The sequence below is a fragment of the Delphinapterus leucas genome, chromosome X (genome assembly GCF_059928025.1).
Source record: "Delphinapterus leucas isolate spDelLeu-1000000601 "Yukka" chromosome X, BTC_Dleu_Yukka2, whole genome shotgun sequence".
Classification (NCBI taxonomy): Eukaryota; Metazoa; Chordata; class Mammalia; order Artiodactyla; family Monodontidae; genus Delphinapterus; species Delphinapterus leucas.
In genome coordinates, this window is record NC_143150.1 from 110632143 (window position 1) to 110693090 (window position 60948).

Genomic DNA, 60948 nt, shown 5'->3' on the forward strand with positions numbered 1-60948 from the left:
ATATTTCTAGAAATTATAAAATGTATTTTTAAGTTTGCCAAGCCACAAAATGTTAATACAGTTCAGAGTTGTTTACTTCTTTATTTTCACTAAAAAATTAAGATTTCAAAGGACTAAGAATTCTAATTAATATATTGGTTAAAGCTACCCGATATAGCAATAGAAATGGGATATGTTTTGGGGTAAGAAAAGTTATAGGGTACAGAGATGTGTTTGTTAAGGAAAAAGAAAGTGATTTTCCGTAAGGCTGGTTATTTCTAAATGGGAAAGAAAACAAGGCACAAACTAAAATGGACATAGAAAATTGTAAGATTTGTGAAAAAAGGAATCTTTGGAAAGGAATTTTATGTGTGGTCAGGACTAAATAAGATTGGAATCAATTTAATTAAGTAAATGAGCTTAAGTATCAAAAGTAAACTGGTACAAAATTGGAATTTGGTTTTATCTCTGTTAAAAGGACAAAGGTTTTTTTTGTTTGTTTTTTTCTATTGGTCTGCTCTTGATAAGAAGAGATTATGAAAGGTTTTTCTTTACCTTGAAGGAATCTGACCAAAAAATATATATAGTGTCTTGTCTTATCTTTATCAGGTCTTTGATTGCTTAAGTAAACCTAGTCCTCTGGGTGTTAAAAGAGTGAAATTTTGCTCAGAACCATATAACCTTCTATATTTGCCTATGAAGTCTTTAATTGTTACTTTGGTTAAATGGATAAATAAGCATTGTTTCACAGTGACCTATTTGACTAAGTGTTTTAAAGCCTCTTTGATATATTTGGCAAGCTTCCCCCAAATCAAATTCTATATGAAGTCTTTTTGACTTAGAACTAACTTTGAGATATGAGTTATTTCAGAGGGCCCCTGAAATATCTCAAAGATTTGTTCTCTTTCCTTATAAAAAGAGAGATATTAAACTAATTAGGAGTATTTGTTATGTTAAATTACATGGGAAGCATTGTCAAATAAGAAGTAACAAACGTTAAGCCTTTTTTATGTTGTGTTTGTATAGGTAGGTATTATAAGTGTTCCAGAAATTATGTGAAACTACTGGAAGTCTTATATGTCCTGGCATAAAATGTTGTCTGTCACCAAAATTGAAGCTCACACTAAAAGGACTAAACCCAAGTATCAGGGAAACACTGAAGCTGACTTTTATGCACAGGCAGCAACAAAAAAAGAATCTGTAAAGATTGTGGCACGTGTGGATAAAGTCCATTTTGCTTCTGCCAAAAAATTGACCCTTAATCGCCAGACTTTTGCCATCCTGATGTCCGTTTAACATAGCAGCAGTCTGCCCCTGAATTGGAGAAATTAAATGGGTAAACAATAGCTATAAAATAAATAGCCGGGGCTATGAGAAACCCAAGATGGCCCCTTGGTTCCTCCCAGCTTTCTGGCAAACCCCCCTCATTTAAGATAACTCAAATTATAAATAGACATTGGTAGGAAGATTTCTATAAAATTGTGCAAAAAGTTTACCAGCAATGTCTGACCTGGCAGGTCCATAACCCTGGGAAGAAAAAAAAAAAAAAAAAAGATTTTTGTCCCCCAGAGGCCTGAAGACCTCCTTTCGCTGGACCCTTTGAACACCTGCAACTGGACTTCATTTATTTGCCACTTAGTATGAGTCATCAAAATATTCTTGTTATTGGGCTTCCCTGGTGGCGCAGTGGTTGAGAGTCCGCCTGCCAATGCAGGGGACACGGGTTTGTGCCCTGGTCTGGGAAGATCCCCCATGCCGCGGAGCGGCTGGGCCCATGAGCCATGGCCGTTGAGCCTGCGCGTCCGGAGCCTGTGCTTCGCAACGGGAGAGGCCACATCAGTGAGAGGCCCGCGTACCAGAAAAAAAAAAAAAATCTTGTTACTGTATGTATATTTTCTGGATGGGTTGAAGCCTTCCCTTGCTGCAAATCTGATTCTCTCACAGTGGCAAATAAACTGTTTAGAAAATGTGTTCTCCACTTGGGGTATACCTTTTAAAATATCCAGTGATCAAGGCACAGATTTCCCTGGGCAAATCATACAAGCCTTAACAAAAACCTTGCAAACTTCTTGAAATTATCACTGTCCCTATCACCCACAGTCTTCAGGGAAGATCGGTAGAACTAATGGAAAAACTGGACTCAAGCAGAACAAGAATTAACATGGTACCGAATGAATTGATGAATATGATTATAATTTTCATGATTTTTTTGTCTGAAATATTACTGATTTTTAAAAATCTTTCATTTTCCAGATATAAGGAAATTTTTTAACACTTACAGCAATTTGATAAATTATACCTTTGTAAATAGAATTTAAACATTTATCTTTTTGTCCCTACCTGATCACTCCAGAATTCAGAAAGTCTCAGTGAGTATTCTTATTTTCTTGGCAAAATAGTTATATGCACAATTGAATAAGAATCTGTTCTTATAGCAGGACACAATTGGAAACATTGGTTTTATTACCAAGACTTTGATTGGAATGTCATATTTGACAGAGATACATGTACACTCAGATATGACCAGATAGCTTGAAGGAACTAAGGTCGACTTTATGGAACCATAAAGCCCCTTGAAAAAACAGCCTGGGACCTTGCTGACAGAGTTCCCAGCAGCTTCCCAGCAGCCTTACCAGGTGAGTAAGGAAGGCCACTTCCTGGCAGGCACAGGAGCCTCAGGATATTTGGGGGACTTCAAGAAGAGAGGAATTCACCCAAATCTCTAGGTATAAAAGGAACTCTGACGACAAGTCTTTGGTGTGGCTTCCTGGCCTTGAGAAGCTATTAAAATTTCACTCTGGAGACTCCTTATGAAAACTTCCAGCAAAGCAGATTTAAAAGAGCCTATATGGCTAATTGCTCTTCTTGCTGGACTTAACATAAATAATCAGGCCAAGTTTATTGAATCTAGACTTATTTTGCAAACAAATTAGTCTTAATTTTGCTTTCTTTGGTAGAGAAGAGGGAGATTTTAGAGAGAAAAATTGTTTCAATAGAAACTATACTACGCACTTGTGGATATTAGATTCTAGTGCTATTACTTTTCCTTGAAGTTTTGTCATTTACCTGTAAACTGGACTGGATCCTGAATTTTTCTAGTTTCCTCCAATATGTGGCTGCAACTCTCTAACATTTCCTATTTTCTCTCATTATTTTGATGTATCTGTGGTGAGAAGGTGAGCTCTATGTCCTACTCCTCTGCCAACTTGACCTGCTCCCCTCTCCCATCCTTTTGACTTGAATCATTGAGAACTAAAACTGTTCTTTTCCTGAAGCCCTGCACACTGAAGCTAGACGACTTGATATAAACGTCAGAGAAATTGCCACAACAGCTCATATTTAAACAATCTTCATGCCAGTTGCTGTATGAGCCACTCAGAAAGTTAACCTGAACACCCAGTGACATCATCAGAGACATTTCAAACTGCAGTAGATGCTTCGAACCTGACACCTAGAAATCTTCTTGACTGACTGCCCCCTGGGCTCAGAAACTGGTTTATAACCAGCTCCAATCATTAACCTTTGTTTTTCTTTTGTTTCCGTAGAAATGCCTCTTATTAAATACCTGATATTGCTTGCACCATAGACCTAGCTTTGGGAGCCCATCTGCATCATTGCCTCCTGAAATGAGATACAACAATTTAACTGAACTGAACTGTTCTCAGAACTAAGAAACTGGTTCAATGAAATGGAGGGCTCTACTAACCCATTCTATGTCTCCACAGTGACCAGTTCAGCTCTTAATATGTGAAACTTCCAGGGAAGTTTCAGAGGAGGGAACTGTTAAGGCTTAGGGCAGGTTGCCCCCAAATATACCACAATGGCATATTGATTATTTTGAATTAAAGTTATTTAAGAAACAGCCAGTGCAGGAGGGGCACTCCGACCCTCCTTTCGGTCTCCCTGAAAGCAGGAAATAAATCTCTCATGTGAAAGATGCACTCCCTGCATCTGGAGGTAGAAGGATACCCTTATAGCCAGAAATAGGGAATTCAGGCAGAGAAGCCTGTATAAACAAACCTTGTTACTTCTTTAATTTACTACCCCAAGCCCAAATTCTGTTTAGATTCCTTACTGATTGAAGGAATTATCCAAAATGTAAATTTATTTGTCCTGTCCATTCCTCACAACTTTATTGTTTCTTTGTCTAAAAAGTATAAAAGCTGCCTGCTTTGGCTACTTCTTAGGTACCATTTCTATGACACCTCCGTGCACATGAATTACAATTTCTTTCTTCTCCTGTTAATCTGTCTTGTGCCAACTTTATTAGCCTAACCACAAGAACTCAAAGGGGTAGTGGGGGAATTTCCTCCTCCCTGACATACCTCAAGGCAGTTAACCCTTATTTCTCAGAAACTCCCTGGAGACAGTGTGCATAGAATACCTGTCTGTGCACTGTATTCTCCTGCATTGAGATAAGAGCAAAGACACCTTAGATTTCTGTCTGTTAGGGGCTTAATTGTGTCCCCCAAAAAATTCATGTTGAAGGCGTAAACCCCAGTACCTCAGAATGTGACTGTAGTTGGAGATGAGGTCTTTAAAGAGCTGGTTAAATTAAAATGAGGCCATTAGGGTGGGCCATAACCCAATCTGACTGGTGTCTTTATAAGAAGAGATTAGGACACAAAAGGAGAGACCAGGGATATATGCACACAAAGGGACAGCCAAGTGAAGAGGGTGGCCATCTGCCAGCTGAGGAGAGAGGCCTCAGAGGAAACCAACCCTCATCTTGGACTTCCAGCCTCCAGAACTGTGAGAAAATAAATTTCGGCTGTTTAAGCCACCCATTCTGTGGTATTTTGTTGTGGAAGCCCTAACAAATCAATACACTGCCCCAGGTAGAGATTTCTTTCTGGATTATCCTTTTACTTTCCCGTAAGTCATAGAGGGCATCTCAACATCTTGTATGACTGCAGCTCCTTGCTTCTAAAGTTGTATGGGCATAGGCTGGGTCTTTATCTTAGCATTGCCAGTACTAGCACAGAGCCTTTTAAAGAGTAGATGCTTAGCTGATGTTTGGGAAATAAAAAAGAAAGTGAGTAAGAGGTCTAACTTGTTAAGATTTAATACCGCCTTCATTTTTTAATAAGTTAAGCATATTGAGGTATAAATCATTTAATTTTACAAAACAGAAGACTGAAAGGATTAAGAAAAATCAAGGTTTATCATGTTTTCTTTTTAATTATTTTTTATTTTTTCATTCCATTATCCCAACAATTTTATTTTGGCATTCTTTCCCATTTCAACAAAAATCCCTATTGTGATGTCAAATTTTCTTATCTGGATGATTTTTAAAAAGTCTCAGACTTCAGTAAGGGTGGGAGAAGCTGCTGGACGTGGCCATGGAACATGCCTGAAAGTGACAGTATTTCCAGGCCTGGCTGCAATTTTGGCTCGATCTCTCTCTTCCTCATCTTGAAAAGCTTCTTCATATCGTGATGAGAAGGCACTGGGAACCATATCGCTGACCTTTGCCAAAAATTCCAAGATTTTCATCTTGCTGGTTTCAGTATGGGCTTTTGGGCCCCACAGGAACTCATAGCGCGGAGGATCACTGTTAAGCACCTGGCGGTACTCCAGGTACTTCAGCCTCACTAAATCTTTGGTGATGAGCTTCCTGGGCTCTCTATAGATGAAGTGCTTCCTCCCAGCATATACTTGCATCATATTCAGGAATTTCCAGATGTCTTCCTCAATGGCACAGTTGCCGTTCATGAAGATCACACCCAAGACTGTCATCAAGAGACTGGTCTTAGGTAACCCCCTACCAGCACGCACCCTCCCATTGTTGGGGAGTTTCAGTTTGCTGACAAGGTCATATGAGTGGATGGTTGAGTCGACTTCCTTCAAGTCAACCGCAAAGACAGCCTCAATGCGTTCAGAGGCTTTCTTGAGAATCTCAGCAAATCGGTCTTGGTACTTTTGGTTGACAATCTTCAGCATGTCTTCCTTCATAATGGGCTGCTTCATTTATATTTGTACAGAAGGAACTGCTCCAACAAATCCATCTGACTGGTTAGAGTATCACTGTATGTGCTCTCAGTAGAAGGTGAGACATCAGAGGAACATGGATGTTCCTCATCTTGACTGTTACCATCTTCATCAGACCTTGTGTCAAAAGTACTTGAAGAAGTGTTGGTAGTAGATGGGGCTTTTGAAGACCCCTGAGAAGTGCTATTTGACCCAGCAGCTGATGAACTCTGGGGATTATCTTCCAAAACAGGAGAAGAGGAGGAGGGGGGTTCTTCTCTTACTGCGGTGCCCTGAACTCTCCTGTGACTCTGGGAGTCATCTTGGGCCTGGTGGCGTTTCTCACCGGTGCGGAGCTTACTCTTCTGACCCCGAGGCATGATGACTGTGCTCAGGGACAATGGTTAGGCGTGTGAGTAGAAGAGCAGGGGATAAGGGTCCACTGGATGAGGAAGGTTGAGAGAGTGTGCAGCTTCAGCAGGGAAATACCACCTTGGTTATGAGGAGGGCTACATTTGTAGTTTTCCTTGAGGGCACTGCTCTAAAAACCCATAGGGCTCCTGTTCTCCTAATCAGCCTGTCCCTTGGGAAACCTGTTGAAGGAAATTAGAATGATCTTTAGGCTGCATCCTGCCACCCCTGCCTCAGGCATGCTGGGGCAACAGCAGGGGCTGGTGGTCTTCTACGTTGAGGAGTCTCTTATGTCACATTCAAGACCGTCATTCAACTGGTGGCAGGTCATGGGACCCATTCCCTCTGCTCTTCTGAGGTTGACATCACAAACCTCCCTGGGATCTATGAGAAAGAAATGAAGGGGGTCCTCAGCTTATCAACCCTGTCCAGGTGCCCCCAGTTCTGACTGCTCAGTGGGGAGTTTTCTGTCCTGGCCTCTGGAGTCCTCAGTCCTCATTAAGGGTCCTTAATTTGGCTACACATAGGGCCTGATATCCCCACCCCTTTCATTGAATGGTGGCTACACCTTCAAACTAAGGATTTTACTTCCCATAGACCTGATACAAATAAGTGTTGGTGGAGCTTCAGCTTGATAGCCCTGCCCTGGATCCTCAAGGGCTGTAACAAGGAGCAGGGCTGGATTCCTTATCACTTCTATTTAGTGGTAAATGATCCCTCAGTCCTTGCTTTGACCTCTGTCATGGCCTGGAATTCCACCCTCTCTTGCCCTTAGGCCTGCCCCTTATACTAAGGCCAGCACCACCCTGAAACCCCTAGGAGAAAGTGAGATTCTTCTCTCCTCATCTGACCATACCTGTCCTTGGTCTTCTGAGGCTGAGAGTAAGGAATGAGTTCTATGGTTATGGGGTATGTGGTTCCCTTAGTCCTCAGGGTATTCACCTGGTCTCTCGAAAAACCTAGAAATCATCCCACTGCTGGCCCTAGGCCGTACCCCTTAGACCATGTCCCTCACCCCCTTGTGACACCATAGGGGGAAATATGTCACATCATGTCAACAAAGCCCAGGGATACCAGGGATACCAGGAAGGGCATGGTTCTGTGGGGTTCTCTCACAGTCTAAAGGCAGAGGTTTCCTTAAGTCCTCACTCGGGATTCTCACCTTGACTCCGGGCAGGGCTTGGGACTCCTTCCTTTGTTTACCTAAGGACCCTCTCCTCAGACTAAAATCCTCACTTCCTGAGGTGCCAGAGAGGCAAAGTCTGGGAATGCCACATGAGGCTACTCCTACCTGTGCCCTTCCAGTGTTGACATCAGGATTCAGGCTCCTTGGGGCTCTCTCTGTTCAGGGTAGGGGTGTGCCCTCAGTCCTCACTCAGGTTCCTCACCTTGACTTCTGAAAGGCCCTAAGTTTCCTCTTTCTTTCAACTTAAAGTCACCCATTTAGACCAAAGCTCTTATGTTCCTCTAAACCCTGAAAATAAGTGAGGGGATGCTCAGCCTGGCAGCCCTGCCTTGGCCTTCTAAGTCTGAGAGCAGACACAGGCCAGTCTCTCTGTGACTTCAGTTATGTGGTTTTTGTCTCAGTCCTCATTCATCAAGTCTTCACCTTGACTCCTATCTCTTCTATAAAAGGCTTCTTGGGAAATGCCACATCCTTGAAAACTCTTAATTGATCTCCCTACAACAAGTCTTGCAGGAATAGGTTGAGCCCCAGGAGTGATGTGAGATGGGAAGCTGCAGCCAAGCAAGGGCTCCAGCACACGTGTTGTGCTATCAGAGAAAACATGCTGATCTCTTCCTTCTCTTCACTGGCCAGATATAGCCTTATATAACCTCAATTCTAATAGATTTACTTTCTACAGGGAAAGGGCTGAATTAAATGATTTTGTGAGCCCCTGATCTTTTGAGGTTTACTGACATTTCCTTCATAGATGTATTGTCACCAAACGCTATCTATTTCTTTATTTGTACCTCACTTTTATTTTCATATTTTTATTACTTATTCCTGGAGCTTTTTATTCCAAAACCATGTTTGGGGTATGAAGTCCTGCTTTTTAACACCTGAAATACATTTTGGACTAGTGATCAGAAAAATGAAGTGACCCAAGGTCGGCCTCAGCCTGGTAAGAGTGGCATAGTGCGGGCTCTAGAGGGATTCAGAGCCAGGGTTCAGTCCAGCTGTCACTTACCAGCCTTGAATTTGAGAATATTCCAACTTCTTTATCTGCAAAGTGAGTCTGAAAAAGTCTATAGTGTAGGACCACAGGCATGCATGTATGTAAACCATCTGGCAGTTTGAGACAAAGTTTGGTACTTTCAATGAATGGCAGTTATTACTAAGATGATTTTGATCCCAAATAACAAACTTCCTTCACAGAACTTTATTTCCAGCCTACATTAGAGAATATGCAACTCCAAACAATATAGAAATCCACATCAGCCAAAATGCCAAGCGAGTAAAACTAAGTAGTATTTCCCTATTAGAGCATTTGTTTTAATATTGGTACGGGGTCATCTTCTCCAGATGGATGCAACTAGGAGTTCATTTGTCTCAAGGACCAACAACTTCCCTCCCAGGTGCCTTTTCATCCAAACCACCCCTAATTTCATTCATACCATTGCCACTAAAATTTGAGCCCTCCCTTAGAGTTTGCCAAATTACACTCAAAATAACCTAATTAAAATGCCCTTTCACTGGAGTGAGCTCTGGCAGTCCCATCCCACAAAAAGAGAGACAGTCCAGTGGCTTCTTGGCATCTCATTTCAATGAGTATCACCTTTATTTCTCAGAAACTCTCTGGACAGCTCATGCCTAAAACACCTAGTTTGAGTGTTCACTTGCCCTGGAGCAAGTGCATAGGACCCCTTCCATTCCCTAGGTGGGGATTCTCTCTGGTTTTTCCACATCCCAAAGTTAACTGTGAAGATACGTTTTCCATTCCAGGTTTAGTCTCTCAACTCTGAGAAACACCATCTGAGTGGCCCTTTCCATCACTCCCACAGCTTCATCTAGCCCACCATGCATCCTGACTGTGAATTACTTCCTGCCGAGGGACTAGAAGTTTCCCAAGACCCAACGCTGCCTTTATCAGGTAACTTACACTCCTTGCTCTCATTTGGAACCTCCTCTTCCACACCCTCACTTTAAAAAAAAAATTGTTCATTTGTTTTTTTCTTAGAGTGTATCTTACCATCCTCCTTACATGATAACTGATGCTAGACTCTAAAAATTCTATGGGCAGTGGCTTGGTCTTCATTTTCTTACCAACCATAGTAGTACTGGAGAGGCTTCCAAAGAGAAGATGGTCAATTAATTTGAGAGAAAAAACAAGGAATGACCAAGAAGTCTTATTTACCATGATTTAATTTTCAAACAGTTTGAATAACCTAAGCAAAGCTAGGTATATATTATTTAATTTTACAAGCAAAGAGAAAGAAAAGAAGGCAAACTAAGAATTAACCAGCCTTTACTTTTGTATCACCATTTTGAGATCCCCAATAGTTTCTCGTGGGATTCTTTCTCGTTTCCACGAAAAATCCTATTCCAATGCCATGTTACCTTGTTCTGTAGCAAAATGAAAATATTGAAGGCTTTTCAGTTTTTTTTGCAAATAGCAAACTCTTAATCTTAAAACTGAACAGCAATAAACATGACATCCATGACATTAATACACTTTGATTCTAAAGCAAAATAAACATTCAATGAAGTAATAACATTTGAAAAGATACTAAACATATCTATCATAAATCAATCTATCTAGCATCTCTCTACCTACTTATCTACCAATCATCTATCTTTAACTAGGTATTGTTCATTTGGAAAAAAGAAAGAGATATATATTTTACTAAAACTAACTGCACGTAAACTACCATACTACTTAAAACTGTAAGAACATATATGTTTTGTTCCCTCCACCCCTACTACTCTGCACTATTTAGGAGCCTGACTGCTCTCTTCCAAAACAAAGTGAGCAAACTGCCCGCGGCCTCCCTCCCTACATGTGGGAGGAGCTGCGGGCCTGGGCCCTGGAAGGGGCTCTGCCCTCAGCAACAGCTGCAGCCCTGGCCGCGGCTCTCACTGCTGCTCTCTCTTCCTCATCTTTCAGAGCCTCCTCATAGAGATCTGGTAAGGCACTGGGGACGGTACCAATGATCTTGGCCAACAACTCCAGCACTTTCATCTTGCTGGTTTCAGCGTGGGCTCTCGGGCCCCACAGGAACTCATAGCGCGGAGGATCGCTGTTGGGCACCTGGCGGTACGTCAGGTACTTCTGCTGCACGAAATCTTTGCTGATGAGCCTCCCGGGATCCCCGAAGATCAAGTGCCTCCTCCCAGCATGGTAACCCAACGCATTGAGGAATTTCCAGAGCTCCTCTTCGGTGGCACGGTTGCCCTTCATGAAGATCGCGCCCAGGACAGTCATCAGGAGACCGGACGTGGGCATCCTGAACTCATCACTTGGACTTGCGTCGCTGGGGAGGGCCATCTTGCTGATGAGGGCGTAGGAGTGACTGCTGGGGTCGACTTCCTTCAGCTCGAGGCCAAAGACCGCCTCCATGATATCAGAGGCTCTGCTGAGGATCTGAGGGAAGTGCTTCTTGTACTTCTTGTTGAGAGTCTTCAGCAGTGCTGCCTGCAGGATGGGCTCCTTCGTTATGTACTTCTCCAGCAGGAACTCCACGAACATTGTGGACTTCCTGCTCAGAGGATCTCTGCAACTGCTGCGAGTGGAAGGTGCTGCCTGGGAGGTACCTGCACTTTTCTCATCTTGGCTCTGGGCACCCTCTTCAGATCCTGGGCATGAAACCCCTGCATCACGAGAGGTAGTGGCTGGGGCTCCCTGAGGCTCCTGGCGAGTGCCAGCAGCAGGGGAGCTCGGGGGAGTACCCTGAGAAACAGAAGCGGGGGAGGAGGGTGACTCTTCTATCTCTTCTGCCGCCGCTGCTGCCGCCGCCGCCGCCGCCTCCTCAGTGGCCTGGGCACCCTTGAGACTCTGAGTCTCCCCCTGGGCCTGGTGGCGTTTTTTGCGGGCATGGCGCTTGCTCTTCCGGCCCCGAGGCATGATGACACAGGTCAGGGCCCGTAGGCGGGAGTGTGCGCAGGAAGGCAGGCAACGAGGGCACCTGGGGAAGGGACAAGGAGATGCTGTGAGCACCCTCAGCGGGGAGATTCCTCCCTGGCTTTAACCAAGGCCGTCTCTGCAGGGTCCTTGAGGGCACTGCTCGAGGACCCACAGGGCTCCTGTTCTCCTGCTCAGCCTGTCCCCTGAGACCCCTGTGGCGGACGGTAGAGTGAGCCTTGGGGCACAGCCAGCCAGCCCTGCCTGGGCGGTACTGGGGTGACAGTGGAGGCTGGCAGGGGAGGAAGGTCCCCACGGTTCCCATTCAGAGTCAGGATGACAGTTGTTGGCAAGACACCCCCACCCCCTCCCCTCTGCTGCTCTGAAGTTGACACCACCATCTTCCATGACACCCAGGAGGAGGAAAGGAGGGAGCGTTCAGCCCACCACCGAAGGGTCCTGGGACCCTCCCTTCTGCTGCCTGGTGGCTGCCCCTTCAGAACAAAGCTCTAACCTCCCTCGGACCTGGCAGAGGAAATTACGGGCAGTCTCAGCCTGACAGTCCTTTCTTGGGAGTCTAAGGGTTGACAGGAGGGGAGGAAATTACGGGCAGGCTCAGCCTCACAGGCCTTTCTTGGGAGTTTAAAGGTTGACAGGAGGGGAACGGGCCATATTCTCTCTTGTCCCTTCTCTTCGGGGTGGGTGACTCCCTTAGTCCTCACTCGGGGTCCTCCCTGGACGGCCGGTGCAGCCTGGAGCTCCTCTTGCCCTGAGGGCCATCTGCTCGCACCAGCGCTGGCACCTCCTTGAGTCTCATTCGGAGGCAGTGAGGGTGACCACGCGGCCGCCATGTGGCAGAGTTTTACCAAGCTTGCAGCGTGCAGCAGACAGGTCGAGGCCCTGTGGCTGGCGGCCCCACTGGCCCTTACTCAGGGGCTTGGGCTGACTCTTGGGAGTGCTTAGGGACGCGCCTTCTGCTGGCCTGCACCTCCCCTCTCAGACAGCAGCCCTCCCTCCGTGTGTGGGCAGAAGGAAGCGGCTGACAACAGGGGAGGGGTTCTGAGGTGCCCTTGCGACGGGGAGGACGGTCCTCACCCTGACTCCTCCCGTGCCCTAGGAATCCTCCCTCTGCTGACCTGTGGCCAGCCCCTCAGGACAAGGCCCCCTCCTCCCTGGGTCTCCCGCGTCTGTCCGTCCGTCCGCGTTCGCACTGAGGGAGCCCCTCAGTCTTTAGACCTGCCCGGAGGCTCCCAGGCCGACGTCAGGGGCGGGGTCCGCGTGGCCGCCATTCTGGGGTGTGGAGCCCCTTGGTCCCCACGAGGGTCCCGTCCTTCACTCCACAGGGCCTGGGGCGCTCCCTCTACTAAGCTGAGCCAGGGTCCAGCAGCCTCAGAGCGAGGCCTTCCTTGCCCGAGACCCTGCTGGGGAAGCGGATGGACTTTGGGCCTAACAGCCAGGCCCGAGCCTCTGGGGACGAGAGCAGGGGCGGGGTGGGCGGGGCCTGTGTGGCCGCCTCTTTTCGGAGGGAATGGGGATTGGGGGTGTCGGGGGCATGTCCCCGCACTTCTAACTGGGGTCATCTCACACCTTAACACCTGACGAGACGTGGCACTCCTCCCGCGGCTCACCGTCGCTGGACAGCAGCTCTCTAAGATGGCGCGCCCTCACAGCGCGATTAGGAGGACGTCACATCCGGTCATGCGCATCTGGGGTCCGGGAGGACAGCAGGGGCGGGGCCAGGGCGGGGCCGGGGCGGGGCGGGACGGGGGGGTGGGGGGTGTTTCTGGGGGACCTTCCCGCAGGCCTGGCATGAGGGCCTTCCGTTGACTCTTGGCGGGTCCTGGGACATTTCCCTCTGCTGAGCTGAGTCAGCAGGCGTCACACCTTGGCTCTCATTTCTGTCGGCACCCCAGCCGGAAGTATCGGGGGCCCTGAGCCTCACAGCCATGCCTGGGTCCCCCGAGACTGACAGTGAAGGCTCTTTGGGGCCCCCTCTTCTATGGTGGATGCTGCTCTCAATCCTCTCTCAGTGTCTTCTCTTGACTCCCTGCAGGTGCTGGGCTACCTCCCGTCTGCTGACCTGAGGCCAAGGCCTCACATCAAAGACATCAACTCCCTGAGACTGCTGGTGTGAAGTGCAGGCACATCTCATCTGGACACTTCTGCCTGGAGCCTCCCAGAGATGGCTGCTGCAGGTAAGATGAGCTGAGGGGAAAGGAGGCGAGATTCTCTTCTGTGGTTTGGAGCCCGTCAGGTCTCACTCAAGGTCCTCACGTTGACTGCTGGCAGGGCCTGCGATTCCTTCCTTCTCTGGTATGAATCCATCCCTGTCCCCAACCACGCCCCACAGAATCCCAGAGGAGTTAGTGAAGGGGTGCCTTAGCCTAACAGTTCCCACTGTGGTCTCTGTTTGTTGACATCAGGGGCATTGCCCAAAAGTTCAGAAATGAATTTTTGTCCTTTTGTACAACTACTGTGTTACTTGCTTTTCTCTTTTAGTCCATGTGCGATAGTCTATTAAGATGATCACTTAAAAAGGCCAGTTGTCATGCACTAAGAAAGTTTCAGATGGTTATTTCACAGCCTGTGGACCATACTGCCACATCCAGCCCAGTCTTTGGTGTCCCATGCTCCTGGCATGCGGGCTCTGAAATGCTGCCTCAGATTCCTTCAGTGAAGCAGTACAGATTCATGGTCCCAGAGCACAGTGGAAGAATCAAGGGCTCAACGTTATAGGCTTTTCTCTAATCAATCCTGTCATCTGCCTCTCTTGCAGGCTATAGACCTGTCTCGAATTCAGGGCATCCCCCTTCCTGCCCACACTCAGGTTCTTGTTCAGTGGAGACTTATTGTGCCTCAGGGATTATTTAGTTTTTTAAAATTTTCTTGTTAATGTTTTTTCTTTATTCCTTCTATAATTTTTCTGTGGTTGATTTTGGGTACAGGAAACAGTAGCCCATGTTTGATTGTCATCAGCTGCTATGGATGAGGTGCTAAATCTGTAAATGAATTAAGGAAAATCGATATTCTTACAATATCTGTGCCTGACGAATACACATAACATACTATTCTGGTTGAGACTTCTTTTTCCTAAGTCAATCAGGAAATTCTTATTGTTGCCTCCATGTAGATTATATACACATTTGTATGGTTTCTTTCTAGGTATGTTTTCATACTGCTGCTTTTGTCTATGGTGTATTTTCTTTTTTTTTAACATCTTTATTGGAGTGTAATTGCTTTACAATGGTGTGTTAGTTTCTGCTTTATAACAAAGTGAATCAGTTATACATATACATATATCCCCATATCGCTTTCCTCTTGCATCTGCCTGCCTCCCACCCTCCCTATCCCACCACTCCAGGTGGTCACAAAGCACCGAGCTGATCTCCCTGTGCTATGCAGCTGCTTCCCACTAGCTATCTGTTTTACGTTTGGTAGTGTATATATGTCCATGCCACTCTCTCACTTTGTCCCAGCTTACCCTTACTCCTCCCCATATCCTCATGTCCATTCTCTAGTTGGTCTGCATTTTTATTCCCGTTTTGCCCGTAGGTTCTTCATGACCATTTTTTATTTTTTTTAGATTCCATCTATATGTGTTAGCATACGGTATTTGTTTTTCTCTTTCTGACTTACTTCACTCTGTATGACAGTCTCTAGGTCCATCCACCTCGCTACAAATAGCTCAGTTTCGTTCCTTTTTATTGATGAGTAATATTCCATTGTATATATGTGCCACATCCTCTTTATCCATTCATCTGTTGATGGACACTTAGGTTGCTTCCATGTCCTGGCTATTGTAAATAGAGCTGCAATGAACATTTTGGTACATGACTCTTTTTGAATTATGGTTTTCTCAGGGTATATGCCCAGTAGTGGGATTGCTGGGTCATATGGTAGTTCTATTTGTAGTTTTTTAAGGAACCTCCATACAGTTCTCCATAGTGGCTATATCAATCTATATTCCCACCAACAGTGCAAGAGGGTTCCCTTTTCTCCACACCCTCTCCAGCATTTACTGTTTGTAGATTTTTTGATGATGGCCATTCTGACCAGTGTGAGATGACATCTCATTGTAGTTTTGATTTGCATTTCTCTAATGATTAATGATGTTGAGCATTCTTTTAAGTGTCTCTTGGCAATCTGTATCTCTTCTTTGGAGAAATGTCTATTTAGGTCTTCTGCCCATGTTTGGATTAGGTTGTTTATCTTTTTCATGTTGAGCTGCATGAATTGCTTGTATGTTTTGGACATTAATCCTTTGTCAGTTGCTTCATTTGCAAATATTTTCTCTCATTCTGAGGGTAGTCTTTTCGTCTTGTTTATGGTTTCCTTTGCTATGCAAAAGCTTTTAAGGTTCATTGGGTCCCATTTGTTTATTTTTGTTTTTATTTCCATTTCTCTAGGAGGTGGGTCAAAAAGGATCTTGCTTTCATTTATGTCACAGAGTGTTCTGCCCTATGTTTTCCTCTAAGAGGTTGATGGTGCCTGGCCTTACATTTAGGTCTTCAATCCGTTTTGAGTTTATTTTTGTGTATGGTGTTAGGGAGTGTTCTAATTTCATTCTTTTACATGTAGCTGTCCAGTTTTCCCAGCACCACTTATTGAAGAGGCTGTCTTTTCTCCACTGTATATTCTTGCCTCCTTTATCAAAGATAAGGTGACCGTACGTGCGTGGGTTTATCTCTGGACTTTCTATCCTGTTTCATTGATCTATATTTGTGTTTCTGTGCCAGTGCCATACTGTCTTGATCACTGTAGCTTTGTTGTATAGTCCAAAGTCAGGGAGCCTGATTCCTCCAGCTCCGTTTTTCTTTCTCAAGATTGCTTTGGCTATTTGGGGTCTTTTGTGTTTCCATGCAAATTGTGAAATTTTTTGTTCTAGTTCTGTGAAAAATGCCAGTGGTAGGTAGTTTGATAGGGATTGCATTGAATCTGTAGATTGCTTTGGGTAGTAGAGTCATTTTCACAATGTTGATTCTTCCAATCCAAGAACATGGTATATCTCTCCATCTACTTGTATCATCTTTAATTTCTTTTGTCAGTGTCTTATAATTTTCTGCATACAGGTCTTTTGTCTCCTTAGGTAGGTTTATTCCTAGATATTTTATTCTTTTTGTTGCAGTGGTGAATGGGGGTGTTTTCTTAACTTCACTTTCAGATTTGTCATCATTAGTGTATAGGAATGCAAGAGATTTCTGTGCATTAGTTTTGTATCCTGCTACTTTACCAAATTCATTGATTAGCTCTAGTAGTTTTCTGGTAGCATCTGTAAGATTCTCTATGTAGAGTATCATGTCATCTGCAAACAGTGACAGCTTTACTTCTTCTTTTCCAATTTGGATTGCTTTTATTTCTTTTTCTTCTCTGAATGCTGCTGTGGCTAAAACTTCCAAAACTGTGTTGAATAAGAGTGGTGCGAGTGGACAACCTTGTCTTGTTCCTGATCTTAGTGGAAATGATTTCAGTTTTTCACTATTGAGGACGATGTTGGCTGTGGGTATGTCATATATGGCCTATATTATGTTGAGGAAATTTCCATCTATGTCTATGGAGGGTTTTTATCATAAATGGGTGTTGAATTTTGTTGAAAGCTTTCTCTGCATCTATTGAGATGATCGTCTGGGTTTTCTCCTTCCATTTATTAATATGGTGTATCACGTTGATTGATTTGCATATATTGAAGAATCCTTGCATTCCTGGAATAAACCCCACTGGATCATGGTGTATGATCCTTGTAATGTGCTGCTGGACTCTGTTTGCTAGTATTTTGTTGAGGAGTTTTGCGTCTATGTTCATCAGTGGTATTGGTCTGCAGTTTTCTTTCTTTGTGACATCTTTGTCTGGTTTTGGTATCAGAGTGATGGTGGCCTCGTAGAATGAGTTTGGGAGTGTTCCTCCCTCTGTCATATTTTGGAAGAGTTTGAGAAGGATAGGTGTTAGCTCTTCTCTAAATGTTTGATAGAATTCGCCTGTGAAGCCATCTGGTCCTGGGCTTTTGTTTGTTGGAAGATTTTTAATCACAGTTTCAATTTTAGTGTTTGTGATTGGTCTGTTCATATTTTGTATTTCTTCCTGGTTCTGTCTCGCAAGGTTGTGCATTTCTAAGAATTTGTCCATTTCTTCCAGATTGTCCATTTTATTGGCATAGAGTTCCTTGTAGTAATCTCTCACGATCCTTGGTATTTCTGCAGTGTCAGTTGTTACTTCCCCTTTTTCATTTCTAATTCTATTGATTTGAGTTTTCTCGCTTTTTTTCTTGGTAAGTCTGGCTAATGGTTTATCAATTTTGTTTATCTTTTCGAAGAACCAGGCTTTAATATTATTGATCTTTGCTATCATTTCTTTTTCATTTATTTCTGATATGATCTTTAATATTTCTTTCCTTCTGCTAACTTTGGGCTTTTTTTGTTTTCTTTCTCTAATTGCTTTAGGTGTCAGGTTAGGTTGTTTATTTGAGATTTCTTTTGTTTCTTGAGGTAGAATTGCATTGCTGCAAACTTCCCTCTTAGAACTGCTTTTGCTGCATCCCATGGGTTTTGGGTCATCATGTTTCATTGTCATTTGTGTGTAGGTATTTTTTCATTTCCTCTTTGATTTCTTCAGTGATGTCTTGGTTATTAAGTAGTGTGTTGTTTAGCCTCCATGTGTTTGTATTTCTTACAGATTTTTTCCTGTAATTGATATCTAGTCTCGTAGCGTTCTGGATGGGAAAATATACTTGATACGAGTTCAATTTTCTTAAATTTACCAATGCTTGATTTGTGACCCAAGATATGATGTATCCTGGAGAATGTTCCACGAGCACTTGAGAAGAATGTGTATCCTGTTGTTTTTGGATGGGATGTCCTATAAATATCAATTAAGTTCATCTTGTTTAATGTGTCATTTAAAGCTTGTGTTTCCTTATTTATTTTCATTTTGGATGATCTGTCCATTGGTGAAAGTGGGATGTTAACATCCCCTACTATGATTGTGTTACTGTCACTTTCCCCTTTTATGGCTGTTAGTATTTGCCTTACGTATTGAGGTGCTCCTATGTTGGAGTGCATAAATATTTACAGTTGTTATAGCTTCTTCTTGGATTGATCCCTTGATCATTATGTAGTGTCCTTCTTTGTCTCTTCTAATAGTCTTTGTTTCTAATAGTCTTAGTCTTTGTCCATTGTGTCGGATATGAGAATTGCTACTCTAGTTTTCTTTTGATTTGCATTTGCATGGAATATCTTTTTCCATCCCCTAACTTTCAGTTTGTATGTGTCCCTAGGTCTGAAGTGGGTCTCTTGTAGACAGCATATATACGGGTCTTGTTTCTGTATCCATTCAGCCAATCTATGTCTTCTGGTTGGAGCATTTAGTCCATTTACATTTAAGGTTATTATCAATATGTATGTTCCTATTACCATTTTCTTAATTGTTTTGGGTTTATTATTGCAGGCCTTTTCCTTCTCTTGTGTTTCCTGCCTAGGGTAGTACCTTTAGCATTTGTTGTAAAGCTGGTTTGGTGGTGCTGAATTCTCTTAGGTTTTGCTTGTCTGTAAAGGTTTTAATTTCTCCGTCAAATCTGAATGAGACCCTTGCTGGGTAGAGTAATCTTGGTTGTAGGTTTTTCTCTTTCATCACTTTAAATATGTCCTGCCACTCCATTCTGGCTTGCAGGGTTTTTGCTGAAAGATCAGCTCTTAACCTTCTGGGGATTCCCTTATGTGTTATTTGTTGTTTTTCCCTTGCTGATTTTAATATTTGTTCTTTGTATTTAATTTTTGATAGTTTGGTTAGTACGTGTCTTGGCCTGTTTCTCCTTGGATTTATCCTGTATGGGGCTCTCCGTGCTTCTTGGACTTGATTAAATATTTCCTTTCCCATATTAGGGAAGTTTTCAATTATAAACTCTTGAAATATTTTCTCAGTCCCTTGCTTTTCCTCTTCTTCTTCTGGGACCCCTATTATTCGAATGTTGGTGTGTTTAATATTGTCCCAGAGGTCTCTGAGACTGTCCTCAATTCTTTTCATTCTTTTTTCTTTATTCGGCTCTGCAGTAGTTATTTCTACTATTTTATCTTCCAGGTCACTTATCCATTCTTCTGCCTCGGTTATTCTGCTATTGATCCCTTCTAGAGAATTTTTAATTTCATTTATTGTGTTGTTCATCACTGTTTGTTTGCTCTTTAGTTCTTCCAAGTTCTTGTTAAATGTTTCTTGTATTTTCTCCATTCTGTTGCCAAGATTTTGGATCATCTTTACTATCATTATTCTGAATTCTTTTTCAGGTAGACTTCCTATTTCCTCCTCATTTGTTAGGTCTGGTGGGTTTTTATCTTGCTCCTTCATCTACTGTGTGTTTCTCTGTCTTCTCATTTTGCTTAATTTACTGTGTTTGGGGTCTCCTTTTCGCAGGCTGCAGGTTCGTAGTTCCCGTTGTTTTTGGTGTCTGTCCGCAGTGGCTAAGGTTGATTCAGTGGGTTGTGTAGGCTTCCTGGTGGAGGGGACTAGTGCCTGTGTTCTGGTGGATGAGGCTTCCTGGTGGAGGGGACTAGTGCCTGTGTTCTGGTGGATGAGGCTTGTCTTTCTTGTGGGCAGGTCCACGTCTGGTGGTGTGTTTTGGGGTGTCTGTGGCCTTATTATAATTTTCGGCAGCCTTTGTGCTAATGGATGGGATTGTGTTCCTGTCTTGCTAGTTGTTTGGCATGGGGTGTCCAGCACTGTAGCTTGCTGGTCATTGAGTGGAGGTGGGTCTTGGCATTGAGATGGAGATCTCTGGGAGATTTTTGCCGTTTGATATAATGTGGAGCTGGGAGGTCTCTTGTGGACCAGTGTCCTGAACTTGGCTCTCTCACTTCAGTGGCACAGCCCTGATGCCTGGCTGGAGCACCACGAGCCTGTCCTCCACATGGCTCAGAATAAAAGGGAGAAAAAAAAGAAAGAAAGAAAGAAAGAAGAAGATAAAATAAAGTAAATTAAGATAAAGTTATTAAAATAAAAAATAATGATTAAGAAAAAAATGTTTTAAGTAATAAAAAAGAAGGCGAACAGACAGAACCCTAGGACAAACGGTAAAAGCAAAGCTCTACAAACAAAATCATACACAGAAGCATACACATACACACTTACAAAAAAGAGAGAAAGGGAAAACATATATTTATATATCGTTGCTCCCAATGTCCACCTCCTCAATTTGGGATGATTCGTTGTCTATTCAGGTATTCCACAGATGCAGGGTATATCAAGTTGATTGTGGAGATTTAATCTGCTGCTCCTGAGGCTCCTGGGAGATATTTCCCGTTCTCTTCTTTGTTCGCACACCTCCTGGGGTTCAGCTTTGGATTTGGACCTGCCTCTGCGTGTAGGTCGCCTGACGGCATCTGTTTTTCGCTCAGAGAGGACGGGGTGAAAGGAGCAGCTGATTCGGGGGCTCTTGCTCACTCAGGCCGATGGGAGGGAGGGGTACGGATTGCGGGGCGAGCCTGCGGCTGCGGAGGCCAGCGTGACGTTGCACCAGCCTGAGGCGCGCCGTGCGTTCCCCCGGGTAAATTGTCCCTATATCACGGGACCCTGGCAGTGGCGGGCTGCACAGGCTCCCGGGAGGGGTGAGGTGTGGAGAGTGACTTGTGCTTGCACAAAGGCTTCTTGGTGGCGGCAGCAGCGGCCTTAGCATCTCATGCCCGTCTCTGGGGTTCGCCCTGATAGCCGCACCTCGCCCCCCTCTTTGGAGCTCTTTTAAGCGGCGCTCTGAATCCCCTCTCTTCACGCACCAGGAAACAAAGAGGAGAAAGAGTCTCTTGTCTCTTCGGCAGCTCCAGACTTTTTCCCGGACTCCATCCCGGCTAGCTGTGGCGCACTATCCCCCTTCAGGCTGTGTTTACCCAGCCAACCCCAGTCCTCTCCCTGGGATCCGACCTCCGAAGCCCTGAAGCCCGAGCCTCAGCTCCCAACCACCACCTGCCCCGGCGGGCGAGCAGACAACCCTCTCGGGCTGGTGAGTGCTGGTCGGCACCGATCCTCTGTGCGGGAGTCTCTGAGCCTTGCCCTCCGCACCCCTGTTGCTGCACTCTCCTCCGCGGCTCCGAAGCTTCCCCCTCCGCCACCCAGGTCTCCGCCCGCGAAGGGACTTCCTAGTGTGTGGAAACCTTTCCTCCTTCACAGCTGCCTCCCACTGGTGCAGTTGCCGTCCCTATTCTATGGTCTCTGTTTTTCTTTCTTCTTTTGCCCTACCCAGGTACGTGGGGGAGTTTCTTGCCTTTTGGGAGGTCTGAGGTCTTCTGCCAGCGTTCAGTAGTAGATGTTCTGTAGGAGTTGTTCCACGTGTACTTGTATTTCTGATGTATTTGCGGGACGAAGGTGATCTCTGTGTCTTACTCTTTTGCCATCTTGAAGCTCCTGATGTATTTTCTGTCAACATGATCTAAGGAATTGTTGATACTGTTTCTGGCCAGTCTCTTGATTTCGCTGTAGTCATCTTTTTTCCACCAGGTTTCTGAAGTTCCTTATATGTTTGACTATTTTCTGTGCCTATTCCCTTAGAGTTTTAATTAGAGGATCAAATTATTAGCATTGCTATCTTTTGCTTTTCATTACTCATGACTCTTATTTATTTGGTATTGTTGTATATAGCTCTGTACTGGCTAGGTGTTCTTGTCCAGATTTTTTTCTAGTTTTTAAATCAATAGACTTTTTTAAAGAACAGATTCAGACTACAGAAAATTAAGCAGATAGTGCAGAGAGTTCCCATACAGCCACTCACTTCTTCCAGTTAGATTCTCCTATTATTAACATTTTGTGTTGTTTCAATGGATGGAAGCTCATTTGTTATAATTGATCAACTCATAGTGATACATTATTATTGACTATTGCCCACTGTTTATAACACACTTCACTTTTTGTGCTTTACACTTCTATAGTGGTTGACAAAGGCATGACGTCATCTACTCACCAACAGAGCATCATGCAGAAGAGTTTCACTGCCCTAAAAATCTCCCGTGCTCCACCTGTCCATCCCTCAAAACCTCACTTTGAGCCCCTGACAACTCTGAACTTTTTACTCTCTCTAGAGTTTTGCCTTTTCCAGAATATAATATTGACGGAATCCTACAGTATATAGGCTTTTTATTTATTTATTTATTTATTTAACATCTTTATTGGAGTATAATTGCTTTACAATGGTGTGTTAGTTTCTGAAAGTGAATCAATTATACATATATCCCCATATCTCTTCCCTCTTGTGTCTCCCTCCCTCCCACCCTCCCTATCCCACCCCTCTAGGTGGTCACAAAGCACCGAGCTGATCTCTCTGTGCTATGCGGCTGCTTCCCACTAGCTATCTATTTTACATTTGGTAGTATATATATGTCCATGCCACTCTCTCACTTTGTCACAGCTTACCCTTCCCCCTCCCCGTATCCTCAGGTCCATTCTCTAGTAGGTCTGCATCTTTATTCCCATCTTGCCCCTAGGTTCTTCTTGACCATTTTTCTTTCTTAGATTCCATATATATGTGTTAGCATACAGTATTTGTTTTTCTCTTTCTGACTTACTTCTCTCTGTATGACAGACTCTAGGTCCATCTACCTCACTACAAATAACTCAATAAGTAGGCTTTTTAAACTAGCTCCGTTTGCTAATCAATATACATTTAAGTTTCTCTATATCTGTTTGTGGTTTGAAATGTCATTTCTTTTCATGGCTGAATAGCATTCCATCATGTGGACTACCACAGTTTGTTTACCCATTCATCTGCTGAAGGTCATCTTGGTTGATTTCAGTTTCTGGCAGCTATGAGTTAGTGTACTATTAACATTTGTTTGAAGGCTTTGGGGTGGACATAAGTTTTCGACTCTTTTGAGTAAATACCTAGGCATTTAATTGCTAGATCATATGATAAGATTATGTTTAGCTTAAAAGAAACTTCAGGCAGTTTCCAGTGTGTCTCTATCACTTTGCATTCCCTTTAGCACTGAATGAGAGTTCCTGTTGGTCCCCATCCTTGCCAGCATTTGGTATTGTCAGGTGTTTGTTTTTGTTTTAGCCATATTAATAGGTATCTCGTTGTTTTAATCCCAAATTCCGTGAAGACACGTGATGTTGATCATCTTTTCGTATGCTATTTGCCATCTGTGTATATTTTTGGTGAGGCGTTTGTTCATCTCTTTTAACCACTGTTAAATTGACTTTTTTGTTCTCTTATTGTAGAGTTTTTTAAGAGTTCATTGTATATTTTTGATTCATGTTTATTATCAGATATGTGTCTTGCAATTATTGTTTTCCCAGTCTGCGGCTTGTCTTTTCATTCTCTTAATAGTACCTTTTACAGAGTAGAAGTTTTTAATTTTAATGAAGTTCATCTTATCATTTTTCTCTTTCATGGATTGTGCTTTTGGTGTTGTGTCTAAAATCTCATTGCCAAACCCAAGACTTTCTCCTATATTACCTTCTGTTTTGTTTGTTTTTTTGGTCTGTTTGTTTTCCCACTCCTCATGGCAGGCAGGATCTTAGTTCCCTAACCAGGGATGAAACCCATGCCCCCTGCAGTGGAAGTGCAGTCTTAACCACTGGACCATGAGGGGAGTCCCTGGATTTTTTTTAATTTTGAGTTTTCCATTTAGGTCTGTGATCCATTTTGAGTTAATTGTTTTGCAACATGTAAAGTCTGTATCCGCATTCTTTTTTGTTGTATGTGGATGTCTAGTTGTCCCAGCAGTGTGAGTTAAAAGACTCCTTTCTCTATTGAATTGCCTTTGCTCCTTTGTTAAAGATCAGTTGACTGTATGAGGGGTCTGTTTCTAGGTTTTCTATTCTGCGCCTTGGTCTGTTTGTCTCTTGTTTTGCTAATAGTATGTGGTCTTGATTATTGTAGCTTTAAAGTCCGTTTTGAAATCAAGTAATATCAGTTCTCTGACTTTGATCTTCTTCAGTATTGATTTGAGTTGGTTATTATGGATCTTTTCATTTTTTATATAAACTCTAGATTGTTTGTTACTATCTACAAAATACCTTGCTGGAGTTTTGAGCAGAATTGTTTTGAGTATATAAATCAAGTTGGGAGTAACTGACATCTCAACAATCTTGCATCCTCCTATCCATGAACATGGAGTGTTTCTCTATTTATTTAGATCTTCTTTAATTTTTTTCAGTGACATTTGTATTTCTCATATAAATCTTATACTTATTTTTCTAAGAATTATTTATAATCAATCTTTTTTTGGTGCTAATGTAAATGGCATTAGGTTTTTCAATTGCAAATTCCATTTGTTTATTGGAAAACAATTGACTGTTGTATATTAACCTTGGCTTGTTAATACCAGGAGTTTTCTTGTTGTTGATTATTTGATATTTGCTACGTAGACAATTAAGTCATCTGTGACCAAAAACAGTTGTATTTTTTCCTTTCAAATCTGTATATCTTTTGCTTCCTTCTCTTATCTTATTGCATTGGCTAGGACTTCCAGTCCAGTGTTGAATAGGCATGGTAAGAAGGGATATATTAGCCTTGTTCCTGATCTTCTTGTGAGAGCATCTATCCTCTCTGTATGAAGTAGGATGTTTTACCTGTTTTTTAATTTTTAGATGTTCTATTCTGTATATGAAGCTGAGCCAATGCCTCTCTACTTCTAGTTTGCTGGGAAATTTTATGATGAATGGGTATTGGATTTTATCAAATTCTTTTCTTCACCTATTGATATGATCATGTGATTATTTTCTTTAGCCTAGTGATATGATGAGTTAGCATTACTGATTTTCAAATGTTGCACACCTGAAATAAAGTCCACTGAGTTGTGGTATATAATTCCTTTTATACATTGTTAGATTTGTTTTGCTTATAGTTTGTTGGGGAATTTGCATCTATGTTCATGAGAGATATTGGCGGTCAATTCTCCTGTCTTTTAATTTCTTTTTCTGGTTTTGACATTAGAGTGATGCTGGCCTCATAGAATGAATTAGGAAGTGTCCCCTCTGCTTCTGTTTTCTGGAAGAGATTGTAGAGAATTGTTTTCATGTCTTCCTTAACTTTTTGTTAGAATTCATCAGTGGAATCATCTGGGCCTGGTGCTGTCTTTACTGGAAGCTTATTAATTATAGATTAAATTTCTTTAATAGATACAAACCTATTCTGATTATCTATTTATCCTTGTATAGTTTTGGGAAATTGTATCTTCAAGCAATTTGTCGATTTAACTTTTCAAATTTGTAGGCATAGAGTTGTTTATAATATTCATTTATTATCCTTTTAATGTCCATGGAATCAGTAGTGATGGCCCTTCTTTCATTTCTGCTATTAGCGGTTTAATTGGTGTGTTCTCTCTTTTTATTTTCCTTGAGTAGCCTGGTTAGACTGTCATCTTGTTTTTTCTTTTTTTTCTTTTGGATATGTGCAAAGAAACAGCTTCTGGGTTTGTTGCTTTTCACTATTTTTTTCCCCTTTCTTCAGTGTCATTGATTTCTGCTTTGATTTATTATTTCTTTTTCTTCTGCTTTTTTTCTATTCTTTCACCAGTTTACTAAGGTAGAAGCTTAAATTATTGATTTTAGATTTTTCTAGTATAGACATTCAATGCTATACATGTCCCTTTAAGTACTGGTTTTGCTGAATTGCACAACTTTTGATAAGTTGTAATTTTGTTTCCATTTACTTAAACATATTTAAAAATTTCTCATTAGATTTTCTCTTTGGCCCATGTGTTATTTAGAAGTATATTGTTTAATCTCTAAATACCCTTGATTTTCTTGCTACTTTTTTGTTATCAATTTCTAGTTTATTTCCATCGCAGAATGAGATTATTCTTTGTATCATTTATATTCTTTTAAATTTGATGATGTGTGTTTTATGGCATAGAATGTGATCTATCGTGGTGTATGTTCCATGTGGACTTGAAAATAATGTGCTTTCTGCTTTTGTCAAGTATTCTATGAATGTCATTTAGATCATTTCAGTTCAACTGCACCTTACTGATTTTCTGCCTAGTGGATTTGTCAGTTATGAAAAGAGATGTGTTGACATCTCCTTCTCTAAGAGTAGATGTGTCTCATCAGTGTTTGCCTCGTGTATCTTAACAGAATTTTTTGGTGCATACACATTAAGGGTTGCCATGATTTCTTTGAGAATTGGCCACTTAATCATTAAGTAATGCCCATCTTTATTTCTGACTTTCTTGTTGTGAGTACTGCTTTGTCTGAAATAATATAGCTAGAGCAGATGGTTTTTTTTTCACTCATATTAGCATGGTAGAGTTTTCTCCATCCCTTTACTTTATTTTTGAATTTTATTTTATTTTTTTATACAGCAGGTTCTTACTAGGTATCTGTTTTGTACATATTGGTATATATATGCCTATCCCAATCCCCACATTCATCCCACCCCCGCTTTGCCCCCCTTGGTGTCCATACGTTTGTTCTCTACATCTGTGTCTCTATTTCTGCCTTGCAAACTGGTTCATCTGTACCATTTTTCTAGATTCCACATGTATGCATTAATATACAATATTTGTTTTTCTCTTTCTGGCTTACTTCACTCTGCATGGTAGTCTCTAGGTCCATCCACGTCTCTACAAATGACTCAATTTCATTCCTATTTATGGCTGAGTAATACTCCATTGTATATATGTACCACACCTGCTTTATCCATTCATCTGTCAATGGGCATTTAGGTTGCTTCCATGACCTGGCTATTGTATCCATCCCTTTACTTTTAATCATTTCATGTCTTTATATTTAAAGTGTGTTTCTTGTAAACAGCATAGGGTTAGATCTCCTTTGTTTTCATTCTTTTTTATGAATCTCTACCTTTTAATTGGTATATTTAGACCATTCACATTAAAAGTGATTATTGATATAGTTGGATTAACATTAACCATATTTGTAACTGTTTTCTACTCCTTGAGCTTACTCTTTGTTTCCTTTTTAATCTCGTGCTCTTTTTCTGCCTTCTCTAGTTTTAATTCAAGATTTCATGTTATTCCATTTTCTCTTCTTTCGCATATCAGTTATACATTTATAAAATTTCTAGTGGTTTCTGTAGCGTTTGCATTATACATTTCCAACGTATTCAAGTCCTCTTTCAAATAACCCCATCCTGCTTCACGGTTAGTGCAAGTATCTCGTAACAGTGCAAGTATACCATTTCTGCCATTTATTTCTCTTATCCATAATGTATAACCACTGGATGCATTGCTGTTATATTATTATTTTGAAGAAATAGTTATCTTTTTTGATCAGTTGAAAATAATAAAAATAAAAGGCTTTTTTAATCTTTATTTATTTCTTGTGTTACTCTCTTCCTTTCTTTACGTCAGCCAAAGCTTCTGACCTATATCATTTTCCTTTTCCCAGAAGAACTTCTTTTAACATATCTTGCAAAGTAGATCTGTGTGACAAGTTTCCGTCAGTTTTTTTGTCTGTCAGAGAAAGTCTTTATTTCTCATTACTGCTGAAGGATTTTCTCCCCCTGGCTACAGAATTCTAGGTTGGTGGTAGTGTTTTTGTTGTTGTTGTTGGGTTTTTTCATTTCAATGCTTTAAAAATTTAACTGTACTCTTTTCTTGATAGCATCGTTTGTGAAGAGAAATCTTGGTAATTGTTACCCTTGTTCCTCTAGAGTAAGTTCTTTTTTTCTCTAGCTCATCTCAAGAATTCCCTTTCTGTTTGGTTTTCTGCAGTTTGAGTATGATACGGCTACGTGTAGATTTTTTTTTCTATTTATCCTGCTTGGTGTTCTCTTAGGTTCCTAGATCTGTGGTTTAGTGTCTGTCATTAATTTGGGGAAATTCTCAGTCATTATTACTTTGAAAATTCTGCTTCTTTCTCTGTTTCTTCTCAGATTATTCCCACTATGCATATGTTACATCTCTTGTAATTGTTCCACAATCCTTGGTTAGTCTTTTCTTTTTTAAAAATTATTTTGTTTTCTCTTTGCTTTTTAGTTTGAGGGTTTTCTATCAACGTATATCTTTAATTTCACTGAGTCTTTCCTTGGCCATGTGCAGTCTACTGGTGAGCCTATCAGTGGCATTCTTCATGTCGGTTACGATGTTTTTGATTTCTCACATTTCCTTTTGATGCTTTCCTACAGTTTCCATCTCTCTACGTACATTACCTACTATTCTTGCATGTTGTTCACTTTTTCCATTAGAGGCCTAGTGCATGAATCATAAGTATTCTAAAATTCTACTCTGATATTCCAGATTATCTCCTATATCTGAGTGTGGTTAATTTACTTGCTTTGTTTAATCAGACTGTGCTTTTCTGCCTTTTAGCATATCTTATAATTTTTCGTTGAAGGCTGGACTTAATGTATTGGAAAATAGGAATCGATTTAAAGGGCCTTTATCATGAGAGTTTGTGTTTATCTGCATAAGAGTTATGTCGTGTTTACTGTTTGCTCTTAATGTAGGCACCTGAGATTTCAGTTTCCTTGAGTGTTCTTGTTGTCTTTGGTTTCCCCTAGGAATGCCTTCATAAGTGGTCTAAGCCTTGCAGTTCTTTCAGCAGTAATCCTCTGGTATTATATTGGAACCTTGGTGATGCAGTGGTAAGGTGTCTGGGAAGTGTTCTATAATCCTGTGATTAGCTGTCCATGTTTTAGTGGCTCTGTGCCCCTGGGCTATTGCCTTTACAAATGCTACTCTGCTTTCATCCGCCCTGTTATGTGACATAGGAAGTCTGGAGGGGGCTGGAGTTAGGATCTTCCCTTCATCCAAGGTAGTTGGTGTAGGAAAGTACACAGAAGAGAAACATCTGGACCTGTGTTTCAAAATGGTTACTTTTTCCTAGGTGTATTTCAAAAGGGTTTATGTCCCCCTCATGCCAGAAGCATGAGGAAATTTTTCTTGGATCTTTACCGTGAGAACCTGTTAGGACCCCAGAAGGTAAAACTCACAGAAGTGTGTTGGCTTCCCTAAGATTAGGCTGCTAGGAGTTTTGGGCTCTGAAGCTTGTCACACATAGCTTCCAGTGTTGCATCAAGTACAATGTAAATTTTTCTCCTCCTTCCTGGATCCAGGACTTTCTGCTCCCAGTGAGCTGTGATTCTCTGTATTTGCCTGCATCTTCAGTTTTGAAGCATTGGTTTTCCCTGTAACTTCAATTCTCTGATGGATCTAAGAAGAGTTGTTGATTTTCAGTTTGTTCAGCTTTTTGTCATTGTGAGGATGGGAGTGATGACTTCCAAGATGTTCACGTGGCAGAGCAGGAAAATTCTTGTCAAATAGTAGAGATGGTACCATATATCCGTCTGTTGTTTCTTATTTTACTGGGAATTCTGGTAACATTCCACATTTAAGTATGCTTAATACGTATAGATTTTCCAGAAGAGAAATTTCCTACTAATGTAAGTTTGCGAAAAGTTATTACCATGGACTGGTGTAAAATTTTTATCAAAGGCCCTTTCTTTACCCCTGCATATAATTAAATTGTGATATTGTGATTTATACCAAGAAATATATATTTGGTCTTTGTCCCCAGAGCTGCTAAAACTGTTGGGGTTTCCTAAGTGAAAAGAGCAAGAAAGGTGAAAGGAGTGTTTCATGTTACTGGTAACAAGCCCCTTTCAATGACACCTGTGTTTATGTTAATGAGGTGACTTTTAGAAAGCCCCTAAGGGTGAGGGGCTGCCTGGCGGACCCACCATATGATCAGGGGCAAGAACTTTCAGTCCTACCCTCTGGCCTCTTAGAGAAGAAGGGCTGGAGATTGACTTAATTACCAGTGGCCAATGATTTAATTAATTATGCCTGTGTAATGAAGCCTGCATAAGAATCCTATCCAAGAGCTTCCAGTTTGCTTAACGCATGTAGGTGCTATGAGGGTGATGCAACTGGAGAGGGCATGAGAGCTCCACACCCCTTCCCCACACCTCACTTCTAAACATCTCCTCCGTTTGGCTGTCAGGGAGGCACATTCTTTTATAATCAGTAATCTAGTGAGTACACTGTTTCTTTGAGTTCTTTGAGCCGTTTTAGAAAATTGCCAAACCCTGGGAGGGGGTTGTGGGAGCCCCCAATTTATAGCCAGTCAGTCAGAATTATGGGAGACCTGGGTTTGGATTAAGTGTAGGGCTAGCCTGTGGGAATGAGTCTTTACCTTGTGGGATCTGATGCTAACTGCAAGTAGATATTGTCGGAATTGAATTGTCGGTTACCCAGCTGGTGGTAGAGAATTGCTTTGTGTGAGCAAAACAAAAGAAAACGCCCATACATTTGGTGTCAAAAGGCTTGAGAATAGAAGTGTAGAGACAAATATTCTTTCCCTTTAGAAATGCATTTTCTCCTTTCTCTGTTAATGCAGTGATTTCCATTGGTCAGTATTTTGTAGTGCAAAGAGTTCCCATACAGCCACTCACTTCTTTCAGTTAGTTTCTCCTATTATTAACATCTTGTATTGGTTCAATGAATACAAGTTCATTTGTTATAATTGATCAACTCATAGTGATACATTATTATTGACTATTGTCCACTGTTTATAACACACTTTCACTTTTTGTGCTTTACACTTCTATAGTGGTTGACAAAGGCATGACGTCATCTACTCACCAACAGAGCATCATGCAGAAGAGTTTCACTGCCCTAAAAATCCCCCGTGCTCCACCTGTCCATCCCTCAAAACCTCACTTTGAGCCCCTGACAACTCTGAACTTTTTACTCTCTCTAGAGTTTTGCCTTTTCCAAAATATAATGTTGATGGAATCCTACAGTATGTAGGCTTTTTATTTATTTATATATTTAACATCTTTATTGGAGTATAATTGCTTTACAATGGTGTGTTAGTTTCTGCTTTATAACAAAGTGAATCCGTTATACATATATCCCCATATCTCTTCTCTCTTGCGTCTCCCTCCCTCCCACCCTCCCTATCCCACCCCTCTAGGTGGTCACAAAGCACCGAGCTGATCTCCCTGTGCTATGCGACTGCTTCCCACAAGCTATCTGTTTTACATTTGGTAGTTTATATATGTCCATGCCACTCTCTCACTTTGTCACAGCTTACCCTTCCCCCTCCCCGTATCCTCAGGTCCATTCTCTAGTAGGTCTGCATCTTTATTCCCATCTTGCCCCTAGGTTCTTCTTGACCATTATTTTTTTCTTAGATTCCATATATATGTGTTAGCATACAGTATTTGTTTTTCTCTTTCTGACTTACTTCTCTCTGTATGACAGACTCTAGGTCCATCTACCTCACTACAAATAACTCAATAAGTAGGCTTTTTAAACTAGCTCCTTTTGCTAATTGATATACATTTAAGTTTCTCTATATCTGTTTGTGGTTTGAAATGTCATTTCTTTTCATGGCTGAATAGCATTCCATCATGTGGACTACCACAGTTTGTTTACCCATTCATCTGCTGAAGGTCATCTTGGTTGATTTCAGTTTCTGGCAGCTATGACTTAGTGTACTATTAACATTTCTTTGAAGACTTTTGGGTGGACATAAGTTTTCAACTCTTTTGAGTAAATACCTAGGCGTTTAATTGCTAGATCATATGATAAGATTATGTTTAGCTTAAAAGAAACTTCCATACAGTTTCCAGTGTGTCTCCATCACTTTGCATTCCCTTTAGCACTGAATGAGAGTTCCTGTTCGTCCCCACCCTTGCGAGCATTTGGTATTGTCAGGTGTTTGTTTTTGTTTTAGCCATATTAATAGGTATCTCATTGTTGTTTTAATCCCAGAGTCCCTGAAGACATGTGATGTTGATCATCTTTTCGTATGCTATTTGCCATCTGTGTATATTTTTGGTAAGACATCTGTTCAGCTCTTTTAACCACTGTTAAATTGACTTTTATGTTTTCTTATTGTTGAGTTTTTTAAGAGTTCATTGTATATTTTTGAATCATGTTTATTATCAGATATGTGTCTTACAGTTATTTTTTCCCAGTCTGTGGCTTGTCTTTTCATTCTCTTAATAGTACCTTTTACAGAGTAGAAGTTTTTAATTTTAATGAAGTTCAGCTTATCATTTTTCTCTTTCATGGATTGTGCTTTTGGTGTTGTGTCTAAAATCTCGTTGCCAAAGCCAAGGCTTTCTCCTATATTACCTTCTTTTTTTTTCTTTTTTTCCCACTCCACATGGCAGGCAGGATCTTAGTTCCCTGACCAGGGATCAAGCCCATGCCCCCTGCAGTGGAAGTGCAGTCTTAACCACTGGACCATGAGGGGAGTCCCTGGATTTTTTTTAATTTTGAGTTTTCCATTTAGGTCTGTGATCCATTTTGAGTTAATTATTTTGCAACACGTAAAGTCTGTATCAGCATTCTTTTTCATTGTATGTGGATGTCTAGTTGTCCCAGCACTGTGAGTTAAAAGACTCCTTTCTCTATTGAATTGCCGTTGCTCCTTTGTTAAAGATCAGTTGACTGTATGAGGGGTCTCTTTCTAGGTTTTCTATTCTGTGCTTTGGTCTATTTGTCTCTTGTTTTGCTAATAGTATGTGGTCTTGATTACTGTAGCTTTAAAGTCTGTTTTGAAATCCAGTAATATCAGTTCTCTGACTTTGATCTTCTTCGGTATTGATTTGAGTTGGTTATTATGGATCTTTTCATATTTTATATAAACTCTAGGTTGTTTGTTGCTATCTACAAAACAACTTGTTGGAGTTTTGAGCAGAATTGTATGGAATATATAAATCAAGTTGGGAGTAACTGACATCTCAACAATCTTGCATCCTCCTATCCATGAACATGGAGTGTTTCTCTATTTATTTAGATCTTCTTTAATTTTTTTCAGTGACATTTGTATTTCTCATATAAATCTTATACTTATTTTTCTAAGAATTATTTATAATCGATCTTTTTTTGGTGCTAATGTAAATGGCATTAGGTTTTTTAATTGCAAGTTCATTTTGTTTATTGGAAAACAATTGACTGTTGAATATTAACCTTGGCTTACTGATACGAGGAGTTTTCTTGTTGTTGGTTATTTGAGATTTCCTACATAGACAATTAGGTCATCTGTGAGCAAAAACAGGTTTATTTTTTCCTTTCAAATCTGTATATCTTTTTCTTCCTTCTCTTATCTTATTGCATTGGCTAGGACTTGCAGTCCAGTGTTGAATAGGCATGGTGAGAAGGGATATCTTAGCCTTGTTCCTGATCTTAGTGTGAGAGCATCTATCTTCTCAGTACGGAGTAGGATGTATTACCTGTTTTTTTTTTTATTTTAAGATGTTCTATTCAGTATATGAAGCTGAGCCAATGCCTCTCTACTTCTAGTTTGCTGGGAAATTTTATGATGAATTGGTACTGGATTTTATTAAAATTTTTTTCTTCTTTTGATATGATCATGTGATTATTTTCTTTAGCCTGGTGATATGATGAGTTAGCATTACTGATTTTCAAATGTTGCACACCTGAAATAAAGTCCACTGAGTTGTGGTATATAATTCCTTTTATACATTGTTAGATTTGTTTTGCTTATAGTTTGTTGGGGAATTTGCATCTATGTTCATGAGAGATATTGGTGGTCAATTCTCCTTTCTTTTAATTTCTTTTTCTGATTTTGACATTAGAGTGATGCTGGCCTCATAGAATGAATTAGGAAGTGTCCCCTCTGCTTCTGTTTTCTGGAAGAGATTGTAGAGAATTGTTTTCATGTCTTCCTTAAATTTTTGTTAGAATTCATCAGTGAAATCATCTGGGCCTGGTGCTATCTTTTTTGGAAGCTTATTAATTATAGATTAAATTTCTTTAATAGATACAAACCTATTCTGATTATCTATTTATCCTTGTATAGTTTTCGGAATTGTATCTTCAAGCAATTTGTTGCTTTAACTTTCCAAATTTGTAGGCATAGAGTTGTTTATAATATTCATTTATTATCCTTTTAATATCCATGGAATCAGGAGTGATGGCCCTTCTTTCATTTCTGCTATTAGCGATTTAATTGGTGTTTTCTCTCTTTTTATTTTCCTTGAGTAGCCTAGTTAGACTGTCATCTTGTTTTTTCTTTTTTTTCTTTTGGATATGTTCAAAGAAACAGCTTCTGGTTTTGTTCTTTTTCTCCATTTTTTTCCCCTTTCTTCAGTGTCATTGATATCTACTTTGATTTGTTATTTGTTTTTTGTCTGCTTTTTTTTCTCTTCTTTCACCAGTTTACTAAGGTAGAAGCTTAAATTATTGATTTTAGATTTTTCTAGTATAGACATTCAGTGCTATACATGTCCCTTTAAGTAGTTCTATTTTTCGTTTTTTAAGAATTCTCCATAGTCTTCTCCATAGTGGGTGTATCAATTTACATTCCCACCGGCAGTGTAAGAGGGTTCCCTTTTCTGCACACCCTCCCAGCATTTACTGTTTGTAGATTTTTTGATGATGGCCATTCTGACCGGTGTGTGGTGATACCTCATTGTAGTTTAGATTTGCATTTCTGTAATACTTACTGATGTTGAGCATCCTTTCATGTGTTTGTTGGCAATCTGTATATCTTCTTTGGAGAAATGTCTATTTAGGTCATCAGCCCATTTTTGGATTGGCTTGTTTCTTGGATGTTGAGCTGCATGAAGTGCCTGTATATTTTGGAGATTAATCCTATGTCAGTTTCTTCATTTGCAAATATTTTCTCCCATTCTGAGGGTTCTGTTTTCATCTTGTTTATGGTTTCTTTTGCTGTGCAAACGCTTTTAAGTTTCATTAGGTCCCATTTGTTTATTTTTGTTTTTATTTCCATTTCTCTAGGAGGTGGGTCAAAAAGGATCTTGCTGTGATTTATGTCATAGAGCATTCTGCCTATGTTTTCCTTTAAGAGTTTTATTGTGTATGGACTTACATTTAGGTCTTTAATCCATTTTGAGTTTATTTTTGTATATGGTATTAAGGAGTGTTCTAATTTCATTCTTTTACATGTAGCTGTCCAGTTTTCCCAGCACCAGTTGTTGAAGAGGCTGTCTTTTCTCCATTGTATATTCCTGCCTCCTTTATCAAAGCTCAAGTGACCATAGGTGCATGGGTTTATCTCTGGGCTTTCCATCCTGTTCCAGTGATCTATATTTCTATTTTTGTGCCAGTACCAGACACTCTTGATTTCTGTAGCTTTGTAGTGTAGTCTGAAGTCAGGGATCCTGATTCTTCCAGCTCCGTTTTTCTTTCTCAAGATTGCTTTGGCTATTCGGGGTCTTTGTGTTTCCATGCAAATTGTGATATTTTTTGTTCTAGTTCTGTGAAAAACGCAATTGTAGTTTGACAGGGGTTGCATTGAATCTGTAGATTGCTTTGAGTAGTATAGTCATTTTCACAATACCGATTCTTCCAATCCGAGATCATGGTATATTTCTCCATCTGTTTATGTCATCTTTGATTTCTTTTATCAGTGTTTTATAGTTTTCTGACTACAAGCCTTTCATCTCCTTAGGCAGGTTTATTCCTAGGTATTTTCTTCTTTTTGTTGCAGTGGTAAATGGGAGTGTTTCCTTAATTTCTCTTTCTGATTTTTCGTTGTTGGTATATAGGAATGCCAGAGATTTCTGTGCATTAATTTTGCATCCTGCAACCTTACCAAATTCATTGACTACTTCTAGTAGTTTTCTGGTGGCATCGTTAGGATTTTCTATTTATAGTATATTGTCATTGGCAAATAGTGCCAGTTTTACTTCTTCTTTTCCAATTTGGATTCCTTTTATTTCTTGTTCATCTCTGACTGCTGTGGCTAAAACTTCCAAAACTATGTTGAATAATAGTGGTGAGAGCAGGCAACCTTGTTGTGTTCTTGATCTTAGTGGAAATGGTTTCAGTTTTGCACCATTGAGAATGATGTTGGCTGTGGGTTTGTCATATACGGCCTTTGTTATGTTGAGGTAGGTTCCCTCTATGCCTACTTTCTAGAGAGTTTTTATCATAAATGGGTGTTGAATTTTGTCAAAAGCTTTTTCTGCATCTATTGAGATTACCATATGGTTTTTATCTTTCAGTTTGTTAATATGGTGTATCACGTTGATTTGCGTGTATTGAGGAATCATTGCATTCCTGGGATAAACTGCAGTTGATCGTGGTATATGATCCTAATGTGCTGTTGGATTCTGTTTGCTTGTAGTTTGTTGAGGATTTTTGCATCTATGTTCATCAGTGATATTGGCCTGTTGTTTTCTTTCTTTGTGACATCTTTGTCTGGTTTTGGTATCATGGTGATTGTGGCCTTGTAGAATGAGTTTGGCAGTGTTCCTCCCTCTGCTATATTTTGCTTGAGTTTGAGAAGGATAGGTTTTAGCTCTTCTCTAAATGTGTGAGAGAATTCGCCTGTGAAGCCCTCTGGTCCTGGGCTTTTGTTTTTTGGAAGATTTTTAATCACAGTCTCAATTTCAGTGCTTGTGATTGGTCTGTTTATATTTTCTATTTCTTCCTGGTTCAGTGTCAGAAGGTTGTGCTTTTCTAAGTGTTTGTCCATTTCTTCCAGGTTGTCCATTTTATTGGCATATAGTTGCTTTTAGTATTCTCTCATGTTCTTTTGTATTTCTACAATGTCAGTTGTTACTTCTCCTTTTTCATTTCTAATTCTGTTGATTTGAGTCTTCTCCCATTTTTCTTGATGAGTCTGGCTAATAGTTTATCACTGTTCTTTATCTTTTCAAAGAACCACCTTTAGTTTTATTGATCTTTGCTATGGTTTCCTTCATTTCTTTTTCATTTATTTCTGATCTGATCTTTGTGATTTCGTTTCTTCTGCTATCTTTGGGGGTTTTTGTTCTTGTTTCTCTAATTGCTTTAGGTGTAAGGTTAGGTTGTTTGAGATTTCTCTTGTGTCCTGAGGTAGGATTGTATTGTTATAAACTTCCCTCTTAGAACTGCTTTTACTGAATCCCATAGGTTTTGGGTGATCGTGTTTTCATTGTCATTTGTTTGTAGGTATTTTTTAATTTCCTGTCTGATTTCTTCAGTGATCTCTTAGATATTTAGCAGCACATTGTTTATCCTCCATGTGTTTGTATTTTTTACAGTTTTTTTCCTGTAATTGATATCTAGTCTCATAGCGTTGTGGTCGGAAAAGATACTTGATACAATTTCAATTTTCTTAAATTTACCAAGGCCTGATTTGTGTCCCAGGATATGATCTATCCTGGAGAATGTTCCATAAGCTTTTGAGAAGAAAGTATATTTTGTTGTTTTTGGATGGAATGTCCTATAAATATCAATTAAGTCCATCTTGTTTAATGTGTCATTTAAAGCTTGTGTTTCCTTATTTATTTTCATTTTGGATGATCTGTCCATTGGTGAAAGTGGGGTATTAAAGTCCCCTACTATGATTGTGTTACTGTCAATTTCCCCTTTTATGGCTGTTAGCATTTGCCTTATGTATTGAGGTGCTCCTATGTTGGGTGCATAAATATTTACAATTGTTATATCTTCTTCTTGGATTGATGCCTTGATCGTTATGTAGTATCCTCCTTTGTCTCTTGTAATAGTCTTTATTTTAAAGTCTATTTTGTCTGTTATGAGAATTGGTAATCCAGCTTTCTTTTGATTTCCATTTGCATGGAATATCTTTTTCCATCCCCTCACTTTCAGTCTGTATGTTTCCCTACGTCTGAAGTGCGTTTCTTGTAGATAGCATATGTACAGGTCTTGTTTTTGTATACATTCAGCCAGTCAGTGTCTTTCAGTTGGGGCATTTAATCCACTTACATTTAAGGTAATTATCAATATGTATGTTCCTATTACCACTTTCTTAACTGTTTTCAGTTTGTTATTGTAGGTCTTTTCCTTCTCTTGTGGCTTCTTCCTGAGAAGTTCCTTTAGCATTTGTTGTAGAGCTGGTTTGGTAGTGCTGAATTCTCTTAACTTTTGCTTGTCTGTAAAGGTTTTAATTTCTCCATCAAATGTGAATGAGATCTTTGCTGGGTAGAGTAATCTTGGTTGTAGGTTTTTCCCTTTCATCACTTTAAATATGTCCTGCCACTCCCTTCTGGCTTGCAGAGTTTCTGCTGAAAGATCAGCTGTTAACCTTATGTGCATTGCCTTGTGTATTATTTGTTGCTTTTCCCTTGCTGCTCTTAATATTTTTTCTTTGTATTTAATTTTAGAAAGTTTAATTAATATGTGTGTTGGCGTGTTTCTCCTTGTATTTATCCTGTATGGGACACTGTGTTTCCTGGACTTGATTGACTATTTCCTTTCCCAAGTTAGGGGAGTTTTCAATTATAATTTCTTCAAATATTTTCTCAGACCCTTTCTTTTTCTCTTCTTCTTCTGGGACCCCTATAATTTGCATGTTGGTATGTTCAGTGTTGTCCAAGATGTCTATGAGACTGTCCTCAATTCTTTTTGCTTTATTCTGCTCTGCTGTAGTTATTTCTGCTATTTTATCTTCCAAGTCACTTATCAGTTCTTCTGGTTCATTTATTCTGCTATTGATCCCTTCTAGAGAATTTTTAATTTCCTTTATTGTGCTGTCCATCATTGTTTGATTGCTCTTTAGTTCTTCTAGGTCCTTTTTAAAAGTTTCTTGAATTTTCTCCATTCTATTTCCAAGATTTTGGATCTTTACTGTCATTACCCTGAATTTTTTTTCAGGTAGGCTGCCTATTTCCTCTTCATTTGTTTGGTCTGGTGGGTTTTTACCTTGCTCTTCAATCTGCTGCATATTCCTCTGTCTTCTCATTTTGCTTAACTTACTGTGTTTAGGGTCTCCTTTTCGTAGTTCATAGTTCCCATTGTTTTTAGTGTCTGCCTTCAGTGGGTAAAGTTGTTTCAGGAACTTGTGTAGGCTTCCTGTTGGAGGGGACCAGTGCCTATGTTCTGGTGGGTAGGGCTGGATCTTGTCTTTCTGCTGGTGTGTTTCTTTCTGGTGATGTGTTTTGGAGTGTCTGTGAACTTAGTATGATTTTAGGCAGCCTCTCTGCCAATGGGTTGGGTTGTGTTCTTGTCTTGCGAGTTGTTTGGCATGGGGTGTCCAGCACTAGAGCTTGCTGGCTGTTGAGTGGAGCTGGGTCTTAGCCTTGAGATGGAGATCTTGGGAGAGCTCTTGCCTATTGGCATTACATGGGGTCAGGAGGTCTCTGGTTGTCCAGTGTCCTAACTTGGCTCTCCCACATCATAGGCTCAGGCCTGACACCAGCCCAGAGCACTAAGACCCTCTCAGCCACATGGCTCAGAAGAAGAGGTAGAAAAAAAGAAAGAAAATAAATTTAAAAAAATTAAAATATAAAATAAAGTAAAATAATTAAAATTTTAAAATCATTAAAATAAAAAAAATTTTTTAAGTAATAAAAATAAAAGAGAGCAACCAAACCAATAAACAAATCCACCAAAGATATCAAGTACTAAAATCTATACTATGGTAAACATAAAAATCAGAAACAGGTCAGTCACAGATAGCAAACCCCAAGTCTACAGTTGCTTCCAAAGTCCACTGCCTCAATTTTGGTATGATTCATTGTCTATTCAGGTATTCCACAGATGCGGGGTACATCAAGTTGACTGTGGGGATTTAATCCACTGCTCCTGAGGCTGCACGGAGAAATTTCCCTTTTTCTTCTTTTTTTGCACAGCTCCTGTGGTTCTGCTTTGGTTTTGGCCCCGCCTCTGTGTGTCGGTCTCCTGAGGGCGCCTATTCCCTACCCAGACAGGAGGGGGTTAAAGTAGCGGCTGATTAGTGGGCGCTGGCTCACTCAGGCCACGGAGAAGGAGGGGTGCGGATGTGGGGCGAGCCTGCTGCGGCAGAGGCCGGCTTAATGCTGCAACAGCCTGGGGAGTGCCATGTGTTCTCCCGGAGAAGTTGTCCCTGGATCACGGGACCTGGCCGTGGCGGGCTGCACAGGCTCCCAGGAGAGGAGGTGTGGATAGTGACCTGTGCCTGCACACAGGCTTCTTGGTGGCAGCAGCAGCAGCCTTAGCATTTCATGCCTGCCTCTGGTATCCACGCTGATAGCCGTGACTCGCAGCCATCTCTGAAGCTCTTTTAGGCAGTGCTCTGAATCCCCTCTCCTCGTGCACCCCGAAACAATGGTCTCTTGCCTCTTCGGCAGCTCCAGACTTTTCCTGGACTCCCTCCCGGCTAGCTGTGGTGCACTAGCCCCCTTCAGGCTGTGTTTACGCAGCCAACCCCAGTCCTCTCCCTGGGATCTGACCTCCGAAGCCCGAGCCTCAGCTCCCAGCCCCCGCCCGCCCTGGCCGGTGAGCAGACAAGCCTCTCGGGCTGGTGAATGCTGGTCGGCACGGATCCTCTGTGCGGGAATCTCTCTGCTTTGCCCTCTCTGCACCCCTGTTGCTGCGCTCTCCTCCATGGCTCCAAAGCTGCCCACCCACCCAACCCCCGTTTCCGCCAGTGAAGGGGCTTCCTAGTGTGTGGAAACTTTTCCTCCTTCACAGCTCCCTCTCAGAGGTGCAGGTCCCATTCCTATTCTTTTGTCTCTGTTTTTCCTTTTTTCTTTTGCCCTACCCAGGTATGTGGGGAGTTTCTTGCCTTTTGGGAGGTCTGAGGTCTTCTGCCAGTATTCAGTAGGTATTCTTTAGGAGTTGTTCCACACGTAGATGTATTTTTGATGTATTTGTGGGGAGAAAGGTGATCTCCACGTCTTACTCCTCCACCATCTTGAAGCACCCCCCCCTCCTAATTTTAAAGGGTCTAACAGATATCCTTTTTCTTTAGTGAGGGAGAATCTGTTTTCAAGTTCTTGGTTTGAAGAAATGTACACATAAAGTATAGACATAAAATGGTATATTATTCAAGTTTAAAAAGGAAGGAAATCCTGCCATTTGTGACAACATGGATGGATCTGGAGGACATTATGCTAAGTTAAATAAGCCAGACATAGCAGAACAAATACTACACGATACTACTTATAAGAGCAATCTAAAGTAGTCAAACTCATAGAAGCAGAGAAAAGAATGATGTTTGCCAGGGCCTGGAGGGAGAAGGAAACTGGGAGATATTAGAGGGCACAAAGTTTTGTTTATGTAAGATGAATAAGACCTAGAGATCTACTGTACAGCATAGTTAATAATGCTATATTGTATACTTATAAGTGTGTTAAGAGGGTAAATCTTATATTAAGCATTTTATCACAAAATAATAATTATTATAAATAAAAAGGCAGTAGGAAACTTTTGGAGGTCATGGATAGCTTTATGGCATAAATCATGGTGATGGTTTCATTGATACATTCTTACCTCTACATTCATCAAGTTGTATACATTAAAAGTGCACAGTTTTTTGTATGTCAATCATACCACAATAAAGTGCTTTAAAAAATTCCAGTTCTTGGTTTGAAAATTGGGTTGGAGAAATGAAATATTGGATCAGAGATGAATATAAGCTCATTTATTCTGTCATTGATCACGTGACTGGAATATGTTTTGTTACTGGTCTTAATACAGGATTTATTTTTGGGACTTCCCTGGCAGTCCAGTGGTTAAGACTGTGTTTGCACTGTAGGGGATGTGGGTTCGATCTCTGGTCCGGGAAGTACGATCCCGCATGCCACACGGAGTGGCCAAAAAATATATATATATATATATATATATACTGGATTTATTTCATTTTTGTTTATTTGAGGTTAGAACTTTTCGAAGATTTTTATCTTGTATATTTTAATACGTGATTTATGTAAAAGAATATGTACTTAGATACCCAGAAGGAGGGGAGAATTAATTTCTATTCATCATATGTACAATAAGTAGTTTGGGTTACTTTTCGAAATACAGTATCATATATTTGTTCATTTGTTTGATGATAAACCAGCACATGGTATTCAACTGCCTCTTTAGAGGGCATGGAAAAGGGAGAATTTTAGTTATTCCTGGGAAAGGCTGTATGAATAAAGATGTCAGTATTTTTTAGCACATGGGAACATTTAAAGGTGAATATCTGCTTTAAAAGAGGCACACATCAATTTTGCTATACATATTAAATTCCTATAGTATTCTTGTTTATAATATAGTTAAACATATGCATCATATTGTCCATTCAAGGATAGAGCAAGATTAATCTCTAACTTTTAGTAATATCCAAGTCATGAAGATAAATCTAAAAGCATAAATTTTCTACATTTCCATGTTATATGAAAAAAATTAATTCTTATTTATAAAAAAGGGATTAAATGTCAGATGAGAGTTTAAGTCTGTAATTTTATTCTTGAAGGAATCACTGTGGAATGCTAAGAAGATTTGGTTTGAAAGAGCTTAGTAACTGTGTTTCCATGGACCTCCATTTTCAAAGGCTATTTTTCACAAAGTTGAGCTATTGATACTGTTTTACCATCTGATACTTTTTTGACATTCATGTAGCAATATTTCAAATGGGAAATTATATCTTGAGAGGATAGATAGCTAAAAAAAGAGTATGCAATCCTCTTCTCTTCTTTTCACAATAATCACAGCTTGGCCTTTGGTCTGACTTGAGACTATCCTTCTCTACAGCACAGTGGGAGGCGGCTTATTCTGCTGGAATTAAGTGGGGCAAGATGCCATGTGATAATAATAACTGCTTCTATCTCTCCTAATGTGAAGTTTTAAGATACCAACTATTTGGTAAAGACAGATGTGTAATACATTTTCTGGATTTTTATCTCCTTTTTTTTTCCTGCCAGTTAACGTATTATTTTTTCTTTAAAAGCTCTAAAAGTTTCATGTCAGTGAACAGGAACAGAATATTTTACAGAAAAATTAAAAAGTTTTTTTTTTGTAAAGATGCACCCCTACTGATGAAGTGTTTGTGCTGGGAATGATAAGGGTAGTTTCCCTATTGTTCACACAGCAGGCTGTCATGTTTTTCTTCTTAATAGGGAAAGGTCTTATCCTCAGCATTGCTGCATGAGTTTTTCAGTTACTTGGCAACAATAATAAAAAAAAAAAACACAAGCAGTAAAGGACCCATCATCAACATCATGACAAACAGTAGTTCCTCAGCTGGTTTTAATGGCCATATGGAGACATTAAATTTCTTGCCTTCAAGAATTAAGCCCAGTGAGTAAGATCAGATTGAGCTCTGGTATGTGCAGCAATGTAAAACATTTTAGCCGTTGTATGTGAATTAGTATGTGGAAAATAGTGAATAAACATGAGGCATTCACCTGAATAAACAAAGTACCCCTGGAATGCACAAGACAAACAGATTTTTCTAATTTAGATATCTGGATGCATATTTTTGGCACATCCTTATGATCACGGCCAGCTGATATGGATATTATGAGGTCATCTACTGTGTGTATGATGATGTCTGTTGGTAAAGCATTAATCAATAGAAATAAATACTTGGTTAAGAAATGCTGCCATTAATAAATGAATATTTAAAACCAATCAGGATGTGGGAGAAACCCAACATGAGATACAAACACTAACAAATGAAACTACCGGTAATAAAAATCAATAACATAACTATACTGAAGGTAAGGGGGAAAGAACTAACCCAAATAACCTTAGAAAACAATAACTTGACTGGATGCTAAAAGGATAAAAATGAAAAGAACTGTGCACAAATGTTATGTAGTCAGTAAATATGTTTCTCATAGAGGCATTGATAAGACATTCTGAAACTAATTTATGTGAATACTAGAATTGAACAAATAAGTAAATAGGTTGTTAACAATAAAACTAAGATTTCTTACAATTGGAGAAAGAAATTACAATTAAATAAACTGGGGAGATTAAAAAGATTCCTATGGTGTTAAATTGGAATCTGAGGTATTAGTATAAACTCATTACAGACACACACACACGCACACACACAGATATAAAAATAGATATGTGTGTATACATGGGTTAATACACAAATATTTCCCAGTCCTGGCTGCTGAGAGAGCCTAGAAACAATGAGATTCCAGTAGTAATCAGCATACCTAGAGTAAAGATCTTGGTTTCTTAAGCATCATTCTTCTATAAAAGGAACCAAGGATCCTTGGAAAGGTGGTTCTTTCAGGGCTGAGATGGAAAAAATCAAAATGAGCTTGGAACATCTTGTAGAACCAGAAAAAAAAAGAATATTCTCAAAAGATACGGGGAAGAGAGCATTGTTGAAAGAAGACAACATTAGAAGGACCTCTTAATGGCCAAAGCTTTGAGCAACAAAATAAATAATGCTAATATTGGATTATAACCCAAAGAATAAAAAAAATTCCTGAGTCCATAACAATATAAATAATTAAATATGTAGATGGAAGAGACACGACAGCTCCTCCTCATAGTGGAATTGCAATTAATGAGTATTTAAAGAAGGGAAATGGAAGCCACTATTAGGCATATATCACAGTGGTGATTACTGCATACTTAATCTACTAATGGGTGCTACAATCAGTGCATCTGAGGAGAGAACATATTTGCACTGTCTCAAATTATCTCCCTGCAAGATATTTGTTGACTACAGGAGAAATCATAGTAACTTTACAGTGGAAATGCCCAGCAGAGATCATTTTGACCAGGTGATCAAGGTCATTGTTGCCGGTAGTAAGATGCATTGAAATCAGGAACCCTGTGATATTGGTGCACTGTTGAAAGAAATGGCACCATTTCTGTGTTTCTCCTTTTTTTTAAAAAATAAATTATTTTATTTTTGGCTGCGTTGGGTCTTCGTTGCTGCACGCGGACTTCTCCCTAGTTGCAGGGAGCGGGGGCTACTCTTTGTTGCGGTGCATGGACTTCTCATTGCGGTGGCTTCTCTTGTTGCAGAGCACGGGCTCTAGGCACACGGGCTTCAGAAGTTGTGGATCGTGGGCTCTAGAGCGCAGGCCTAGTAGTGGCACGCAGGTTTAACTTCTCTGCGGCATGTGGGATGTTCCTGGACCAGGGCTCGAACCCGTGTCCCCTGCATTGGCAGGCGGATTCTTAACCACTGTGCCACCAAGGAAGACCCTTTGTGGTTCTCTTTTCAAGGAACTATGACCTCAGTCCAGTAATGAGAAGATACCAGATAGGCCTAAAGTGATGGACGTTCAGCAAAATAACTGATCAATACTCTTCAGGGCTGACGGTGTATTGAAAAAGCAGGAAAGACTGAGGAACTATTGTAGATTGTAGGAGTCCAGGGAGAAATAACAACTAAACGCAATGTGGGACACTGATTAGGATCTTTAGAAAGGATAATAGTGGAAAAAATTATGAAGTTTAAATGAGGTAGTTAGTTTGGTTAATGCTACTAAGACAAAAATAATTACCTTGTTCTAGTACTCGTATGATGGTTACCTAAGATGTTAACATTGGACAAGGCTGGATGAGGGATAAACTCTCTGCACTATTTTTGCAACTTTTCTATAAGTCTAAAAGTAGTTTCAAATAAAACGTTTTTAAAAATTGCCATTATACCCCCGCCGCCCCAGTGCCGGCCCTTCCTAGGGAACGACGCCGGTGAGCGCCCGCGGCCGCCGCCTCCAGGCCCGGGGCCGCCCTGGAGCCCGCGCTGGCCTGAAGCACCGCCGCCGTCCGACGTGCTTGGGGACGCGGCCCTGCAGCGCCTGCGCGACCGGCAGTGGCTAGAGGCGGTGTTCGGAACCCCGCGGCGGGCCGGCTGCCCGGTGCCCCCGCGCGCGCCCGCCAGCCCCAACCTGGGCGAGGTGCGGGCCCGGTTGCACGTGTCCCTGCGCCTGGTGCGGCGGCTGCGCGACCTGGGCCATGCGCTGCGCGAGGCCGAGGCTGATGGCGTGGCCTGGGCACAGCTGCATGCGGAGGCAAAGCCGCTGCGCGCCGAGCTGGCCGAGCGACTTCAGCTCCTGACCCAGGCAGCCTATGTGGGCCAGGCGCGGCGCAGGCTGGAGAGGGTCCGGCGCCGCCGGCTGCGGCTTCGCGAGAGGGCCCGGGAACGCGAGGCCGAGCTGGAGGCGGAGGCCACGCGGGCAGCGGAGCGCGAGCAGGAGATTGACCGCTGGAGGGTCAAGTGCGTGCAGGAGGTGGAGGAGAAGAAGCGGGAGCAGGAACTTAAAGCTGCTGCTGATGGTGTCCTATCTGAAGTGAGGAAAAAACAAGCAGACACCAAAAGAATGGTGGACATTCTTCGGGCCTTGGAGAAATTGAGGAAACTCAGGAAAGAGGCTGCAGCAAGGAAAGGGGTCTGTCCTCCAGCCTCAGCAGATGAGACCTTTGAGCATCACCTTCAGCGACTGAGAAAACTCATTAAAAAACGCTCTGAATTATATGAAGCTGAAGAGAGAGCCCTCAGAGTTATGTTGGAAGGAGAACAAGAGGAAGAGAGGAAAAGAGAATTAGAGAAGAAACAGAGGAAAGAAAAAGAAAAATTTTTACTACAGAAGCGTGAAATTGAGTCCAAGTTATTTGGGGATCCAGATGAGTTCCCACTTGCTCACCTCTTGCAGCAGCCTTTCCGGCAGTATTACCTCCAGGCTGAGCACTCCCTGCCAGCGCTCATCCAGATAAGGCATGATTGGGATCAGTACCTGGTGCCATCTGATCATCCCAAAGGCAACTCCGTTCCCCAAGGATGGGTTCTTCCCCCGCTCCCCAGCAACGACATCTGGGCAACCGCCATTAAGCTGCATTAGTAAAGATGCTCCAGGAGTGTCGTCCAGCCAAGGCTCTTTCCAGCTCTAAGTATTAGTGACGCTGCCATCTTCTTGTACTGTAGTATAAATCACAACCTCTAAACTCCATGTGGCATTTCCCTACCCAGAAGTTACGTTTCCCTTCTGTCCTCTGTCCTGGCCAAGGTGCCTCTTGAATCAGGAGATTAATATGGTTCCTCAGGAAAGGACCTAGGTGAACTGAGGTTTTTACGACAGGCAGTGGCCTTGGTTCATGAAATTCGCCTCTGTTTTGAGGGGCTTGGTCCAGATTGATTTATAAGTTTACTCTTATCTTTCTTGTGTGGTGATGGATAAGTATACGCTATACACTCATACCCTCGACACAGGTGTGCACTGGGTAGATTTAGCAGTCCCTCCCCCAGTACTCCTTGTTAAGGCAAGCTTGATGCAAAACCTCCTTACCTTTCTTACCCAGAGAGCCTCCTAACTTCCAGGAAGAAAGGTCAGAAACGCTTTATCTTCAGTTTTGTGAATCCCACTTTTGGTGCAGCTGGAGAGGCTGGGTTGCCAGAAAAGCTGGTGGCGTTGTCTGGTAGTCAAGTGGAGAACTTGGAAAGCCTGAAGAGTACCTGTACCCAAACTGGATGGTGTTTTAATGGATGATGGCTGCATTTTCCCCATATTAGAAGGATCCTAATGAAAGCACCTGCTTTTTAAGTTCATAGAGGTCTGCTTGTTCAGAATCCGCAAGGATAAAAATTAATTTCCTTATGGGAGTGGGACCTTGATTAACCTCACTCAGTCACATTGTGGGAGCTGGTATAGTGGAAATTGTGGAATTTTCTTAGGAACTCAAGCTTCCAAAAATATACATGTAGTTTAAGCTGGGGGAAAAGCAGATAAAAATAATAAAATTTATTTTTTTATACTCATTAAAAAAATGCCATTATAAAAAATTCAGGAAGACTTCCACATTAGTTGCTGTAAACAACTTTCAAAATAGGCAGAATATATGAAGTGACTGGAAAACAGTCAGCACAAGATTATGATCCCCAAAAGTAGGAAAACGGATGAGGTAGGCTCCCCAAATGACCCTGTATTTCTGCTTAGAGGCAACGTCTAGACTGTAGTGCAAGGAGGATAAGCCACCACAGAGCGCGGTGGACTCATTGAACTGAGGATACAGTAAGTAGAGTTTGGGAATAGTAAAGCTGCTGAAATTTGCAGAGCAAGTTGGTGGCGAGAAGAGAGCTGGGTGGAGTTAATGCTCCAGAAATCTGTAGAAGGTCCCCTTGGGTCTTTCACTGAACATTAAGCTGCTCACGTAAAGGGCAGGACTCCATGGGACTGGGCAAAGAGCAACTACCAGGGGAGTTAAAAAAAATACTAGAGAGCAGTGAGCTGAACAACTATTGGAAGACAAACATGGCTGGAAGACTTCTAATATTGAACAGCCAGAGGGGAGCATCCTCTTTGAACACCCCAAGTAATTTGGTACAGTTTCAGACAAGTCTAAGCTGTAGGAATAGGATGAATGTAGTCCAAAAATAATGGCTACCATACAGCATCCTAACTGCCTTCAAATCACAGATTGGATTTCTGGGGAAGGCTTAAGTTGGAATAAGAGGCCCTAAGCCTAAAATGTTTATAGCTGCTATAGACCAGTTAGATAACAGATTGTGTTGTGAAATTCTGGCCTCTCTGGACTTCATATTCCCTCTCGTGGACTCTGGTCACTGCTCTCTCCCCGGTTCTTTCTAATATTCCTCACTGGCTGGGGGTGTTCTGTCTGAACCCTTTCACTGACACCTGGTCGGTCTGATCAAATTCTTCTTTCTCAAAGTAAAGAGAAAAATCTTATTGACATTTCAGAATTTTAAAGCATGCCCAGAGGAATTCTGATACTCAAAGCATCACTGAAGAAATCCCACTTTCTATGGATGAGGGCTTAAGTTAATTTTCTGCTCAACCTACTTAGAAAACCTGGAAATTAAAATAACAGTGAGACAATATGTTTTCACCTAAAAGTTTGACCAAAATTTAAAAGGTTGATACAATAAAATGCCTGTGAGAGTGCAAATTAAATACATTAATATGGGAGAATATGAATCAGTACAGCTTTATTTGAACAGAGTATCAGCAATATTCATAAAAATTTACAATCATCACATTCTTTCCAATTCAATCCAGTTTGCACTTTGCTGTGTATTTCCTATAAGAAAACATACATATTTGCCCAAGAATTCATGCTCAGTAATGTTGATATAAGTTCTATTAATCATAGCAACAAATGGGAAATAATTTATGTGTCCATCAGGAGGAGAATGTTTAAATTAATTATGGCACATACACACTTTAGAATACTTAGGAGTAGTTAAAAGAGTGAGATGGATCTATATGTGCTCTCAGGGAAAGACCCTGCATTCGTTTTAGTAAGTGACAAGGGCAAGAGACGGGACAATATGTACACTGTTATCCATGTATGTTAAGAAACTCACAATGTATTTTTATAACACATCTATGTAAGGAAAAGTCTAGAATCAATTTTAAAATAACACAAAATTTTAATTGTGGTTGCTTCTGAGGAGAGGGATGAATTCTAGAGGAATGTGATAGGGAAGGGGAATTGTGAGTTATCCATACTATTAGAATCTGGGGGCAGTAAGAGCATTTGTACTATTACTTAAAACCAAAATTTTCCTCAGGGGCAAACATAGAGACAAGAGGCAGTGGAAGAATGTTGACTTTTTCTTTTCTTATCAAGGATGGCACGTCTGCCACAGAACCATTTTCCACCTCCTAGAAGTACACCTGAGTTTTTAGGAGTTCTGTCTATGTAGATGATCTTTTCTCATCTACTTCTTATGGAGGAGGCTTTGGTTTTGACCAAAAAGGTAAACTCAATCATTGGTATGTGGTCAGTGGCCAATCTCAAATAATTCAGCCCATTAAAATTCTACTGCAAATGCCAGGGTGGTTTCCAAAACCTCCTCTCTAACTTCAGGGTTATTACCCTAACAACCAGTAGATTCTGTGCCAAATCAGAATCTAGTCACCAGCAGGTTTGCAAACACTGAGAATGTGGTGGAGGCACCCAGTGGGGATAAGGAGGTGTGTAAACGTCACTGTCTGAAGTGAACAGTTACACGGAAAGGGCAGCTGCTGTCCCAGGGGTCCACAGTGACGAACGGGATCTGCGGGGAGTCGGGATGCTCTGAGTCAGAGGAGGGCAGGGCATATGGGCTGTCCGTTCCTCCGGGAGCTGAGTGCAGCCTCCAGAGGAAGATGCAGAGAAGAGCTGGCCAGCAGGTCAGGTTCCAGTCTGGACACGAGGGCACACTGGGGAAGACCCAGGGGCAGGGCGCTGTGATGCCGGAAAGTGCTGGGACTGGACCCCCGTGCCGGGACCGGGGCAATCAGCTCTCAGGGAAGCCTGGGGCAAGGGGCAGGAGGATCCTAGGTAAACGAAGCCCACAGACAATAACCAAACTGTGTCTGATTCTCATGTTCACCTTCCTTCTTTAGGCCTGCTTTTAATATTTTGGCTACAAGTTCCTCTTTCTTATTGCCTGAGAGACATCATGGAGCAGTGAGAAGAGAAATGAATTAAGAGACAGAAGGGCTGCCTCAGGCTGGGAGGAGTGGAACAGTATGGGCTCTGGAGGAATTTCGACCAGCGCTTTAGTTTTGCCCTGTCACTAGCTATGTGAACTCAGCACATTACCAAATTCTGTGAGCCTTGGATTCTTCTTCAATGAAGTGTGTTTGATAAGCTCTGTCTTCTAGGACTGTTGGAATGTGTATAATGTATGTAAAACACCTGGCACAGTGACTGGTGTGCATTGAAACTTTAAAGAGTGGCAATTTTTGCCATGATTTTTTGACCCAGATAATACCAACCCTCCTGCCGAGAATTTTTGTTTTGTTTTGCTGTTGTTTTAAACCAGGAGATATCTGAGAATATGCAGTGCTATAGGACACTGAACATCAAGTCAGCCAAAAATTCTGCTTAACAAGAAAATATACCTCAGTAAGTCATGCCCCTTAGAGGATGTATTATTTAATTTGGATGTTGGGGAATCCTCCCCATCTGGATGCAACTCAAAGCTAAATGTGTGTCAAGAACCAACTCCTTCTCTCCCTCCCAGCTGCCCTTGGATCCAAATCACCCCTATTTTCATTCATTTAACTCCTACCAAAATCAAGCCCTCGCATAGGGGTCGCCAAATTTTACTCACATTAACCCAGTTAAAATACCCTACTAATGGAGCAGGCTCTGTTTCTCCCAGTCCAGGTTAAAGAGTAGGATATGGGCACAGTGGCTTCTTGGCATCCCACCTCAAGGAAGTATCACGCTTATTTATCAGAATCTCCTTGGTGATGATGTGGATAAAACACCTAGTTTGTGCACTGGGACAAGAGCACAGGGTACCTTCCACTCCCTCCCCACGTAGAGATTTCTCTCTGGTTAATCCATGATCCCAAAATAACCGCTAAAAGCAGTTCTCCATCGGAGGCTCAGTTTCTCAACTCTGAGACACACCACGCAAGGGTCTGGCCCTTGCTCACCACGCTCACACACCCTCCTCTGACCCACCACCCATCTTAACTGAAAATTACCTCTCACTGAAGGACTTGAGGTTTTTCCAAGGCTCCAAGTTGTCTTGCCTCAGGACATTTATACTTAAGTGCTCTCATCTGGCCCTCCCCCTCCCCCTCATCCTTTTTTTTGCTTGTCTTTTTTGTCTTAGAGGGCATCTCACCATCTTCCTTATATGTTAGCTGCTGCTAGACTCTAATTCAATGGGAAAAGGCTCAGTCTTCTTTTTCTTACCACCCCCCGTACTACCATGGAGCCTTCCAAAGAGCAGATGCTCAACTAATGTTTGAGGGGAAAAAAAATGAACAATTTATATGATTTTATTTCTCCTATATTATTGAATAAACGAAGCAAGTTCAGGTGTATAACTTTTATTTTACAGAACAGCAAAATACAAGGAATAAGGGAAACCGAGAAATGATCTTTTACATTTTTCTCTATTTTTTGATCCCAACTATTTTACTGCTAATTTCTTTCACATTTCTAAGGAAATGCCTATTACAATGCTATCTTTTCTTGTTCCAGGTCACTAAAAAAGATGGAAGGTTACCCTATTTGTTTAATAAAATGGCAAAACTATTACTCTTAAACTTCATAAACAGCATTAAGTATGTAACCAATATCATTCATATACTTAGATTCTGAAGCTAATTAAACTTTTTTAAAGAAGAAGCAACATTTGAAAACCTTCAACAACAAAACATAAATCTGTAAGTTATTCTAATATGCTATTCACTGTGATCCCTCCAACACCACCTCAGCCCCTACACTACTACAGGAAGGTGCTTCAGATTTCACTACAGGTGGGAGAAGCTGCCCTGGAAGTCGGCCCCGGAACGCACACTGGCCACGGCACCAGTGAGAAGCATAGCTGCAAATCTGGCTTGGGCTCTCTCTTCCTCATCTCTCAAAGCCTCTTGATACAAGAGTGGGAAGGCACTGGGGACCGTATCATGAATCTTGGCCAAGAATTCAAGGACTTTCATCTTGCTGGTTTCAGCATGGGCTCTCGGGCCCCACAGGAACTCATAGCGTGGAGGATCGCTGTTGGCCACCTGGCGGTACTCCAGGTACCCTTCCTGCACCAAATCTTTGGTGATGAGCTTCTTGGGCTCCCCATGGATGAAGTGCTTCTTTCCAGCATGTATCCCCATCACATTGAGTACTTCCCAGATATCCTCCTCAGTGGCGCAGTTGCCCTTCATGAAGATCACACAGAGGACTGTCATAAGGAGGCCGGTCTTGGGCATGATCTCCTCACCCCTCATCCTGTCATCACTGGTGCGCTGAAATTTGCTGACAAGGGCGTAGCAGTGCCTGGTGGGATCGACTTCCTTCACATCAATGCCAAAGGCCAGCACCATCAGCTCAGAGGCTCTCCTGAGGATCTCATGGAACTGCTCCTTGTACTTTTTGATGACATGCTTCAGCATACCCTCCTTTGTAATGGGCTCTCTCATGTTATACTTGCACAGCAGGAATTGCACCAACAGAATTGCCTTCTGGTCTACAACGGTTCTGCAGGAAAAATCAGTGCTGAGTGATGCCTGAGAGGTGCTTGGTTTTTCTTCATCTTGGCTCTTGGCACCTTCATCAGATCTTGTGCATGAAACACCTGCAGAAGTAGTGGTAGTGGATGGGGCTCTCTGAGACCCCTGGGATCTTCTACCTGACCCAGAAGCAGGGGAGCTCTGGAGAGTACCACCAAGAGGAGGGGTGGGGGAGGAGAGAGACTCTTCTTCCTCTGCTACAGGGGCCTGAGCATCTTGGAGATGCTGAGCCTCACTCCGGGCCTGACTGTGTTTCTCACGGGCACGGCGCTTGCTCTTCCGGCCCCGAGGCATGATGACACAGGTCAGGGCCAGCAGGCGGGAGTGTGGGCAGGAAGGCAGGCAACGAGGGCACCTGGGGGAGGGACAAGGAGATGCTGTGAGCACTTTCAGCAGGGAGATTCCTCCCTGGCTTTAACCAAGGCCACCTCTGCAGTTTTCTGTGAGGTCACTGCACTAGGACCCAAAGGGCTCCTTTTCTGATCAGCCTGTCCCCTGAGACCCCTGCAGAGAAGTCAGTGTGCCTTGGGCTGGCAGTTCTAGGTCCCCTCTATACTCCTCTCAGTTCACATTTAGGATCATCCTGTCAACTGTTGGCAGGGCCCGGCCATCCTCCCCTTTACCGCTCTGAAGCTAAACTCCTTCCACCAATGGCCTTCCCTCCCTAAACCCCACCCCCCGTCCCAGGAGGAAATGAGGGAGAGCCTTAGCGGGCCACCCCTGCTGGGGCCTTCCAAAGCTGACAACAGGAGCAGGGGTTGATGGGTTTAATATTGATGTCAGTATTTCAACTGCTGTAAAATTATAAACTTTTATACTTCAATGAGTCCCAAGGAGCTAGTTCCTTTGCTCGCGGATGCAGGCATGCTTCACGCCATCTAGAGCTGCACTTAGCCTTCAGCTGGCTGCACGAAACAGAAAATCAGACCTGCCCCGCCCCGCCGCCTCCTCTCCCAGAGCCCGGCTTGTGTTGCTTAGGAGCCTCAGATCCACAGTCAGCCAGCGTTGCGTTTCCGCAATATCATTCATACACTTAGATTCAGTCATTGCTCATGTTGCCACCCCCTTTGTTAGGGTTTTCAGTCGTCGCTCATGTTGCCACCCCCACCAGGCCAAAACGCCCCCCATCCCCGGCCCCCGCCGGAGTTTGACAGCCCTGCCTGGGGCCTCCCAGGGTGGACCGCAGGGACAGCAAGTGTGTGTGCCGGGTTGAGCGTGCCTTCAGTCCTCGCTCAGTCTCCTCTCGACGCCAAATAAAGCCTGGGATGTTTTCCTCTGTTGATCTGAGACCGCCAGCCTCAGATCAACGTCTACTTTCCCTGAGACCCCGAGGCAAAACTGACGGTGCGTTGGGCCTAACAGTTTTGCCGCTAGCCTTTTAGCACGAGTCGGATTGTAGCAGGGGTTCTATGATGTCTCCTTTGTTCTAGGGAGGCACGTTCCTGCAATTCTAACTAAGCGTCCTCCTTTCACTCGCAGCGTCTCCTCTCCCCTCCAGAGACCTGAGACCCTGGAGGTGGAAGTCAGTCAGTACCTCATGGTGACAGCTCTGCCCTGGGTTTCCCAGGAGCGAAAGCGGGGGCGGGGCTCTGTGCGGGTTCCTCTATTCTGGGGTGGGTTGTCGCGTCATTCCTCAAGGTGGAGGCATGGAGTAGGGTGTCCTCCTCTTGGCTGCTTCTTTAAAGACTTCTTGGGAAATACTAACTCTCTGAAAGCTCTGAGCTGTTTCCCTGCAAACCTTGCAGAAAATGGATGAGTCCCAGGCTATATACCAGATGGGAAAGTTGCAGTATAAGGCGGGGTCCCAGGACACATGGTGGGCTGTAAAAGAAAAGGCACACTGGCCCATAGCGTTTGTTCGCCAGCCATACTTAGACTTTGGGGAACCTTCTACTCTAAAAGATCTACTTTCTGAGGAGAAGAGGCTAAGCTACAGGATTTTGTGAGACCCAGCTCTTTTATATTATCTCACATTGCTCAGTCCAGTGTGGTCACTTTTATTTTTTGACCCTCATTCATACTAAGAAATATATTTATATCTCTAACAAGTGTGTGTGTATATGCATTTTTTCATGAAAGAACACCTACCCTTGTTAAGTGATTCATTCTTTCCATTCCTTATATTTGATCATAATATTAATTTTTTTAAAAGGTCAGTCCTGATCCTCTAAAGAGGTTTCATGTGGTTATTGCACAGCCTCTGGACTCATTCTGTTTCAAACAACACCAACCTTTGGTGCCATCCTGGCCCGTGGGCTCTGAAATGCTGCCTCAGATTCCTTCAGTGAAGCAGTAGAGACCCATGGTCCCAGAGCACAGTGGAAGAATCCAGGGCTCAAGTTTAAAGGCTTTCCTCCAGTCAACCCTGTCATCAGCCTCTCTTGCAGGCTACAGACCTGTCTCGAATTCAGGGCATCCCCCTACCTGCCCACACTCAGGTTCTTGTTCAGTGAAGACTTATTGTCCCTCAGGGATTATTTAGTTTTGTGTTTTTGCTTTTGTTAATGTTTTTTCTTTATTCCTTCTATAATTTTTCCATGGTTGATTTTGGGTACAGGAAACAGTAGCCCATGTTTGATTGTCATTAGCTGCTATGGATAAGGTACTAAATCTGTAAAAGAATTAAGGAAAATCGATATTCTTACAATATCTGTGCCTCAAGAATACACATAACATACTATTCTGGTTGAGACTTCTTTTTCCAAAGTCTATCAGGAAACTCTTTTTGTTGCCTCCATGTAGATTATATACATTTTTGTATGGTTTCCTTCTAAGTATGTTTTTTATATTGTTGCTTTTGTCTTTGGTGTATTTTCGATTAACATGATCTAAGGAATTGTTGATTGTTTCAGGCCAGTCTCTTGATTTTGCTGTGGTGATCTTTTTTTCCACCAGGTTTCTGAAGTTCTTTGTATATTTGACTATTCTCTGTGCCTATTCCCTTAGATTTTTAATTAGAGGATCAAATTATTACCATTGTTATCTTTTGCTTTTCATTACTCATGACTTTTATTTATTTGCTATTGCTGTATATAGCTCTGTACTGGCTATGTGTTCTTGTCCAGGTTTTTTTTCCAGTTTTTAAATTAATAGACATTTTTAAAGAACAGATTCAGGACTACAGAAAATTAAGCAGAGAGTACAAAGAGTTCCCATACAGCCATTCTCTTCTTCCAGTTAGATTCTCCTATTATTAACATCTTGTATTGGTTCAGTGGATACAAGTTCATTTGTTATAATTGATCAACTAATAGTGATACATTATTATTGATTATTGTCCACTGTTTATAACACATTTCACTTTTTGTGCTTTTCAGTTCTATAGTGGTTGACAGAGGCATGACATCATCTACTCACCAACAGAGCATCATGCAGAAGAGTTTCACTGCCCTAAAAATCTCCCGTGCTCCACCTGTCCATCCCTCAAAACCTCACTTTGAGCCCCTGACAACTCTGAACTTTTTACTCTCTCTGAAATTTTTCCTTTTCCAGAATATAATATTGATGGAATGCTACAGTATGTAGGCTTTTCATTTATTTATTTATTTTTTAACATCTTTATTGGAGTATAATTGCTTTACAATGGTGTGTTAGTTTCTGCTTTATAAAAGAGTGAATCAGTTATACATATATCCCCATATCTCTTCTCTCTTGTGTCTCCCTCCCTCCCACCCTCCCTATCCCACCCCTCTAGGTGGTCACAAAGCACCGAGCTGATCTCCCTGTGCTATGCGGCTGCTTCCCACTAGCTCTCTGTTTTACATTTGGTAGTGTATATATGTCCATGCCACTCTCTCATTTTGTCCCAGCTTACCCTTCCCCCGCCCCATATCCTCAGGTCCATTCTCTAGTAGGTCTGCATCTTTACTCCCGTCTTGCCCCTAGGTTCTTCATGACCATTTTTTTTCTCAGATTCCAGATGTATGTGTTAGCATAAGGTATTTGTTTTTCTCTTTCTGACGTACTTCACTCTGTATGACAGACTCTAGGTCCATCCACCTCACTACAAATAACTCAATATGTAGGCTTTTTAAACTAGCTCCTTTTGCTAATCAATATACATTTAAGTTTCTCTATATCTGTTTGTGGTTTGAAATGTCATTTCTTTTCATGGCTGAATAGCATTCCATCATGTGGACTACCACAGTTTGTTTACCCATTCATCTGCTGAAGGTCATCTTGGTTGATTTCAGTTTCTGGCAGCTATGAATTAGTGTACTATTAACATTTGTTTGAAGGCTTTTGGGTGGACATAAGTTTTCGACTCTTTTGAGTAAATACCTAGGCGTTTAATTGCTAGATCATATGATAAGATTATGTTTAGCTTAAAAGAAACTTCTATACAGTTTCCAGTGTGTCTCTATCACTTTGCATTCCCTTTAGCACTGAATGAGAGTTCCTGTTCGTCCCCACCCTTGCGAGCATTTGGTATTGTCAGGTGTTTGTTTTTGTTTTAGCCATATTAATAGGTATCTCATTGTCGTTTTAATCCCAGAGTCCCTGGAGACATGTGATGTTGATCATCTTTTCGTATGCTATTTGCCATCTGTGTATATTTTTGGTGAGGCGTCTGTTCAGCTCTTTTAACCACTGTTAAATTGAATTTTTTGTTCTCTTATTGTTGAGTTTTTTAAGAGTTCATTGTATATTTTAGATTCACGTTTATTATCAGATATGTCTCTTACAATTATTTTTTCCCAGTCTGCGGCTTGTCTTTTCATTCTCTTAATACTACCTTTTACAGAGTAGAAGTTTTTAATTTTAATGAAGTTCAGCTTATCATTTTTCTCTTTCATGGATTGTGCGTTTGGTGTTGTGTCTAAAATCTCGTTGCCAAACCCAAGACTCTCTCCTATATTACCTTCTATTTTTTTTTTTTTCCCCACTCCACATGGCAGGCAGGATCTTAGTTCCCTGACCAGGGATCAAACCCATGGCCCCTGCAGTGGAAGTGCAGTCTTAACCACTGGACCTTGAGGGGAGTCCCTGGATTTTTTTTAATTTTGAGTTTTCCATTTAGGTCTGTGATCCATTTTGAGTTAATTATTTTGCAACATGTAAAGTCTGTATCAGCATTCTTTTTTGTTGTATGTGGATGTCTAGTTGTCCCAGCACTGTGAGTTAAAAGACTCCTTTCTCTATTGAATTGCCTTTGCTCCTTTGTTAAAGATCAGTTGACTGTATGAGGGGTCTGTTTCTAGGTTTTCTATTCTGTGCCTTGGTCTGTTTGTCTCTTCTTTTGCTAATAGTATGTGGTCTTGATTATTGTAGGTTTAAAGTCCATTTTGAAATCCAGTAATATCAGTTCTCTGACTTTGATCTTCTTCGGTATTGATTTGAGTTGGTTATTATGGATCTTTTCATTTTTTATATAAACTTTAGATTGTCTGTTGCTATCTACAAAACAACTTGCTGGAGTTTTGAGCAGAATTTTATTGAGTATATAAATCAAGTTGGGAGTAACTGACATCTCAACAATCTTGCATCCTCCTATCCATGAACATGGAGTGTTTCTCTATTTATTTAGATCTTCTTTAATTTTTTTCAGTGACATTTGTATTTCTCTTATAAATCTTATACATATTTTTCTAAGAATTACTTATAATCAATCTTTTTTTGGTGGTAATGTAAATGGCATTAGGTTTTTCAATTGCAAATTCCATTTGTTTATTGGAAAACAATTGACTGTTGAATATTAACCTTTGCTTATTGATACCAGGAGTTTTTTTGTGATTGATGATTTGAGATTTCCTACATAGACAATTAGGTCATCTGTGAGCAAAAACAGTTTTATTTTTTCCTTTCAAATCTGTATATCTTTTGCTTTTCCTTCTCTTATCTTATTGCATTGGCTAGGACTTCCAGTCCAGTGTTGAATAGGCATGGTGAGAGGGAATATCTTAGCCTCGTTCCTGATCTTAGTGTGAGAGCATCTATCTTCTCAGTATGAAGTAGGATGTTTTACCTGTTGTTGTTTTTTTTCTTTAGATGTTCTATTCAGTATATGAAGCTGAGCCAATGCCTCTCTACTCCTAGTTTGCTGGGAAATTTTATGATGAATGGGTACTGGATTTTATCAAATTTTTTTCTTCACCTATTGATATGATCATGTGATTGTTTTCTTTAGCCCAGTGATATGATGAGTTATCATTACTGATTTTCAAATGTTGCACACCTGAAATAAAGTCCACTTAGTTGTGGTGTATAATTCCTTTTATACATTGTTAGATTTGTTTTGCTTATATTTTGTTGGGGAATCTGCATCTATGTTCATGAGAGATATTGGTGGTCAATTCTCCTTTCTTTTAATTTATTTCTCTGGTTTTGACATTAGAGTGATGCTGGCCTCCTAGAATGAATTAGGAAGTGTCCCCTCTGCTTCTGTTTTCTGGAAGAGATTGTAGAGAATTGTTTTCATGTCTTCCTTAAATTTTTGTTAGAATTCATCAGTGGATTCATCTGGGCCTGGTGCTGTCTTTATTGGAAGCTTATTAATTATAGATTAAATTTCTTTAATAGATACAAACCTATTCTGATTATCTATTTATCCTTGTATAGTTTTGGGAAATTGTATCTTCAAGCAATTTGTCGATTTAACTTTTCAAATTTGTAGGCATACAGTTCTTTATAATATTCATTTATTATCCTTTTTATGTCCATGCAATCACTAGTGATGGCCCTTCTTTCATTTCTGCTATTAGCGATTTAATTGGTGTTTTCTCTCTTTTTATTTTCCTTGAGTACCCTGGTTAGAATGTTCTCTTGTTTTTTCTTTTGGATATGTTCAAAGAAATAGCTTCTGGTTTTGTTGTTTTTCTCTATTTTTTCCCTTTCTTCAGTGTCATTGATTTCTGTTTTGATTTACTATTTCTTTTTCGTCTGCTTTTTTTCTCTTCTTTCACCAGTTTACTAAGGTAGAAGCTTAAATTATTGATTTTAGATTTTTCTAGTATAGACATTCAATGCTATACATGTCCCTTTAAGTACTGGTTTTGCTGTATTACACAACTTTTGATAAGTTGTAATTTTGTTTCCATTTACTTAAACATATTTTAAAATTTCTCATTAGATTTACTCTTTGGCCCATGTGTTATTTAGAAGTATATTGTTTAATCTCCAAATACCCTTGATTTTCTTGCTACTTTTTTGTTATCAATTTCTAGTTTATTTCCGTCGCAGAATGAGATCATTCTTTGTATCATTTATATTCTTTTAAATTTGATGATGTGTGTTTTATGGCATAGAATGTGATCTATCTTGGTGTATGTTCCATGTGGACTTGAAAATAATGTGCTTTCTGCTGTTGTCAAGTATTCTATGAATGTCATTTAGATCTAGTTAATTGACGTTGCTTTTCAGTTCAACTGCACCTTACTGATTTTCTGCCTAGTGGATTTGTCAATTATGAAAAGAGATGTGTTGACATCTCCTTCTATAAGAGTAGATGTGTCTCATCAGTGTTTGCCTCGTGTATCTTAACAGAATTTTTTGGTGCATAGACATTAAGGGTTGCCATGATTTCTTTGAGAATTGGCCACTTAATCATTAAGTAATGCCCATCTTTATTCCTGACTTTCTTGTTCTGAATTCTGCTTTGTTTGAAATAAATATAGCTAGGGCAGATGTTTTTTTTCACTCATATTAGCATGGTAGAGTTTTATCCATCCCTTTACTTTTTTTTTTGAATTTTATTTTATTTTATTTTTTTATATAGCACGTTCTTATTAGGTATGTATTTTGTACACATTGGTGTATATATGTCTATCCCAATCTCCCCATTCATCCCACCCCCGCTTTGCCCCCTTTGTGTCCATACATTTGTTCTCTACATCTGTGTGTCTATCTGTGCCTTGCAGACCGGTTGAACTGTACCATTTTTCTAGATTCCACATGTATGCATTAATATACGATATTTGTTTTTCTCTTTCTGACTTACTTCACTCTGCATGATAGACTCTAGGTCCATCCATGTCTCTACAAATGACCCAATTTTTTTCCTTT

At 41.1% G+C, this 60948-nt stretch overlaps 3 protein-coding genes and 1 pseudogene across 3 annotated transcripts; 1 reads left to right on the forward strand and 3 right to left on the reverse strand.

The window, feature by feature from the left end:
- Positions 1 to 5287: 5287 nt before the first annotated feature.
- Positions 5288 to 6329, reverse strand: LOC111170935 (melanoma-associated antigen B5-like). The gene is given in 3 exon segments (XM_022566563.2): positions 5288 to 5383; positions 5386 to 5951; positions 5954 to 6329. Coding segments are annotated over 3 exon segments (1038 nt in total).
- A 4029-nt stretch (positions 6330 to 10358) lies between these two features.
- LOC149744387 (melanoma-associated antigen B4-like) lies at positions 10359 to 11426 on the reverse strand. Its single transcript, XM_089903890.1, has one exon. The coding sequence runs from the start codon at positions 11424 to 11426 to the stop codon at positions 10359 to 10361; it is 1068 nt and encodes a 355-aa protein (XP_089760016.1).
- A 1650-nt stretch (positions 11427 to 13076) lies between these two features.
- LOC149744388 (programmed cell death protein 7 pseudogene) lies at positions 13077 to 47378 on the forward strand (annotated as a pseudogene).
- Positions 47379 to 51994: 4616 nt separating this feature from the next.
- LOC149744389 (melanoma-associated antigen B10-like) lies at positions 51995 to 54160 on the reverse strand. Its single transcript, XM_089904658.1, has one exon. It carries the CDS (start codon positions 53239 to 53241, stop codon positions 52195 to 52197), a length of 1047 nt encoding a protein of 348 aa, XP_089760784.1. The 5' UTR covers positions 53242 to 54160; the 3' UTR covers positions 51995 to 52194.
- Positions 54161 to 60948: the final 6788 nt, after the last annotated feature.

Excerpts from the sequence above, each read along its gene's own strand:
- LOC149744387 (XM_089903890.1), bottom strand. The coding sequence starts at position 11,426 with ATGCCTCGGGGCCGGAAGAGCAAGCGCCATGCCCGCAAAAAACGCCAC.
- LOC149744389 (XM_089904658.1), bottom strand. The coding sequence starts at position 53,241 with ATGCCTCGGGGCCGGAAGAGCAAGCGCCGTGCCCGTGAGAAACACAGT.